Source organism: Crotalus tigris, unplaced genomic scaffold (genome assembly GCF_016545835.1).
Source record: "Crotalus tigris isolate CLP2741 ecotype Arizona unplaced genomic scaffold, ASM1654583v1 scf7180000024416.509849, whole genome shotgun sequence".
Lineage (NCBI taxonomy): Eukaryota > Metazoa > Chordata > Lepidosauria > Squamata > Viperidae > Crotalus > Crotalus tigris.
In genome coordinates this window covers 423,287-495,162 of record NW_024100582.1, presented here as the reverse complement: position 1 = coordinate 495,162, position 71,876 = coordinate 423,287, and the positions used below count along the sequence as shown (strand labels likewise).

General features: G+C 47.5%; 1 long non-coding RNA gene across 1 annotated transcript; it reads right to left on the bottom strand.

Moving 5' to 3' along the window:
- Positions 1–28,195: 28,195 nt before the first annotated feature.
- On the bottom strand, positions 28,196–60,963 carry LOC120301969. The gene is made up of 5 exons (XR_005555077.1): positions 60,901–60,963; positions 60,171–60,389; positions 54,326–54,433; positions 37,739–38,464; positions 28,196–33,819 (listed from the first exon to the last, which is right to left on the bottom strand). It is a non-coding gene; the product is annotated as an uncharacterized LOC120301969 (long non-coding RNA).
- Between the last annotated feature and the right edge of the window lie 10,913 nt (positions 60,964–71,876).

Here is a 71,876-nt window from a genome sequence, read left to right as displayed (position 1 = left end):
GACTTTGAGCTGACTTTGATCAGCATCCTGGCTGGAGATTTTGGAAGTTGTTCTTCAACACATCAGGAAGACCCAGAATTAGGGAAGGCTGTTCTCCATTCAGCCTTCCCCAAAGGCTGGGGTGAATGGGTGAAGGAGGCCTGGAAGGGAGGAGCAGAAAAGGTGCTAAAGCATCAGGAACAAGATGGGAAACAGGGAAGGGAAGGTCTAGGAGGAAGGTGGTTGGGTTGATTTATTCAACAATGCAAGCCAACTTCAGGTCAATGTCCTTCTTTTATTTTCCTTTCTGGCACATAAAACATCACCAAAGAATATTAATGAGCTGTGTACTTTAGGCTGGTTTCTGGTCTTTACATTATCCAAAGTGGGTTTAAGCTTTGCACTCCAAGACAACACTCTGTTTCTCTTCTTGTTGCCTTCAAGTTGCTGCCATGCCCAATGCAGGTAGGGCTTGCTCGCCCCCACCCCCAACAGGCCCTTCAGAGCCAGGGCCACCCTGCCTGGAAATCTCTGCCCCACTGCAGAGCAACTGGCTAACTTGCCAATGTCCTGAAGGATATACGAGGAAGGGTGGGTGTTGAGTCCGTGGCGGGAAAACAGACACGAGAAGCAGCTGGAGTTCTCAGTTTCATTTATTCAGCGTTCAGCTTACAGGAAGATGGCTTCAGCCTCGCCCAAACGCCTCGCAGCCTCTTATATAGGCAACTCCCGGGTAAATGGGTTACTTTTCCCGCGCCAGCACCCGCGCATGCGCACGGCGCTGGCGACAGCCTGTCTGGTCCCGGGCAGCTTTGCACCTGCCGGGACTGCCTGCAAACGCCCGAGCCGTTTGCAAAGGCTCGGGACATAACACCCCTTTCCCCCGGGCTAAAACTACTACCAACATACAACATTTATTTTATATGACATTTGGCTCCCCAGTGCTCCCACTGATTACTGGCTTTTGCCTTGCCAGCAATGTTATGTAATCTTCTAGATACTTAGGAGATTTCTTTGCTCTCTGTGACCTTCTTAGCTCTGGGTTACTTGCATAAGTCCCCTGACTGGAGGGAGGCGTGAGCCTATTCTCTCTATTGTGCCCTGGTGTCTTCCAAGGACTGTGCCCCGATGCCTGGCCTGCTTGCTTGCCCACCGGGCTCGTCAGGCCAGGGCTTCTGTTGCTTTGTGACCTGGTTGTCCTACCTAGCTGTAGAACCTCAGGCCCCTTGAAGTGATAGCCACTGCTGGGCGTCTCTGTAGAACCTCCTAGGTCAGTCCAAGACCCGTCAGGAGGCTGTCCATTCCCTGAACCCCATTCTGTGCTCGGGCTCGTGTGGGTTTCTGTACTTTCCCAAAACTCAGGTGTTCCCTGATTTGTGCTAGGGGTGTTGTAGTCGGGACTTGGCTCCTCGACTAGCTCTGTGTATGTGTGACCCCCTGTAGGATTTGGGGTAAGGTCAGGCCAACCTTGGGAATTTTGTGCCAGCTCTCTTGCGGGGAATGATTTGTTGGGATGCCCCCGGGGTGACTCCAGGCTGGAGTAGGCGTGAGTGCCTGTTGTGTGGGTAAGGCTCCATGACTGTTCTTTCGGAGCAATTGCAGAACCTTGCGGACGAGCCGCTTGGGGCTCCCTCAGTGGAGATAGGCAGTAGCTCTTGCCCTTCCCTTTGCTCAAAAGGGGTCCCCTCCCCCCTGGAAAAGACCCAGGAGTCTCAGCAGAAAAGTCTCGCCTAGGGCGAAGTTGGTCGATGTGCCGACGCAGGACACGACCGTTGTCCGGGGCAACCTCGTAGGAGAGAGGGCCTGTGATCCTGGACACAGAAGCGGGGACCATGTATGACCAGGCCCGTAATTGCGAGCCCAAACCGGGGCACCCACAAGTAGTTGTCTAGGTGCCCTAGGATGTGAGGTAGATGAAGGCAGTCTGTCCGGATGCAAACGGTCAAGTCTAGTAGTAAGTTGGCGCCCCCAACGAAGTTCAGCTGGACTTCTCCCTGTAGAAGTGGACGGTGTGGTGCGATAAGAAAGGAGAAAGTCAGCCAACCGGTGATGCCAGTCCCCGTAGGTGAGTCTCTTCAAGGCGTCCTTTGCGATGCGCACCATGCGTTCCGCCATACCGTTGGTGGACGGGTGAAAAAGCGCAGACGTGGCATGACGAATCAGGTTTGCCTGTAAGAAAGCTTGGAATTCGGAGGAGGTGAATTGAGGGCCGTTGTCGGACACGATGACATCTGGCAGCCCGTGTGCAGCAAAACAATGCCACTCTCAGTACCTGAATAGTCTTGCAGAGGTGGTGATGAGACAGGCACAACTCAATCCATTTGAATGGCTGTCAAAAAGGACCAGAAGAAACTGGCCCTGAAAGGCCCAGCATATTCAATGTGCACCCTAGATTATGGGGATGTGGTTCCTCCAATCTATGCAAGGAGCTTGGGGATTCTGGGCGAGACGTGGCACAGGTGGCATGCGTGTACCTTAGCTTCAATATCTTTATCTAAACCAGGCCACCACAAGTGGCTTCGTGCAAGAGCCTTCATACGAACAATGCCAGGATGACCATCGTGGAGGGATTCTAAGACCCTAGTCCTCATTGAGGTGGGAATGACAACTCTGTTTCCCCAAAGCAAACAACCCTGAGAAAGGGCCAATTCGTTCCTTTTGGACCAGAAACTCTGAAACTCAGGACTAGGGCAGTGCTCAGGCCACCCGGACAGGACCCAGGAGCGGACACGTGAAAGTGTGTGATCTGTACCTGTTTCAGCGGTAACATCCCTGGCACTAAGAGGAAGCTCGGGCAAGGCTGGGATTGATAGAATGTTGACAGCTGGCGCGGGGTCAGCTTCTACTACTGGCAGGGGCAACCTACTGAAGCCATCAGCATGGCCATTTCTTTCCCAGGCTTGTGGAGTAATGAAAAATCATATGCAGACAAAAAAATAGACCACCTAAGCATTCTAGGGGAAATGATGTGGGGAGTCTGCTTACGTGTGGTAAACAGTCCCAGCAGAGGCTTATGGTCAGTGAAGACCGTGAAATGCCTGCCATATAGAAAATCGTGGAATTTTTTAATTCCAGCAACAACAGCCAGAGCCTCCCTGTCTATCTGCGCGTAGTTGCGCTCGGCAGAAGACAGTGTTCTGGAGTAGTATGCAATAGGAACCTGAGTTCCATCAGACCTGAGGTGACTCAGGACAGCTCCAACCCCGTAGGGGGACGCATCACAAGCGATGCACACAGGGAGAGAATCGTTGAAATGTGCAAGAACACTGTTAGAAGTGAGCAAGGCCTTGACTTCTTTAAAGCAAGCCTCATGCGCTTGTGACCACAGCCACACAGCCTGGTTGTCTAGTAGCCTGTGAAGAGGCTCAGCTACACTAGCTTTATGTGGAAGAAAAGAATTGTAGAAATTCAGGAGGCCTAGGAAGGCCTGAAGTTCGGCCTTAGACTTTGGCCTGGGTGCTTCTAAAATAGCAGTTAGTTTGGATTCAGCAGGATGAATCCCCGCAGCATCAATTTTGAATCCCAGAAATTCAGTAGAAGGCACCCCAATCTGGCATTTGTCTTTTCTGAGCTTGAGGCCTGATTTCCTGAATCTTAACAGGACAGCCCTAAGCCTTTCAGCTAGAATGTGTGTGGAGTCTCCTGCAATCAAGACATCGTCAAAGTAGGAGCAGACCCCTGGTATACCTCGTAGTGTGTTTTCCATTACGCTTTGGAAAATCACAGGAGCGACATTTACTCCAAACTGTAGCCTTTTTACTTTAAAGGCTCCCCTGTGGGTCACAATGGTCTGAGCTATGGCAGCATCATCATCAACAGGCAGCTGTTGATATGCTTGAGCTAGGTCAAGCTTTGCAAAAACACGCCCCCCCTTGAGAGAGGCCAGGATGTGACTGACCACAGGAACAGGCTAGGCATGTTGCTGCAATGCCTTATTGAAGTGTGCATTTGTAATCAGCCAAATGCGAATGTCCCATTATGCCTTAGAGTCGTGACAATGGGGGTCTCCCACGGGCTGGAATCAACAGGTTTAGGATTCCCGTGATTAGTTTCTAGCTTCAGTTCAATCTTACTTTTTAAAGCAAAAGGGACCCTCTGCTTTAATCCTAATGGGAGTGACAGTGGGGTCTAGCTTTAAGGACACAGGGGGTCCTTTGAATGTGCCCAGCTGGGGGCTGAAAACATCTGCAAATTCTTTGCAGACTTCCTGTAGGTCGAGTGTTTGTAAGCTATTGAGTCCTGTGACGTGTATCCCCAGGGCCTAAAACCAATCGAGTCCTATGAGACTCGTTTGTTCACCCCCTACTACTAATAAGTCTAGTGGACCTTCAAAACTCTTGTATTGCACGCTAAGGGTGGCCTCCCCCTTAACACACACTCTTGAGTTCTGAAAATCTGTTAATACAATATCAGAAGGCCTTAACTTGGCCTTAGACCCACTTCTGGAACAAATCTTCCTAAATGTATGCAATGAAATGATGGACAGTGCAGACCCTGTGTCTAGTTCCATAGATAATGGAACCCCTTGTAGCTTCACGTTGAGTGACAGCTTTTTCTTCATGGGCTTGTGTGTGCCTGTTCTACAGATGCTTCTTCGCGAAGCACAAAAACCTACCCTATTCTGGCTGGGGAATCTGGTACCCTTCAGGCGGTCTTCTTGGGGTTGTGCCTTTCGTCGGCCCAGGCACACAGCTGCAATGTGCCCTTGTTTACCGCATGCCCGGCAGGTAGCGGAGCGGAACTTGCAGTCGGTTCTCCTGTGGCGACCTCCACAGCCGATGCACTTGAGCGGAGCCGAAGAGCTTCCCTTCTGGTTCTCTTCCTTCGCGGGGTGTAGACGGTCGATTTCCTCGTCCGGATCCTCCTCGGAGTTTCGTCGGACGTCTTCCTGGTGCACGGACGCACCCTCTGCACTGTTTCTGATCGGCCGCATGTTTTTGATGGCGCCGCCTGCTGCTTCTTCTGCGGTGACTTCCCTTAAGGCGTCTTGGAAGGATAATTCTTCCTTTGCGAAAAGTCTCTGTTGTAGCTCGCGATGCCTTAACCCGCACACGAATCGGTCCCTCAGTCGTTCCTCGAGGTCCTTGAACTCGCAGGGCTTGGCGGCCTTCCGTAACGCGGCGATGTATTCCTTGGCTGACTCACCGGACCGTTGATCCCTCTGTTCGAAGGTGTGGCGCCATGAGATAACGGACACCTTGGGGTGGAAGTGCTCCTTCAGCAGCTTCTTCAGGTCTGCGTAGCTTACAGACTCTACTGGGACAGGTGCTGCAAGGTTTTCTGCGATTTCGAAGGCGTCTTGGCCGCAAACGCAAAGCAGGGTGGCCGCCTTCAAGCTATCTTCCCTCACTTGGTTTGCCTTGAAGTAGTTCTCCATTCTGGATACGTAGGACTCCCACCGCTCTGGATGTGAGACGTCGAATTCCGAAAGCCTTCCGATTTTCGCCATCTTCGGATCTTCAGGAGACGGGTCTATCAGCCAGCCTACCCCCGAATGCGCACCGGATTGGCGGGCAGCTGCCGAGTCGACGCCGTTCCTCTTTCGCCGCTCAGGACTCCTTGGGTAAGCTTACACTTCGTCCTTTCCAGGTAGTGCAAGGCATCCCATCCTCGTCGCCAGTGTTGCGTCCTTGGCGGGAAACAGACACGAGAAGCAGCTGGAGTTCTCAGTTTCTTTTATTCAGCGTTCAGCTTACAGGAAGATGGCTTCAGCCTCGCCCAAACACCTCGCAGCCTCTTATATAGGCAACTCCCGGGTAAATGGGTTACTTTTCCCGCGCCAGCACCCGCGCATGCGCACGGCGCTGGCGACAGCCTGTCTGATCCCAGGCAGCTTTGCACCTGCCCGGGACTGCCTGCAAACGCCCGAGCCGTTTGCAAGGCTCGGGACATAACAGTGGGGTTCCTTGAGAAGAGGGGCACAGTGCCATGGCAGAGGACTTGCTTTGAATGGAAGCAGTCTGGGTCTGATCCTTGGCATCTCCCGACTCTAATTATGCCAGGGTCTCCAGGCTAACTTGCCTGGACTGGGTACGGCAGCCCACACTTCCTGGCTGCCCTGACCTCCATTAGGCCGAGCATGTCCAGTTTTTGCAGGGAGCTGGACAGTGATGGGGAGGCCCTCCCGGCTGCCTGCAAGCCAAGGGCGCTATTCAGCTGCAGCCAGACAGGTTTGTTCCAACCATCAGCCCCAGTTAGCAATTGTGCGCCTTCCCTACTAGCTGCCACTTCCTGTCTTCAAAAGCCTCTCAATCCACACACACACACACACACACACACACACACACCCCTGCACATACTAAATGGGGCAGAGGGAGCAGGGGAGAGAGCATTAATTATTTCCACAGAGGCTTCTGCCTGCAGCCCCGAAGAGGACTGAAAGGAGAAAAGCCCAACGAGAGCATCTCCGGCTCCTTCCTCGCACTGGGCACTGCAGCTTCAGCAAAAGAGCCCCATTTCTTCCTCGCTTAGGGGAGGCTGAGGCCGTTCTCGGAACAATCCTGCCTCTGCCAGGCAGGCCTTTTTTTAAAGGAGACAAAAGCCATTCAAGCCACTGGAGCAGCCTGAGATTGAGACAACAAAGAGAAACAGTCTCGCCCTCTGTCTGATCAATCTTGTCAAAACACAATCATTTAATTCCTTATAAATAAAAAGAAGATATGATTTAGAATGTCATCCTTTGGGTCTCCATGCTGGATTCCCATAAATCAATCACTCCAGGTAAACTGCTGTTATTTAGAAGCAGTTTGACAGCAGACAAGTTAAAAACATAATTTTAAATGTATGCACCGCATGCTGTTGTGATATATCGCATGTTGTTGAGCACGGCCAATTTCTTTGCATTGCTGATAGCTGCTTCTTTTACATAGGTTCTGCCAGACGCACAATTGCCGTGAAGCATCAGCTCAGAAAGGGAGGCTGTGGGGACCCTGGGAGTCCAGCAAACCCAGAAGCCCTCCATTCTGGGTGGGGGGGAGATGCAGACAGTCCTGTCTTGGGAGACCCGTTTCCCCCAAATGAGCATTCACTTTGGGCCTTGCTCTCCTCCATCTGACACTGGCGGCGGCAGGGGGGGGCACAGAGGGGAGTTAAAAAGAGGCCCAAGCATCTGTCCACAGACCTTTCGAGTTAAAATCTTTGCTGAGAAAGTTACCGGAGGCAATTATTACAAACAATAAAATAGCACAAAAGTGAAAGAAAATATCTTAATCAAGGGTGGACAGCACCAGGATGCTAAAAGTAACTTGAGGCAGCCTCCACCTTCAGGGCTCTGGTCAAATTTTGATTAAGACAGCAGGGGAAGTGCCAAGAGTAACATCCTGCCACACGCAGCTCTTTGAGGGGGTCACTGCTCCAAGTTAAGATGATTAAATAGTATCATTTAATATGGTGTCTAGTTTGGTTGAAGCCTGTCCAAGAGATGTGGGGCAAAGCAAAATATTTCATCCTGATTTAGAGATTGCTAAGGATGTAATCCTTCATGGATTACTGCCTTGTCGTGGTGAAGGGGTTGCGTAACTCAATGAAGCTATGAGCTATGCTGTGCAGGGCCACCCAAGATGGACAGGTCATAGCAGAGGGTTCTAACAAAATGTGATCCACTGGAGAAGGAAATGGCAACCCACTCCAGTATCTTTGCCATGAAAATCCCATGGACAGTACCACAAGGCAAAAAGATATGACACTGGAAGATGAGTCCCTCAGGTCAGAAGGTGTCCAATATGCTACTGGGGAAGAGCAGAGGGCTAGTACTAGCAGTGCCAGAAAGAGTGAAGAAACTGGGCCAAAGCCGAAAGGACGCTCAGCTGTTGATGCATCTGGTGGTGAAAGGAAAGTCCAATGCTGTAAAGATTTTTCTCCATAGGAACCTGGAATGTAAGATCCATGCATCAAGGCAAACTGGACGTGGTCAAACAAGAGATGACAAGACTGAACATCGACATCTTAGGAATCAGCAAACTAAAATGGACAGAAATGGGTAAATTTAATTCAGAGGACCATCAGGTATACTACTGTGGGCAAAAATCCCTCAGAAGGAATGGAGTAGCCTTCATAGTCAATATAGTCAATCCCCAAAATGACAGAATGATCTCAGTGCGAATCCAAGGCAAACCATTCAATATCACAGTAGTCTAAGTCTATGCCACAAACACTGGACATCATTTTTTGGTGTTAATTCTATAAGGTATTGTAGGACTTCATAGAACCGGTCAATTTCATCCTCTTCAGCACCAGTGGTTGTGGCATAGACTTGGACTACTGTGATATTGAATGGTTTCCCTTGAATTCGCACTGAGATCATTCTGTCATTTTGGGGGTTGTATCCCAATATTGCTTTTCCTACTTTTTTATTGACTATGAAGGCTACTCCATTTCTTCTGAGGGATTTTTGCCCGCAGTAGTATACCTGATGATCCTCTGAATTAAATTCACCCATTCCTGTCCATTTTAGTTCGCTGATTCCTAAGATGCCGATGTTCAGTCTTGTCATCTCTTGTTTGACCACGTCCAGTTTGCGTTGATTCATGGAGGATTGGAATGCTAAAGTAGGAAGCCAAAAGATAACTGGAATAACAGACAAGTTTGGCCTTGGAGTACAAAATGAAGCAGGGCACAGGCTGATAGAATTTTGTCACAGCGAACATCTTTCCCAACAACCCAAGAGACGGCTCTATACATGGACATCACCTATATGGTCAACACAGAAATCAGATTGACTATGTGCTCTGCAGCCAATGATGGAGAAGCTCTATTCAGTCAGTAGAAACAAGACCAGGAGCTGACTGTGGCTCAGATCATGAGCTTCTCATTGCAAAATTTAGGCTTAAATTGAAGAAAGTAGAGAAAAGCACTAGGCCACTCAGGTATGAACTAAATCATATCCCTGATGTATATACAGTAAAGGTGACAAATAGATTTAAGGAATTAGATCTGATAGACAGAGTGCCTGAAGAACTATGGATGGAGGTTCACGACATTGTACAAGAGGTAGCAACTAAAACTATCCCAAAGAAAAAGAAATGCAAGAAAGTGGAATGGCTGTCTGAGGAAGCTTTGTAAATAGCTGAGGAAAGAAGGGAAGTGAAAGGCAAAGGAGAAAGAGAAAGATACACCCAACTGAATGCAGAATTCCAGAGAATAGCTAGAAGAGATAAGAATGCCTTCTTAAATGAACAGTGCAAAGAAATAGAAGAAAACAATAGAATAGGGAGGACCAAAGATCTCTTCAAGAAAACTGGAGATATGAAGGGAACATTTCATGCAAAGATGGGCATGATAAAGGACCAAAATGGCAGGGACCTAACAGAGGCAGAAGAGATTAAGGTGGCAAAACTACACAGAAGAACTATATAAGAATGAGCTTAACATCCCAGATAACCATGATGGAGTGGTCACTGACCTCGAGCCAGAAATCCTAGAACGTGAAGTGAAATGGGCCTTAGGAAATCTGAGCAACAACAAAGCTAGTGGAGGTGACAGTATTCCAGCTGAGTTTTCAAAATCTTTACACTTCACTCTACACACTTCATTTGCCAGCAAATTTGGAAAACTCAACAGTGGCCACAGGATTGGAAAAGGTCAGTTTACATTCCAATTCCAAAGAAAGGCAATGCCAAAACTATCACACCATTGTACTCATTTCACATGCTAGTAAATTTATGCTTAAAATCCTACAAGCCAGTATGTGGATCAAGAACTACCAGAAGTATAGGAAGGATTTCGAAGAGGTAGAGGAACTAGAGATCAAATTGCCAACATACACTGGATCATGGGGAAAGCTAGGGAGTTCCAGAAAAACATCTACTTCTGCTTCATTGACTATGCTAAAGCCTTTGATTGTGTGGATCACAACAAATTGTGGCAAAGAGATGGGAGTACCAGACCATCTTATTTGCCTCTTGAGAAACCTATATGCGGGTCAAGAAGCAACAGTGAGAACTGGACATGGAACCACTGACTGGTTCAAAATTGGGAAAGGAGTCCGGCAAGGCTGTATACTATCGCCCTGCCTATTTAACTTATATGCAGAACACATCATGAGAAAGGCAGGGCTAGATGAATCAAAAGTTGGAATTAAGATTGCCGGGAGAAATATCAACAACCTAAGATATGTAGATGATACCACTCTAATGGCAGAAAATGAAGAGGAACTAAAAAGCCTCTTGATGTGAGTGAAGAAGGAGAGTGCAAAAGTTGGCTTGAAACTCAACATTAAGAAAACCAAGATCATGGCATCCAGCCCACTCAATTCCTGGCAAATAGATGGGGAAGAAATGGAGGTAGTGACAGATTTTATTTTCCTGGGCTCCACGATCACCACAGATGGGAACTGCAGCCAAGAAATTAAAAGACGCTTGCTACTGGGAAGGAAAGCTATGGCAAATCTAGACAGCATACTAAAAAGCAGAGACATTACCCTGCCAACAAAACTGCGTATAGTCAAGGCCATGGTTTTCCCAGTTGTAATGTATGGCTGTGAAAGCTGGACCATAAGAAAGGCTGAGCGCCAATCCATAGAGATATGAATTGATTTATAGAATATATAAATATAAAATAAAAAATAACAAAAAAAGCTTCTTTCAACACGTAAAAAACAAGAAAAAAGTGAAGGAAATGATTGGTTCATTAGTGGGCGAAAATGGCAAGAAGGTGACAAGCAACAGGGAGAAAGCAGAACTATTTAACTCGGTTTTTTGCATCTGTCTTTACACAAAGGGAAAAAACAGACCAACCTATCAAAAATAATGCCATAAAAAACAGAATAGAAACACAAGCTAAGATAGGCAAGAAAATGGTAAGTGAGCACCTGTCCAGCCTAGACGAGTTCAAATCGCCAGGACCAGATGGATTACACCCCAAGGTTCTCAAGGAACTGGCAGATGTGATCTCAGAACCACTGAACTATATTTTTCAAAGATCTTGGAGCACTGGGGAACTACCAGAGGACTGGAAAAGAGCTGATGTAGTTCCAATCTTCAAAAAAGGAAAAAAAATGGATCCGGGAAATTACAGACCTATCAGCCTGACCTCAATACCTGGGAAGATTCTGGAAAAGATAAACAATGAATCAGCGAACACCTAGAGGCAAACAAAGTCATTACTAAAAGCCAACATAGGTTTGTCAAAAATAGATCATGCCAGACAAATCTTATTGCATTCTTTGACCAAGTGACAAAATTAGTGGATCAGAGGAATGCTGTGGACATAATTTACTTGGACTTCAGTAAGGCATTTGATAAAGTAGATCACAACCTACTACTTGACAAGATAGAAAAATGTGGGTTCGACAGCATCACCACCAGATGGATTCGTAGCTGGTTGAGCGGCCGTACTCAGCGTGTGGTCCTCAATGGAACTGCATCTACATGGGGGGAAGTGTGTAGTGGGGTGCCCCAGGGCTCTGTTCTGGGCCCAGTGCTCTTCAACATCTTCATCAACAATTTGGACGAGGGGATAGATGGGAAACTCATCAAATTTGCAGATGACACCAACACTCCAGAAGACAGGCTTAAGATACAGGAGGACCTGGACAGACTTGAACATTGGACACTATCTAACAAAATGAAATTCAATGGTGAAAAAGGTAAGGTTCTACATTTAGGCAAGAAAAAACAAATGCACAGTATAGTATAGGGGTACCTTGCTCAATAGTAGTAACTGTGAGAGGGACCACAGAGTCCTAGTGGACAATCACTTAAATAAGAGCCAGCAGCGTGCTGCGGCTGCCAAAAAAGCCAACACAGTGCTAGGCTGCATTAACAGAGGGATAGAATCAAGATCACGTGAAGTATTAATACCACTTTACAATGCCTTGGTAAGGCCACACTTGGAATACTGCATCCAGTTTTGGTCACTGCAATGTAAAAAAGATGTTGGGACTCTAGAAAGAGTACAGAGAAGAGCAACAAAGATGATTAGGGGACTGGAGGCTAAAGCATATAAGGAACGGCTGCTGGAATTAGGTATGTCTAGTTTAATAAAGAGAAGGACGAGGGGGGACATTATAGCAGTGTTCCAATATCTCTGCCACAAAGAAGAGGGAGTCAAAATACTCTCCAAAGCGCCTGAAGGCAGGACAAGAAGCAACAGATGGAAACTAATCAAGAAGAGAAGCAACCTAGAACTAAGAAGAAACTTCCTGACAGTTAGAACAATTAATCAGTGGAACAACCTGCTTCCAGAAGCAGTGAATGCTCCAAAACTGGAAATTTTTAAGAAGAGACTAGACAGCCATTTGTCCGAAATGGTATAGGGTTTCCTGCCTGAGCAGGGGGTTGGACTAGATGACCTCCAAGGTCCCTTCCAACTTTACTACTACTAGTACTAGTACTAGTACTACTACTACTACTACTATTATTATTATTATTATTATTATTATTATTATTATTATTATTATTATTATATCTGAAATAGAGTAAGAATGTATTTTTGGAGTAATATTTTTATTTTAGGTATGATAATCACTTTGCAAGGGACGGAGAACAAGAAAATGGATTGTGACAATGGAAGACATGGCATTAATAAATGAGTTATTAGAATAAGAAATAGAATATATTTGGGAAATGTAAGAATGTAACTGTTGGAATAATATGCTTATTTTAGACATAATTATCATGTTATGAAACAAGGGAAATTAGGGATACCCGATGTGTAAATAATATGTTTATTTAAGGCTAAATTGGAACATGGTAACTGTAAGTTAGTAAAGCTTAAAAACAGGATTTGGACTTATATAGGTGACATGTTATTGATAACTCTTTTGATTGATTGAACTTTATTTAGAAATGTATTAATTTGAATATGTTATATTAATTGAGGGAAATAGAGAGGGAATCTTTAAGGAATTAACCTTAGCCATACATGTACGATTTTGTTTTTGGATGATTGATTACCCCATCACCATGTTGTTTCCTAAGCACCTTGATGTAAAAACTAAAAAACTAATAAAACTTGTTCAAAAAAAAAGAAAAAGAAAAAGAAAGGCTGAGCGCCAAAGAATGGAGGCCTTTGAACTATGGTGCTGGAGAAGACTCCTGTGAGTCCCCTGGGCTGCAAGGCGATCAAACCGGTCAGTCCTAGAAGAGATCAACCCCGACTGCTCTTTAGAAGGCCAGATCCTGAAGTTGAAACTCAACTACTTTGGCCACCTAATGAGAAGGAAGGACTCACTGGAGAAGAGCCTAATGCTGGGAAAGATTGAGGGCAATAGAAGAAGGGGACGACAGAGAATGAGGTGGCTGGATGGAGTCACTGAAGCAGTAGGAGTGAGCTTAAATGGACTACAGGACATGGTAGAGGACAGGAAGACCTGGAAGAACATTGTCCATGGGGTTGCGATGGGTCAGACACAACTTCGCAACTAACAACAACAACAAAGTATGTATAGTTGAACTAGAAGACCTCCAAGTCCTTCCCATCTCTGTTATTCTCTTATTTTGTTCAATTCTCTCTCCTAACAAGTGAAAAGTCACAGTTGTATTGCAAGGAGTTTCCTAGGAGGGCAATGAGAATGCCCCCATCCTTAAAAGATTTGATAAGATTATACCATCTTTGAAGGTGGCCTGCAGGAAAGCTCCCAAGTGCCCCAGTAGGAGGAAGCGTCCCAAGGCTGTTTGGTCACCTGGATCTCGGGACCCAGAAGGTCTCCCAAATAACCAGGAGTCCCTTCAAGGGGTTACTTCCCAGACCCAGGAAGTCCACCTACACGAGGACCAACTTTCCAGGAATAAAGCAAGCCAAGCTGATGTGGTGGACAACGGAAAGGATTGGCTGGGATATGAACGCCTTCTGAAGATGCTTGTATTTAAAACAATTTGTTAGGAGCCATGATTTACTGCCAGGGGGGGAAACAGGCCAGCGTATTGATTCTTGCCCTTTTTTTTCTCTTGCAAATGAATGTAATGTTTTATAGGATGTCAGAATAAAAGCAGCAGCCACTTCATCAATGTCAAGTGTTGAAAATGATTGGCTATTGTGATGTAGAAGATTAAATATGAAAGTTTGATGGGTATATAAAAATGAAAAGATGATGATCAAAAGAGCATTTATGCCTAATTTGCTGCCTTTCTGAGGAGGCCCATAGGCTCCGCCATGGTGGGTTTGCTACTAGTGCTCCCCCCGCTCCTTCATCAGTCTGCCCCCTGCCCCCCTGCCCCTCTGCCCCAGCCCACCCCCTTGCTTCTCTCCCCACAAGAATGCTTTCCTTCTGGCAGGGGATCATTCTGCAAAAAAGAAGACAAAGAACCCCAGGTGCACATCAAGAGTTGATAAGAAGGTCTTTCCTTTAGTTGGCCTGACTGCTCTTCCAATAAAATGCTGTCTCTGCTTGGATTCCCCCCAAGGGGTAAAGCTGAAGCTTTGTCCTTCTGAACTGCACCCGGCATCTCTCAGCTGATTAGGCCAACTCCTGGCCGGGTTCAAGACCTTCCTGCCTTTGCCAGTGGGGCTCTCAGGTGGGGAAAGGAAGGAGTCACCGTGCCCAGGAGCTGCCCTGGCTGGGCATCACCCAATCATATTAGTTTTTCCACTTCTTTGGGATTCCTCTATTCCTTGGCTCCTCGGCCAATTGCTCAATGACCTTCAATGGTTTGCAATGTCGTTGAGAAGGAGACCATCAGTAGCAAAGTTTGAATTGGGCTGAACGTCCAGATCAAACCAGAGCGTGCAAGTATCTGCTTGAAAGCTCATTAAACTAGACCTCCGTGGCAAGTCATTCTGGAAGCTGGATAGAAAGCTGGGCCAGCAAAGGCCTGAGACCCACTTCCCATCACACCTGCCACCATCCATGCAGGGCCAGCCTGCTGTTGACAGGACACACTTCGGTAATGCTGCCATCCAGGGCAACCATCCAAGAGTCTATCTTTGGTTGAAGGTAGATTTTAAAGTCTGATTTTGGGATGAATGACAGCTCTCAGGCTGGAAGTGAAGTGTGACTCCTGCCTTCTCAACTTTCCAGTTGTGCAAAAACACAACGCCCCCCCCCCCATGAAAACAGATTTGGCACTGACACCTCATCTATAGATAGAAAGTAAAACCTCAAAGGGCCCCTACTGGGAGAGATATTGGGTTGGTCCTGTTTAGTTTCTCCCAGGGGAATGAAGAGAATGCTTGCTTCATTTCCTGTACTTGGAATACGAGAAGGAAAAAAAACAAAACTAAACTTGAGAAACGTGTGTTATCTTTTTTAGCAGATATAATAAATTCCACACATGCTTTATTGCTGGGCCACACTAAAAAAAACACACACAGAAAAACCCAGCACCAGGGCATAGTCTAATTATTTTCATTTTAATTGTTGCAAGCAAAAGTTAAAAAAAAAACACAGGCAGGACAAATGTTCTTTTAATTAGCTGAGGACTTTATTAGCTGGCACTAATTAAAGTATTCCTTCAAGTCTGAAAAATGTCCAGATTCATCCCATCCAGCATCCAGCTGATTCTTAAGTAATTTATCAAAAGGATGATTTTAAGCATTTGTATACCCCTCTTTCCTTCTCCTTCTACCAAAAATCTCTCCAGTTTCCCTAAAGGGGAACAGACTCAGAGAGATACTGGTCACTGTTCAAGGTTACTCACCCACCAGCCAACCCAGAAAAAGTTGTGTAACATCACAGATGATTAGAAGTTCCCCCCACCCCCCAGCCTTAGGATTCTTCCGATACCTGCTTGGCCTTCCCATGGCTGAGTCCAGCCCAAGCAACCCCAGCCAGCCTGAAGGAAGGACTTGATAGGACAGCAAAGGGGCTAATCACTGGGGCACATCAGCCCTCCAAGCCGACCAGGGTGATTCCACTGGCGCTCAGCCCTTTCCAGCCAAGCCACCTGTCTCAGCACTTATTGGAAGGCTCACAATTAAAGTCTTGTTTCTGCACAGACAAGTGGATGTGTAATGGTACTCACACACATAAACACACATACACAAACATGATTCCAAACTTTCTTTCTTTTCTTTTCTTTCTTTCTTTCTTTCTTTTTTCTTTCTTTTTTCCTTTCTTCCTTTCTTTTTTCCTTTCTTCCTTTCTTGACTATTTGCAAGAACATGGCCACATGCAGTTCAGATCTTACAGCCACATCATGTAGAGGTCCCAAACATCTGGTGGTACAGTCAACCTTTGATCCTGAAGACTTGAGGCTTCCCAAAAGGCAGCAACTCAGCAGAAGCTGAGGAAAGAAAAACATAGCCTTCCCTAGACTATTTATTCCAGCTCAGTTGCTAAAAGTTTCAGGGCTTCAAAGGAAAGGAGGCTTCCAATCCCAGTTATCAGGTCACATGAGTTCAACCTGATCCAGGTCTCTGCAACCTAGATTCACAGTTGTGATCTATTTATACCCTGTCTCTGGTGGAGGAAAGTACCTCCTTCAACCACAAAAGAGAAAAAAAAAATTGATGACATGAATTCTAATGTGATGGATCAGAGAGGGAGCCATAACCCAAGTGAGCATTTGCACCTGGAAAGTTGTTCTCTTTTTTTCCTGAAATTAAAGTTCCACCATTTAATAATGGGATTGTAACTATGCAACTTAACCAGGAAGCGTGTCCCAGGGCTGAGCCTGTGGTTGGCCCAGAGGTCTGAAGACAGGAAGATGGACATGGAGCTGAGACTTCTGAAGGGCTGCTGAGCCCAAAGAGATGGAAATCCTGCCTGGGGTGGGCAGCCAGAGACAGCTGGCCTATGACAAGTCACAAGGCAAGTCACCTTCCCCACACCCAGCTGGGGGTGAGCCAGCCTGGCTGCCCACTGTGGGCAGCCCCTTCTTTCTTTCCTTAAGTTGGCAGCAATTGCCGCTGGGAGGGCTTCCCAGGAGGGAAAATGGATGCAATAGATCATCGGAACATCACAGATGCCCCGCATGTCTGAGAGGCATCCATCCTCCTGGTTGGCATCACTTTCAGATTTTATCCATGGATGAAACTTGGTGCTTCTCCCTTCACTTCTCGTTACCAGGAGCTGAGCCGGATTCTGACGGCTGTCGTGCCTGAGAGGTTAGCAAAGGAGAGAGGCTGACAGCTATGCTAATATTCTGCTCTTTAGGAGGTGAGGATGACATGGAAGGTCCTGCTTGAAGAGGCAGGCTGGGCGATGGAGTAATTTAATGAAATGTTACATGGATCCTGACCTTTGTAAGGGGAGCAGGGGGGCAGCTGGGGGGATAGGAGGAGACTATTCTGGTAGTTAATCTTGACATCTGAATGGTGCCTCAAGGTTGTTGAGCGGCCTGGCCCAGCAGCCCCAGGCAGTCCAGATTGTGTGTTCAGGTCAAACTGGATCCTCTGCATGGCGACAAAACACATCTAAGGCTGAGCTATCAGAGCGAGGAACCGCTGCCCACAAAGAGGACAAGATGGAGAAGACATGATATGAGGTCAGCCACCAGCCCCCTTCAGGTTAAGCCGACTTATATAAAACAGATTTATGCATCAAGAGGGAGATTTCCAAAAGATAAGAGAAGCCAGTTTGGGGAGCCCTTGTCCTAAGGCACACCTCTGTCTCACAAATCATTGCATCCAAATGCAGAAATTGCTGATGAAAACTAATTTAGTTTTAGCTATGCGTTCAGTTCTAGTCTGTATTCAAATTCAGTATAACAAAACTTGTTTTCCTTCCCGATGGAATCTAAATATATACTGGCCTCTTCAAGATGCTTGGAGAAAGAAGGAAAGGTGGAAATGTAACATAAAATCAAGGGAATGAGATACCCAACTGACACACAAACACACATACACCAATAATTCACTGTAAAAGCCAAGGTTTCCCATGGCAAAAAAAGCACAAATCTTTCTCCTTGTTTTCGAGAACCTGAACCGTTCCTGCACACTGGAGAAGGGAGGAAGCACCATTGGCTGCTCTTCTCTGGTGGAATTCATCCCACTTGCTCCAGCTTGGAAGGGCCAGTTTGCTGCCCCCTCCGGTGGAGCCAGTCTTGAAAGCTTCTGGGACAGGCAAAGGATCCACCTGGGCATTCTTTCACAAGAAACAAAGAGATGCAATGCTTTGTGTTGAGCAGAGACGGCAAGATCAATGCCACCCTGCTCTGCCAATTATTTTAAGACCCACCGAGAACATAGAAAGAGTCTGGAGCAGGTTTGGGCTACTATGCTAGTTTTTAAGCTCTAAAATTAAATAGCTGACAGCATCTTTCTTTGAGCAATTCACTGCCAGCCATAAATTTGTCACCCTGAAGGGCTTCATAGAGAAAGAACAAAAAAGGAAGCTATTTGCTCCCTTGTGTCTTCATGTGTGCTGAGCTGGTTACTGAAGAGCCAAAGACCTCAGCGTTCCCATTCACCTTGTGTGCATCTTCCTTCCTATTTCATGTATTACATCTTACAAAGTACTCAGAAATGCTGCCAGCTGGTGAAGCGGGCAGACAAATAAGCTGAGCTCCTGGCTTGACATGATTCTGTTTTTGTCACTTAACATCATTAAAAACTGCCAGTCTTTGTGGAGCTGGAGAACGCTTCCCCTCAGCCACGTTTCTTGTCCTAGACTGGCCATGTTCTTCAAGATAAAGAGGGTTGTTTTTTTATGTCAGAAAAGCTGGCACATCTAAAGTATTTGTTGTTCTTCATCAGCATTGCTGATGAAGATCTCAATACCAGGAGTCAGTTTGAAACTAAATGTGATGTGTCCAAAGTTGACTGGTGAGGTCAGTTCGGACACGGAATGCCCTGGCATATCTTGGGCAAAAATGTGGAGACTTGCACAGCTCATGTTTATGTTGTGCTTCTGTAGGGCATCTTATTTGGTAGGCTTGACAGTTCTTATGGATGAGGTCAGGCCTGGTAGAGCAATTGTTATGCCAGCGTTTCCCAGGAGGTTGTGTCTCTGTCAAGGGAGGCTTTAAAATGTCTCTGAAGCATTTCTTCTGCTCTCCGTGCAAGCATTTTCCAGCAGTTTCCCAAAAGGAAGCTGTTTGGGTCTGTCCTACGGATGATGGGAGCTGCCCACTGGACTATGCTCTCATCAGCCGTGAGTGGACGGATGGCAGACTTGCTCTACAGAGAAGCTGGCACTTTATCTAGCCATCAGACACCTAATATTCTGCGAGGACAAGTCATGTGGGAATGATTAAGCTGCCTTACGCCGCATGTTACACAGGCAGGCAGGAGGGCGATGAGTCCCAGAGACCTTCAATTGTGCTGCTGCACTAATTCTTTGATGATCCACACAGTGAAGGGCAGTCTGCCGAAAGCTGGACTTGCACCTGACTTTTGTATCGATGGTCACTGCTTGGGAGTCGGTGTGGCAAACGCCACTGAACAGGTCCACTGCCTGTATTTCCACTGCCTTTTGGGTAGCGATTTCGGGCCCTGTGTACGATGCATGAGTGCACGAGGAGCAGACTGATACATGAAAAGAAAGTTTTAGAAAGTTTTTTTAAAAAATAAAAAGTAAAGCATATAGAACATTTAAAATCCCAATTTATGGGCCCATGAATCTGCATTTGTTGATACCAAAATCCCAGTGTCAAACTGCATTCTTTCTCTCCTGCTTTCTCCAAATGAAAAGACAAAAGGGAGAGAGAGTTGCATATTTTAAACTCATTTAAAAGTCGAAAGAACCCAAACTGTCAATTCCCTAAGTAATTTATTAGCATCTGCTCACACTTCCCAAGTGTGTTATGTGCTAATGCCAGAGTTAGACAGTACATGCAATTCTTCAAGCATGTACCAGTTTAATAGAAAATAAAGTGGTGGTTGATTTGGTTCATTGTTATTTACTACACAAAAATCAGACTCTGCACAGGCATTGCAATAAATGTGTTGTGGCAGCCTCCAGTAATCTATCTTGGAGGGAGCCTCCCATTCTCAACATTTGTATGAACAAAAGGCACTCACAGATTTGCTTAAAATTCAGGGGTTTCCATCACATGGGCATGAAGCAAAACATGCCCTTTCCAGAAATACATTCCAGGCAAAGTAAACATCATCACTGTTGTTTAAGGTACCCAAGAACAGGGAATATTCTCACTGCTCACCTACAGGTAGGGAGCAATCTCTCATGAGGTTGGCAACAAAGGAAAAAGAATGCCCTATTAAAAGGAAGAGAACAATGGGCTCATTTATTGAATGAAGCCAAGAAAAGAGCACTTCAGAATCCGAAGCTGTTGGACTGTTGAGAGAAGTTTGTAGCCAGCTACTGACCATCTAGATCAACGCAATTTATAATCCTTTCTTGCTGAAGAAAAACTTCTGTGAGAATCAGGGGCTCCCTGATGAGAAAGAGATCTTGATCTGTTTCAGTGCTCAGTGTGGTTATCATCATCAGAGGTCCACCAACACTGACCTTGGAAAGTCAGCCGGGCCACAGGACAACCACAGAGGGACTTTCACAAATCACCTGGGCAGCTTTGCCACATGGTGGCTGATGGGTAGCCCTGCCCTCTCCTGTCAGGAGAAACAAAGAGCCCCAAGTCAAGACGGGTCCTGATTGTTCTTCCATCTTGCCTAATAGCATTTTTGAAAGCTTGGTGAAAGAGCATAATTATTTTTCTCCTTAATCGTAATAAAAAGGGGGGTTGCAAGGACCTTCTTTTATGTTCTGTGCTTTAATTAGTCTTCTATAAAACAGTTCTAAGTGTGAACCATGCAGCCATTGCACTCCGGAGAGCTAACCCTTTAGACTTACACTCTGAGTAGGAAATGATTGTCTTCCCTATTCCCTCCCTCCCTCCTCCTCCTCCTCCTCCTGCTCCTTCTTCTTCTTTAAAATCCTTTCTACCAGACAAGAATTGCAGTGTGAGAGATAAATCAAAGTTGGCAAGTGTTTTTCTCCAAGCAAGAAAACTGGCTGAGGGTCCATGGAGTCGGATCCCAGTTTTAATGCAAATCAAGGTGGCTTCCTTGAGGATATATCCAGGGAATCTCAGTCTCTGCAAACACTGATAGAACCAAGTTGACTCTCGCATCCCTGAAGAACACCTGCACTGCAGGTCAGTGTTTACTGTTCTCAGATATTTCTCTAAGTGGCTTTCAGCTGGAAAAGATATTTTAACATGAAAAAGTAAAGCTCAGATATCTCAGAGAGAGATCTTTATGCAGGCAACATATGGATATTTTTGCTACCATAGACTGATTCGACAGACAGTGTGCAGGAGAGAAATTTGATAAATCAAAGAAACGTTAAAGGAAATCAAGATTTCAAATTAATAAGGGAATAGGAAGAGTGAAGACTTGTAAAACACAGGATGGAAATCAATCGACTGACTTGCATCCTGCTCCAGCCGTCTTCCCGATTTGAAGCGTGCCGGTGCTGACTGGTAACACAAAACACAAGTCCTTTAATCCAGCATCTTCGGCCCTCAGTTTCAGCTTTGGGCTCAGTGCAGGGAGATTCTTCGAAAGCAGCTTCCCCCAAACTCAGAGGCCTGAAGTGTGATTGGGTGTTTTCTGTGGGTTTGCTTGCTTTGGTTTTGCACAATTAGAACTTTCCTGAGTCTGGATTTGAGACCCTGAAAGTGGTTGCCTTGAGGCACCCCGGTAGAAGCACCTTCTACTTCAGAGGTGGAAAAGGGCTGCGATTTTGCAAGATGTTCTTTGCTGAAGAGAAAAAAATACCTGCTTCCATTGGAGCCTCAGGTAGACACTCATTTATTTTACTTTAGGTTTTCCTTATCTTGCTTTTCCACATCTCTCAAACCAATTTACATAACTGCACAAAATGTCAAACATCCTGATAAAGGTTGATCTGTCGCTGAGACTATCTGGGGGTGCCAATCCCTGATGTTGACTACCAAATAATCATAGGAACTCTTTGCCCAGCCTGGGTATGCAGGGCATGTGTCTGCAGAAGATTGGAGGGATCTTTCATTTCATCAAGCTGAAACCCCCCAGAGTGGTGTCGCCTGCCGTCCACACGGCAGCAGCATCTCCCGTGTCCACCTCAACAGCTTGTAGCAGCCAAAGCTGCAGAGGACCCCTTTGGACAGAGGAGGGTCTGACGGGGCACAACCAGCTGTGAAGGGGGAAAGGCATCTCTGCACATGGTGGGGATTGGCAGAGGCAGCCCCTCACCCATCAGAAGTGCACGGAAGTGTCTCACTATCTGTAGTTGTCATCCTTCACTCTGACTAGCACTTAGGAGAGCATGACCCCTTTCAGCAGCTCTGTGCAGGCAATCAGCCCCACACATCGGTCACTGCTGTTTGCTCGCCGCTTCTCCAAGTTATTACAGAGATGTATTTGAAGAAGAGGATTATATAAGTAGAGCAATAGCAGAAAAGGTGGGATGTGGCTGTCGGGGCTGCTCAGGGAGGGGCTGAGATCACAATCCAGCCTTACGATGAGATCTCCACCAGGCTTGGAGGAGGGACAAAACTGTGACCACCTGGGAAAGGGCACTCATGCCAAGTGTCTTGTTCCCAAAGCACCAGGGCAGCTGAGTGCACAGAATGCCTTAGAAGGGACGTATTTGTCAGATCCATTTTGTCTGTTGCTGGCTCCCAGGCTCACCCACCTTCCTGGGATCCGGGATGCAGCTGGAAAGCCAGCACTAGTGATGGGTGGATCAAGAGTTACCACCAAACAGGAATCCACCTTAGTTAGGAAGTTGGCTTGGAGCAGCCATTCCTGATGGCATCTCCCCAAGGATTTCATCCCATCTCCTTCCCAGCCACAGAGGGAACCTGGCCTTTCCAGGTGCTTCCACAACCCCCTCCCCCCAGGGGAAGGCCTTCAGTGCTAGCAGAGTCTGGGAGGGTTCGTGTTGGGAAAGGGTTCTTGAGGACCAAAACTGAGCAAAGAGAAGCAGCAACAGGAGCAAGGAGAGAGATGTCTGCTGTGCTCCTTCGGTCCTGTGCTTCTGATCTCAGTGCTACTCTAATTCTGCAGACAATTCTCTGCTTCTGCCTACCTGACGCCTCACCCTTGCTGTCAACCCTTTCCCGGCAAATGGAAGCATGTTCCCGTGGCAGAAGTGGTTGCATCAAGTCTCTGGCTTCCAGAGCTGTGGGACCAGACAGGCAGCCAGCCATTTATGGGATCAAGGATCAAGAGTTGTGTCTGAAATTGATGGAAGAGCTGCCAATTTCTTTAAAAGGGTCCTCTTGGATAGTTGGTGTTCTTAGAAGAAGCCATGTGGGAGCTTCCCAGAACTGTCTCCAGATTTGAAGAAGGGCCAATTCTATTCAGAATCAGCATGACAAAAAATACATCACCTTATCTATGTTTTTCTCTTTCAGTTGTGACACGTATGTGTTTTTCACAGTGACAGATGATCATTCGTGGAAGAGTGTGCCGGGATGAATGTGCTTGTCATGGCACAAGGAGTCAAGATTGTTAACATTCAGGCAGCACATTGCACCAATTGTACACCATGATTTTGAGCCCACAAATGACACTCACTCATTTCGTGGGGCTGCTTGCTTGTGGTAAACAAGCCATACACAGCCTAAAACATTAAGCAGGCATAATAAGCACTAACCAGCCTCTTCATCCCTCAAAACTACAATTTTGTAGGAGACTCCAGCATTCACATACTAGGTTGGTCACAGTAAATTGTATAACATGTCAATTAAAAAGTAGGCTATGTCTGCTTAAACCATACATGTAAAGAGCTGGATACCATTTTCTATTATTATTGACAGAAGGAAATGGTTAAAATATTAGTATCTGCCTCCCATCTCAAGGCCATTTGGACAAGAAAGTTTCTCTTACTTAGCATGTCCTGAGGACTGTTTTCTCTCATTTTGAACACCTGATCTTCATCTCCTTATTAAAGTTAGTTCATAAGAAATATCTGGGTATTCCTACTTAATTAAGCAGCTTCTCCTGCTTTTTTCAAGTGAATGAAAGCATTCCTTAAAAGCTGAGTGTCTAATGCAGAACCTGCAGGTATATTTTGGAGAATTCCACCCTTCCCAGCCCCCCTCCATTCAGAATAGGAGCCCAGCCCCAAGGGGCCTTCAGAGATGTGGGAGTGAACCTAAACGGGGGTACATGATGCTGAAAAGGGGGGGCAGATGGGTGTTGTGCTTGGCTCCTTTATCCAGAGGGATTGTTTCTGTCTCTATCCTTTTTCAACTGCAGGGATTCCTGAGTTCCAGACCTACCTGGGGATGAAGCATCCGGCCAGCTGCGAAGGGAAGAAAGGTGTTGGACTGAAGGGATGTCACTTTGCCATCCCCTCTGACTTCTTCCCTGTTTCCTAAACAAAGAAAACATCAGGACAGAAACTTCAAGAGCAAAAATTAAGGAGGAGGAAACAAAAGAACAAAAACAAAGCACCAAACTATCTCCTCCGTCTGAGCTCTCCATAGCAGCCAGCACAGGGGTGGATTGGCCTGAGCAGGAGAGAAGGTCTTGCCTCTTTCTCGACTGCTTTCTGGAGGACCAGGCTGCCGGGAGTCCTTGGCCGCAATGAGCCTTCCAAGCTCCAGTGTGGACCATCCAGGACTGCTCAGTTGCACCCTGTGCTTTTCCCTTCTGTTGCATAATTCCCGTTGTGACGCCGCAAATTTAGCCACCCTCTCCATCTAATGACTGGGCCAATCCTGTCTGAAGGGTACATTTTTCATTCAGAAGTCACCCCTGGCAAACAAAATGGTCTCATTCCTCATAATGCTCCCAAAATCTGGGGCAATAGAAGCCCACCGCCCCTTTCCTCCCCCGTTTCTTGAAGGTGCAGGCTAGTTGCTGCTTCCAATATCTCCTTTTATTTTCCTGAACAGCCATTAAACGCTTCTTTATTGCATCTGGTAACAAGATGTCGTTAAAGCCCAGGCAGGCCTTGGGAACCCAGAAGACACCCACTCACCCACACACACACACACACACCAAGGGGCTGCATTCCCCTGCTTAGCCATTCAGATTTCACATGGCTTTTGCCGTCTTTGCCCACAACTCAGAGACACACGGTCTTCCTCCAATTCTCCCTCCCCAGAGTTGGCTTCCACTGCTCTCTGAGAGAAGTAAAGTCAAGGACCGGAAACATGATTCTGCGACCCAGTCAGGTTTGCTGGGGCTGCAGATGGAGCAGCTTCATCCATCCCAGGGATAAGAAGGGTTCCAATCAAGGCACGCCAAAAGTCTCCATCCTGAATTGCTTTATATAGGTTAGGAATGTCTGACTGCACCAGACATCTCTGACTGCTTCTTGCTGTTCTTCCCCAGGGTGTGACCTTCTGCTCCTCCCATTCCTCTTCCAGAAATGGCCTACTACTCTGTTAGTTGTTTGATGGATTACCAAGTGCAAAGTGTGCCTTTATTTTCCCCTGAATCCATCTGAGAAACATTGAAAAGTGATCTGTCCCAGGTTCCTTATCTGCCTGGCACTATCAGCTGAAGAATCTTATCGCTGTAATTACCATGTCTAAAGTTGGACTAATTGCCTTTCTAGAGCCATCTCGCCTCCTGTCTGGCTGTTGTAGAGGCACAGCAAAGAGGAAACAGACACGGCACCACCAGAATGTGCGTTGGACAAGCTGCTCCCTCAGAGGAGCAAGTAGGAGTAAACAGCTGTGGCATATACACCCTTGGCAAAAATCACTCCCCTCCTCCCAAAAGCTGGGAATCCTGTAGCTGAGTAAAAGCCCCCAACCATCTATTTGGAGAAGAGCAGTTTCCCATGGCCTTTGCTGGGGATTTGGAGAGGCAAAAGAGCCCTCAAGAGGATTACAGAGAGGACTCCCCATGTCCTTGGGATGCTCCCGACAGCCTTTGCCCAGCAAGACATGGGCATTTATATTCTGGATTCGATCTGCTCCAAGCAAACACAGGGGTACTTCTTAGATTGGGAAGAGGAGAATGCTGGAAAGTGCTTCCACCCCTTGCCACCTTCCCGCCCCATCACTACCTTTGAGGACAAAGAATGCCAGGAGCCACTTCAGTCATGTTGGAAAAACTATCTACTATTCTCATGAGGAATTGCTTATACCAATTGCTGATCTCCATCATCTCTGGAAATCTCTCTGGATCACGCTCCTTTTTTTTCCCATCAAAACATCTGAACATTATCAGGACTCCCTTGGTTTGATTTTGTTAATTGGTTTTGTCAATGGAATTTATTTTTACATATATTTTGTACTTTGACAGCTACTTCAAACCACACATTGGAAGCAAAAAATCCCATTATTAAGCTCCAAGACAAACAACCCAAACCTGAACATCTGTGGCTTGTTCAGTCAACTCAAATATTTCCCCCTTGAATGGCCATAGAATGCCATGACATCACAGCAACTTGGCCAATGGCTGGGAACTCTCCCAGGAGCCAGAAAACAGAGGCACAACACCATCATGTGGACAATTGATGAACATCAACCGTTGTATAGAAGATAAGAACAGGATGCCTTGTTCAGATGATCTGATGGCTGCATTCCTTGAGTCCCCTCTAGTTAGGACAAGCTTTGAGGGCTGCCATGATAAACTCAAGGCCACAATCACAGAAGTGAAGACCAGGAACTGACTCTAGAAACAGCTCAACCAGCCTGAGAGAAGCCAGAAAATGGGATGGAGATCCATCCTCTGACATCCGTGCAGGAAGGACGTGGTTGGGCAGGTATGGAGCTCCTCTGCTGAAGCCCAAAGACACCTTTACCTGGCCATGTTTCTCCCATCCATGATGGACCACAATGTTGTTCCTACCTGAGAAGTGAGATTTCAAAATCGGAGGGCAGTAAGTCTCTTTTGGATGAACAGCAATTAGTTCCCATTTGTCTCTGTGATTCCAGATGATGTTTAGTGCTTGAAAAGGAGGGGGGAGAGTGGCCCCAGAAAAAAAATGATAAAAAGGAAAGAGAGATGTAATTGAACTGCTCTTGGGCTCCTGTGGGATGTGGGAAGAAGCTTCACTTTGCAGCCTGATAAAGAGATGTCGCCTTGATCAGAGGCAGATAAGCAGACAAGCTGATTAGGTAGCGTCCCAGAGGCAAGCCCTAATTTTAGAGTCTGTTTGTTAACTAGCAGCCTTTTTTTCTGATATTTGGTTTGCATACTGTGTAATAATATCAAGCAAGAGGCTTTTAAGGGGGAACAAGCCCAGGTTTGGGCAGACAGGAAGGAGCTGACGTGGCACTCCTGTCCTGTGTGCAAACAGCCCACTAACATGACCAGACAATTGGGTCCTTCGGGTTCCTCTCACTTGCCAGATGTGGAGATGGACCTGAAGGCCTGCAGCAGCAGCAGATGCCAGTAGGACATGGAGCAGGGTTGTGAGCAGAGACTCTTGCATGGGGATGACCTTCCCCGAAGGCAGAACAGTAGACCTTGGTCACTGTTCTCTGGTGGGAAGAGCTTCTGCAGGTTTGAATTCATTTCATCAGTTGACCAGCCTGGACAATGGTTTCTCCTTGCTTTGCAAGTAGCCTCCCAGCTGATAAGTTCTTCCTGTTGATGCCAGACAGGGAGAGAAATATACAAAAGTTGTCTCTTTGATCATCTCATGCCAGCCCAGCCCACCTCGTTTTGAGGAAGCCACAGATAGTTCAGTTGTCCAGTTGATCTCATTTGTCTCTGGGCCATTCCGCCTCTCCTTCCAGCCTCACCCTGTGCAGCCTCATGGCTTCCTATATTCATCCCTTTCCTGTCCTCTCAGGAACTGAATTTTCAACCTCACCTTTACTGCACTCACATCTGTTCTTTTCCCATTTTGCTGATTGTCCTCTTTCTCCCTGCCTTGGGGCTTCAGCCACATCTGGAGGACTGCGTCCAGCCAATGGTCAATCTTCACCTTCTCTGAGGATCCTTAGCCTCTTTGGCATCCCAAAAGCCACAAATCCCCTATCAGGTATATACTCTAAAACAGACCCTGGAAGGAGAAAACAGCCATAAGTAATTGCTTTCAAAAAGGGAAGATTTATCTTAAGAAAAAAAAATGGGAAAGTGACATTTGGGGGGGGGAATGTTAATTATTATTTCTGCCTTTAAAAGATGTTTGAGCTTATAATTGTACACTATGTGTAACCCTTGCAGATCAGTTTGTTTGTTTGACACATTTGGGGAGGGAAATATTGCTACATCTAATAGCAACCAATTGAATTAATCCGGTGGGGAGGAACCAAAGAGCCGGACTTTGAGTGCAATGCCTCTGTAATGTATTGGCCACAACTGTTTTAAATCTCTTACTTAATGTCTGACCTACATTGCTGTATTGTTTAACAGTTGCTGTTACTGAAAGCCAGACTGGCTGTCTCCAAGCTGATAATGAGGTTTGGGGCGGGAAAGTGTTACTTTAAACCTATTGGTTGCCACCTAGAGGCTAACTGTATAAATAGCTGTGCAGCAGCCTTTAGGGCTGCTTCTGTTCTGAGTTAATAAACTTGTTTGCTGTTTCAACACTCTGCCTCATTCAATGCCTAAAGAACTGAAGATATAACAGTGGCGACGAGGGTGGGATGTGCTGCTTCATTGAGAGAGCTTGAAGTCACTAGGGGGTGAGGTCAGCACAGAGCCTGACAAGAACTACATTCCCCCCCCCTCGGTCTGTCAGCAAGCCATGCTGGAGACCACCACACCCTAAGGATCTGTCCTAGGGCCTACACAGAAGCCAGCAGCGCAAGGCATTGCACAAAGAAACAAACCACCATGGCGAAGATCAGGAAGCTCAGAATTCGACGTAACTCACCCGGAGAGATGGGCATCCTACATCTCCTGCGTCGAAAATTACCTCCGGGCCAACCAGGTCGCCAAAGATGGATTGAAGGCGGTGACACTCCTCTGCATGTGCGGCTCCACCCCCTTGGACATTGCAGAGAACCTGGTCGCCCCGGCACCTATGCAGACTTGAAAAAAAAGCTCCGAGACCACTTCGAGCCCAAGTTATCCATTATAGCGTGGAGGCACACTTTTGAACAGCAGGAGCAACAACCCGGCAAGTCTGCAACAGAATTCATTGCCGCTCTTCATCAAGCGTCCCGACTCTGCAATTTCACGGATTTGGAGGAGAGACTATGAGACCGCTTGATCTGCGGACTCCGGAATTGAGAGCTCCAACAAAAACTGTTCGCTAAGGAGACTCTCACTACAGGAGGTCTTGAAGGAGGTCATGGCGGATGAAGCCACCGGAGGGGCTGTTAAAGCACGGTGGCCCTCCAAAAGCACACCAAGCACTGAAGCCGTCCACCACGAGGACACTGAGTGGATGGAAGACACCGATAGACTACAAAGTCGACCAGCTATGAAAGCACCCGGAGAAGGGACTGCAGCCAGCTGAGAAGGCAGTTCCATTCCTTAGGTGCATGGGCTGCAGAGGCCGCCATCAACGCGTGGATTGCCAATTCCGAACTGCAACATGTCGGGCCTATGGCAAACCAGGCCACATCACCACCATCTGCTGAGGTCGTCAGAGGGACCGCCCAAAAGAAGACTCATTCAGGAGAGGTACCAGGCCTCCGGATCAACACTGAGTAGGGTTCTACTCCAGCCGAAGGGGCGTACTCCGCACTGGTGTCCATCGCCCCCTAAAGCAGAAGCTTAGGCTACAAGTCAAGCTTCAGGGAGTTCCATGCAAGATGGAACTGGACATGGGCTCAGCCATGTCCATCATTTCACAAGGAACATTCAGGCACCTATGCCATCATACCAACAGATGGGCCAAGCTCTGGTCATCTAATCTACTACTCACAGACTTCCAAAACTCCCGAGTGGCGGTCAAAGGCAAAGCCACACTTCTGGTGGAATTCAAGGGGTTCAAGGGGCCACTAGATGTTGTAGTGATGGAAGGCCAACGCACGAGCGCACGAGGTTTGATGCATTGGGCATTCAAGTAACCGGCATTCACCAAACGCAAGCGGCAGATCTGTCTGTAGTCTGCCAAGAGTTCACGGATGTTTTCAGTTCTAGTCTAGGGGAGTACAAGAGTCCTCCAATCGCCCTCAAGCTTGATCCTATGGTAACTCCAATACGGATCAAGCCTCGTAGAGTGCCTTTCACTTTAAAACCCAAAATCGATGCAGAGCTGGATAAGCTAGTGGAACAAGGGGTATTGCAGCCCATAGACAGTGGGGTGTGGGAGACTCCCATAGTAATGCCATTAAAGGCCAACAGGGAAGTGTGAATGTGCGCTGACTATAAGTGCACCCTCAACAGGGCACTTCAACAGCACGCATACCCTGTGCCAGTTGTCAGCCATATTTTGGTGTCATTTCAAGGAGCCGTATGTTCGCCAAATTAGATTTGGCACAGGCCTATCAACAACTGCCCGTGGATGAGGCCATGGCGGTAGCTCAGACCATTGTCACCCATAGGGGGGCTTTTAAGGTTAAGCGCCTACAGTTTGGGGTGAGTGTAGCTCCAGGCTGTTCCAGAGAGTGACGGGGCACACACTCAAGGGAATTCCAGGGGTTTGCCCCTACTTTGATGATGTCCTCATTGCTGAGGAATCGGTTGAGATTCTGGCTGAACGGCTTAAGACCGTCCTTCAGCGATTCTGCGATGCGTGACTTAAACTAAAAAAAGAAAAATGCAAGATTGGGGTAGAGTCAACTGACTTCCTTGGTTTCTGCATCGATGGCAAAGGCATTCATCCAGCGGAATCCAAATTAAAAACAATCCAGCAGGACCCAAGGCCGAAGTCAAAGGGAGCGCTTCAGGCTTTCCTAGGCCTTTTGAATTTTTACTATGCCTTCCTCCCAAACAAGGCCACAGTGGCAGAGCCATTACACTGGCTCTTGGATAGACAAGCTCAGTGGCAGTGGACCAGTGTCCACAAAAGTAGCTTCCAAGCAGTCAAATCACTGCTGTCGTCGAACTCAGTTCTCACTCATTTCAATGAGCAGCTGCCTGTCTGCATTGCGTGTGATGCATCCCCGTATGGGGTTGGGGCTGTGTTAAGCCACTTAATGGCTGATGGGAGGCAGAAGCCCATCGCGTATTACTCCAGGACCCTATTGTCCGCAGAGCGCAACTACACGCAAATTGACAAGGAGTCTCTGGCCATTGTGGCTGGAGTTAAAAAGTTCCATGACTACTTGTATGGCCACCAGTTCACGATCTTCACAGACCACAAGCCACCCCTAGGGTTGTTCACCACAAACAAACAGACATCTCAGATTCTGTCTCCTCGAATGCTGAGGTGGTCTATCTTCCTGTCAGCCTACAGCTACAGGATGATTCACAAACCGGGCAAGGAAATGGGCCATGCAGATGGCCTGAGCAGGTTCCCCCTGCCAGATCCAGGTCTGCCTGCATGCAACCTGGCTATCCAGGATTTGCCAGAATCTCCCCTTCACGCTGGGGACATAGATGCCGAGACGGCAGCTGACAAAACGCTGAGTCGTGTGCTAAACTGGGTACACACAGGATGGCTGGACAAATGTCCAGGGCCAGAATTTCAGAGTTTCTTCATGAGAAAAGATGAGCTTTCAGCTCATAAGGGGTGCATCCTTTGGGGAAGTAGGGTCATGGTCCTGAGCTCTTTATGGCCCAGAGTCTCTGCACGAGGGTCATCCGGGAATAGTCTGGATGAAGGCACTTGCGAGGAGCTACCTTTGGTGGCCAGGACTAGATAAAGCCATCAAGGCCCAAATACATGGTTGCTACACGTGCCAGCAATCCAGACCGGAGATGCCACAAGCCCCTGTCCACCGATGGGAGGACACACAAACACCATGGTCAAGAATCCATATCGATTTTGCTGGGCCCTTTCAGGGACAGCTGTTTCTAATAATGGTAAATAACCATTCTAAATGGTTAGGGGTTGCACCAGTCCCTACTATGACTACTGCCAAGACCATCCAGGAACTGCGCAGAATCTTTGTAACATACAGACTTCCAGATGTGTTAGTCTCAGACAATGGGGCTCAGTTTACCGCTTCTGAATTCCAGTCTTTCCTCAGGGCAAATCTAATACGGCACGCCGCGTCGGCTCCCTTTCACCTGGCCTCAAATGGCCAAGTGGAACGCATGGTCCGCAGAACCAAGGAATCACTAAAACGGATTGTCACAGGGGATTGGCACCACACACTGGAAGATTTTCTGATCTGACAATGCACAACTCCCTGTACCGCCACGGGCAGAAGCCCTGCCGAACTCAGATGGGGCCAATGTTTGATCACCAAGCTGGACAGGCTGCACCCCAACCAGGTTGCCTCGAACTCTGCTCAGCCAAAGGCACATCGGAATTTGCAAGTGGGTGACTGGGTTTGGACCTGGAATTATGGGCAAGGGGCTTTGTGGGTGGCAGCCGTGGTTGTTAAGGTGTCAGGACCACTCTCTTATGAGGTGGTCCTGGAAGATGGGCAAGTCATTCGCCGGCACATTGACCAGCTGCGTTGGAGGCTAGCGAACCAGTTGCTGGCTCAGGCCTCTCAAGAGGGCCACATGCAAGGGCTGTGCGACAGTGACCCAACAGAGGAGCTTGCACATGCCAACAGAACTCTTACTCAAGGAGATGCGGAAAATGCCATAGGAGAGTTTTCCACGGACAGACAGACAGTATCTGCTGAACAGGACCGGCAAACTGTGCTGAGGGACAGCCCTGCAGACTTTGCTGCACGATTGGACTTTGGTTTGGGCCGACCAGGACTGGCCAGCCAAAGGGACCCAAGTCAACCTGACTTCACTGGACCTCAGAGTCCTGGTCTACCCAGCCAGGCAAGCGAGTGGGTAGACCGGGAGACCCCTGCAACCCCTAGATGTTCAGAACAGTCAAGAAGGCCACCTAAATATCTGCAGGACTATGTCCAGCAATTGAGAGTTTGAGCCATCTAGAGGGAAGGGGTGTAATGTATTGGCCACAACTATTTTAAATCACTTGCTTAATGTCTGACCTACATTGCTGTATTGTTTAACAGTTGCTGTTACTGAAAGCCAGACTGGCTGTCTCAAGCTGATAATGAAGTTTGGGGTGGGAAAGTGTTACTTTAAATCTATTGGTTGCCGCCTAGAGGCTAACTGTATAAATAGCTGTGCAGCAACCTTTAGGGCTGCTTCTGTTCTGAGTTAATAAACTTGTTTGCTGTTTTAATACTCTGCCTCATTCAATGCCTAAAGAACCGAAGATATAACAGCCTCCTTTGCATCAGCTGCTCAGAAGGAGGGAATGCTCTCCTCTAGGCCACACAGAGCCCTTTGAGCCTTCCCAGAATGCCTTGGGCAGAACTGCTGGCACAATTGGGCCATTGGTCTTAACTGCAAACTTGGAACATAACCAGAAAACCAAAGTTTATGGAAGGGACCAGGGCGCATCACAGCTCCATTCCTGTGGCGCTGCAGAATTTTGTGGCAGTGCCACAAAAAACTTCCAGCTTCTGAAACAGCTGAGCTGAGCTGAGCTGCCTTTCAGGTGCCAGAAGGCTGAAACCCCAACCCTAGTGGGGACATTGTTCATGAAACTCCCCCCACCACCACCACCACACCAATTTCTTTCTAGTGAGGAGGAACACTTGGAGGGCCTTCATCTAGCATCAAGAACCAACGACCACAGCTCTCCCATTTCAGGGCATCAGTCAGAGTGGAGAGGGGAGATCTGTGTGGAGAACTTTGCTGCTAAAAGCACCCCCAAGCCTGGGCACAGGAAGGGTCCTCCACAGAGACCCACTGTGTCCTTTTAAGAGCCAAAAAAGGAGCTATGTTCTTCCAGGAAAACAGATCCTGCCCCACATAAATGGAGATGGGTGGACTTGGTCCTTGATTTATGTGTTACCTCCCCTTCCATTCTAGAGGTATTCCTTCTGGGCCGGGTGGGTAGTGCCAGTTGGCTAACCTGGTAGGTAGAGGCTTTCCTCCCAAGGGAGGAGCTGGGCATTGAAGACTGCTTCTTCCTCAGAAGGGGCTCTTCATGCAGTGCCCCTTCACAGGAGGGGTCCTGGCTGGGGGGGTTCGGGATTGCCAAGCTGGAAGGTCAGCTCTCAGCTGAATCCTTCAGGTACAAACATTTTGATGGAGGCAAAGGAGCAGAGAATTCAACTGGATGGGAAGGAAGAAAATAACGTTACAATATTCTTACTAGAGCAAAAAGTTTTTAAATAAAAAAAAATGAGTTGTCAGCATAAAGCAGAGTGCCAGGTGATTTCCTGGCTCATAACATTCACTTATAGTTTCATTGGCATTAAAGGCCCAAAATACCATTCTACATTTTTGGTACAACCTCCTCATCTTCATCCTCTCACCCCAGGTTTATTCATAGATATCAGTTGCTGCAATCAATAAAAGTTGTCTCTTCAGCCTTAAGAAAAGAACCCAGTAATTGTTTGGCCATCTGCAATGAATCCTAGCCAGAAGCATTTTGTTTCTAATATGTCACAGATGGACACAATCTGGTCTTCAGATTCACTTATTCTAACCAATTTCATGCTGGATATAATTTATATGTTCCCATAACTAGTTTTGCAAAAAAAAAAAAAAGTTTAAATGTGGTATGTATGATGGTTTATGAAATGGCCTTGCACACCACAAATGTTCTGTTCCCCTTTTAATGTATTATATCCAGACTTTGCTAAAAATCCCAACACTAGATTCTAAATCCAGGTATCCTACATCCAAATCCAGCCAGATGCCAACTGACAGGTCTATGCAAAGCAAAGTTAAATACCAACCTTGCAGGCTGAATCCACAACCATCCCTTCACTGTCTTTTAAGATTCTTGTGAAGAAATAGCAGTCAGGTGATGTAATTTCAGCTCAGTACAACCCACACAGACCCTCCACAATGACTTTCAAGGCTTTCACATGGACACCAGCCCTTCCCACTGCTTTCCCTTACATTGAAGAGGGGCAGGGAACCTGGACCTTCTGCATATGAGGCAAGGGCTTGCTTGTTAAGCATTGGGTAGCTTTGACATGCTTCCTGGAGAGTTCTCTGCACAGTTTTCAAAGGTAAGAACGGGAGGATCAGTCAACTAGAAGGGTCTAGAATTGGGTCTCTCCACAATATGAGTTAAAAATAGTCTAAGGTGGGGTGGGTGAGGAAATGTCCAGCTGGACCTTGGGACTTCATAAATATCAGGATTTGGCATCTACTTAAAACCACAGCAACAAGGAGACAATTGATCAACTTGGTCCCTCAAGAATGTAGAAGTAGAACTTCTCAATGCTGTACGTATTCACTAAGGTTGCACTCCAACACAGCTGGACAGGCTTTCTGAGTAAGAAATGGCTTCCTTTTCTCAGTCCCCCCCCCCCCAGGGCTCTTCCCAGCACGTCTCCCACCCCTCCTGCTCTCAAGATTGACTTCAAAGTGCCTAAAGGTTCCAGAAGTCCAGTTCTTGCCTTCCCCAGACTCTCTTTCCATATCCCAAGTGAACTTCCAGGAATTGAACTTCTCTCTACTCCTGCACAAACATGAGATTTCATGTGGGCCCTCAGAGGGTGGGCTCTGCAATGAACGCAGACAACTTTCACATCCTTACGTGTCTTTCCAGTCTTTCCAGTTCAAGGACAGCATATTTTTCAAGTCGGTGGGGCAGTCGGAGAAGAATTGTGTGTGTGTGTGTGTGTGTGTGTGTGTGTGTGTGTGTGTGTGTGTGCATCTGCATCTGCATCTGCATCAGAAATATATTTTTGATCTCCGAAAGAGCTGGATTGTCAGGCAGCCTGATTGATAAAACATCATTCCTCTGCCAATTAAAGTGAGAGAGTCAGGTTTGCAGGAAGAAAGAAGGCATTGATTTTGATGTGGGGTTTCCATTACTTTGCTGAAATAAGGCTGTGTGCTCTGGCTTTAAATATTTATAACTTCAGGGAAGGGGGCAAAGACCAGAGTGGGGAAACCAGGTGAGAGGAGGCTGTCAGAAAGTGCCCACAAGTGTGTTTTGCTCCTAGGATAACGAGGTCCTCGTGAAAATGTGAAATTAGACTTTCAACCTCACAAACTCGACTCCTTTTTCATCTTGGTTGAGTACCTCCCTGTCTTCCAAACTCAGCTCATGCCTTATCTTAACCTTAGCCGGGGACTAAGCTATAAAGCATATTTCAAAATGGCAGCATAATATCTTTTTCTAAAATCATCCCCCTCCACTCTGAGGCCAAGATGAAAACAGGAGCATAATCGCCAGCATACATCAAAACAAAACAAACCCAAAGCCCTTCATCAAAGCCTAATCCTAAAAGCTTCCAGAATTTTCCTTCCTTTCATCTAGGTTCCTGCCATTTAGTTATTCCGGGACACAGGGACATCACTGGGCAATGCGAGAAAGGAGGAAAGATTCAATTAATGAGCACATTGGTGGGTTTATGGACATTTCTTCTGCTCCACCCTTCTTCCTCTCTGCTCTTTTTTTCCTCCCCAGAGTTAATCTGGAAGGCAGAGTCCTTAGCATTAGCTGCTTGGCACCCCAGAGCATCCACTTCCCTTCCTAAATCTTTCCATTCCATTTGAATGAATATGTTTAGCAATGGCGCAGGATGCTCCACCAGGTAGCAAAAGCGCCCAGCAAGGAGCAAATGTTCATGAGAAAGACGGGCCTTCACTTTAGGTTTTCATTGCTCAATGGAGGTGGCTTCACCGTTATCCAGGAAGAACACCTAATTCCTTCAAGCCTCAGTCAACCTGCGCATGTGGACAACCAAAGCCATGACATAAGGACATATTGCATCGAGCCGCACAACCTGTGTCAAGAAATGCAATTCTTGGAACATCTTGGGCAATCTGGCAAGAAGGACTTGTAGTCCTTAAAGGCTAACACATATAGTAAGGCATTCAGTTGGCATGGGGAGAAACGCACTTCTTCATCTGGACTGACTGGAGAAAGATCTCCAGGAGAGGGGGCCCTTGGAAGAAGTCCAGAGATTGCTTAGGTGGTTGTTTAGTCACACTGAGAGAGAAAAGGAGAGGATAGCCTCTACTACACATGCCATTTTCTCACCTCTGCTTCTCTGAACCTGGCTTCTATTATTGTTAGCAGAGGAGATGTGATTTTTTTTGTGTGTGTCACCCTCCCTCCCCTTTACTCTCCACTCATGACTTTATATGGCAGTGCAGGGTTTTCTCAAAGACTGCACAGCTGTTCAATTTAACTCAGCATAACTCCCTTGGGATAATTCAGAATTTACCTGTTCAAGGTTTCTCTTTTTTCTTCAAAAGGTGAGCTAGCCTCCTGTGAGCATTTCCACTGCTCTTTTTAAATAAATTATCACATCCTGAACTTCCCTTTCCCTTCTCCTTTTACATAGAGGGGGCGGTCAAGGCTGGGACTTTGTTCTGAAAGTATGGTAGAAGTAGAGAAGGCTGCTGAAATTGTGAATTTTATGAAGAGATGGTGGTCTTCCCACCTGGACTGCCTAAAATGTCCAAGAGAGTCCAAATTGGAAGACCACCTTGATGTTCATGAGAGTTCCAAGGTTTTCTCCTACCGTTGCTGATGTCATTCTTTTCCAAGCTCTTATTAAAGATTCACCTGCCCAAAGAAATTTTGAAGAAGCACACTTGGACCCCAATTGTAGGTAAGTATGGAAACTAACATGGTTAATGGAGTTTTGAGGCAATGGGATGATTCCCAAGGCCATTTTTAGTGCACATTGTTCCATCCAAAATAGACCACCTAAATTTATCCTCCATTTTTTCTGCCATTAAACACTTCAAACTCTGCTGTTTTAATTGTTTTAACCGGTTGTTTACTATATCCCACCCAGAGTCACATTTGGAAGATGGGCATCTATATTAATCTGATCCATAAATAAATGTCTGCCACAAGAGAATTGTGAACAGTTCTTCTGTACTCAAGCAGTTGTCATCCTGCCCAATGCAGAAAGCCAATCGGTTGTCCAACCTTCTCAAGGCTGGCCATAACAATTCAGTTTTTCTCTGCTTTTGGCTTCGCATGCTAGGCGAAACCAGCCATTAGGATTTGTAAATAAGAATGTGCTAATCATCATTATTAATGTATTACCTTAAGCCTGATTCCTGAAACCTGAATTAAGCAAACAATAGTCAGGCGTGATGTGCAGCTCTGGTCAATGAGAGATGCAAGGCTAGAGAGGTCAGTTATGCAGAGGGGGTAGCAGGCAGCCTCCTCCTTTGGCGGGAGTCCTCCCTTGCTCTGTTGCCCCCAGGGGAGGGCAGCTGAGGCTGCAATCTGCCCAGGCCCAGGGTGGAAATCCCTCTCTCTTGAACAGCTCTTCTTTGGCGTCATCACCTTCCATCTCCCCTGCAGAGGCCTGCTGGCCCTTTCAATGGAGGGGGGGCAGTGTGTGGTGGTGGGGAGCCGGACCCTCCGATCAATGAAGCTTCAGATGAAGAGGGAGCTGAGCTGAGCTCCACAGGTGATTTATGATTTCACAGGCCAGCTGAAATGCTGTGATCGAGTTTCTTATTGTAATGGTCTCTTGCTGAGCAGTATCCAATTAGATGACCCCCCTGGGTCTTTCCCATCGATTTCATTCAGGGTGGGGAGATTTGGCCCTTTGTCTTCTCATTACTCTTCTGATGAGAGGGGGCACCAGGTTCCCTTCACTGGGATGAAAGGCGTTGAACGAAGAAATCGGTGGCCCAAAGGTCTGGGGGGCATGGCCTCAATAGCCAGAATGGGATGTCTGGCAAAGTTGGGGCAACCAGGACATCTCAACAGGCGAAGCCAAGCCTCCAATGCCATCTCCTGGAAGTTCTGAAGCACCTGCTAGAGAGGGAAGAGAAACTGGTGGCTGAAGACATGGAGAAAAATCCCACCCAAAGAGTTATTTGGATTCATAAAGCCCCCAGAGAAGTTAATGCTGGAGTTAATTATAGGATTGTCCCTTTGCAAGGAGGGCCGTCACTACAGGTGAACCTAAGAGAAATCAGGAGGTGCAGGGGGGAAGGATTGAGAAGACACCCTTAGAAAATCAGGTACTGTCTTGGTGGTGCAGAAGACCTAAACTTCTGCAGAACTTTGGGCAACTAATTTGCTCTTCCTGGTCAATGTGTATCTGAGAGTCAAAGAGGTCCTGCATGGTGCCCCTTTCTGGCTATTCCTGCTCAAATAAGTGTTCCTTCCTTCCCACCTTTCCAAATACACTGCAGCTACCAAACCGGGAGAATCTTTTGGGACCAAGAATGAAAAAGATGCTCTCTGGTCTGGCACCTTGCACTAAGCTCTGGGTTTATAAGTGCTTTTCTTTGATGGCTTGTCACTTTTAACACAACAGAAGAGGCTGGAGTCACATTACAAACTAAGCCAGAAGAACCACATGATTCATAAACCGTAAGGGCCAGGCTCGCACAACCAGCGAGAACCAAACAAGCCACAAGATGGCTTAGCAGGATACTGTATGTGAACTTTGTCAATCAACTAAAAGAAGAAAGGAATCAGAAGCTGCTTCCCTCCTTGGGGAGATGGTTGTGGGGGGGCTGAATATCTTTGGCAGGAAAATAATGTCAGGGCCTTGTTCAAGGCCTCTGTGGTCCCCTGTCAGGGATTTGCAAAACCAGCCCCTGGCAACCAGGCCCTGCCTCTTTCCACAAACCTTGTTAGTTGCCACCCCAGCCCCTCTGCAGGAATGGAGAGGCAATTCTCACTTCTCAGGGAGTCCCAGTCTTGATTCTGGACTATCCAGATGCACTTTCTGTACTTCCCAACATATGCCGGCGGGGGGGGGGGGAGGAATATCAAGGAAGTCTTCCGAAGGCATCATAGGTCGATTAAATAGCCCTCAGTGCCCACCACTGTTCATTAGAGAAACAACCACATGTTATTGCAGGGAAGCTTTTCTATCAGGCTCATCTCAGAAAAACAGCAACGAAAACGGTTTCTCAGGGAGGAGATTTAGAAAGGAGGAGTTGAGAAACAATCCCCTTTCTGGAGAACAGGGGTCTCCAACCAGGCTGGCAAGGCTGCCTCTTTGTGTGGGAGAGAGCGGGAGGCAAGTGCCAAACAACCGCTGATCAGGCCTCCTCGGACAATTTGGATCAAAGCTGTCACTTTTCAGAAGTTTGCTGGGATGCATTTCCTTCCCCTGAAGAGAAGTGGTTCTGAAATAAAGGGAGCTGGGAGGGGTCCTGACAGGCTGCAATGCACTGGCCAAGTCTCCTCCCGCTTTAGAGGTAGGCCTAGCCGTCAGTCGCATACTGCCCCACATCAAAGTCCATGCAGAGGAAAGGGGCTCCCCTCAGTCGCCCAGGATCAGGGCACTGTCTGGCAGCAGTGTAAGGAGGGGGGGCTGGGGGAGGTGCTGCAAACGGGCTTCCCACAGATCCTCAGGATTCCTTTGCTTCCTCTCCTCTCCCCACAGTCCCAGCTGATCCACTTTGATGTGCGGAGGGGAGGAGAGGGTTTCCAGGGCAGGGAGCTTTGCAGCCCCCCCCCCCATTCGAAACAATCCCAAAGGGTTGCTTCCTTCCACTCCCTCCCCAGCTCGTTCCTGGTGCAGAAAGCCCCTTGGAGACAGAATTCCAGCTGGCAAGAAAGGGAGACCCCTGAATCCTGCCCTCCAGCGGTAGCTATCCATAACTCCCCTCATCTCAAAGATTTATTCTTTGCCTAATTACAGCCAATTAACACTTAACCCCAAATAAGCCTGCATCTATCTTTGTTGTTCGGTAGAGTCATCACCAAGTAGTTTGAGCAGATGCTAATTGAAAATGATCGGATAAAAAGTTCCTTCAGCCGTTCAGAAATTCCTGCAAAAAAGCTACTGGGCAGAAGCTATGCCAGGGCAGGCCCAGAGCTTTCTCCTCAGGCTCTGCCTCAGTCTCCCCTCCTGCAAGGAGATGGATCCCAGACGTCCTTCATAGCGGCCTCTTCCGGGAGAGCAGAGGCCATCCAAGCAGACAAAGGCTGCCCATGGAGAAGTCACCTTGGAAGAGAAGGGGCTCCCCGATTCCTTGCAGTGCCCCTCAAGCCAGTGAAGCCCCTGGTGAGCCATCCCTGCTTTGAGAAAAGGCAGCCATCTGAAAGCGAGTGAGGCAGACTATTCCCTGCTTCTGTCACTGGGAAATGTAAGCTCCCCACTTTTCCAGAAAAGCCGAGTGGCCAGGCAGCCAAATACCCACCGGACACTCTTGGCTTTGAGATCAGTTCAGGCTCTGCTTGTTCCTGCCCACCCAAGACTTGCACCTTACAGCTTTTCTCAAGGCGGACAGACGTCATTTACAACAGGAGCTTCCCCAAGAACCTCATTCCGCAGTTGAAGACAAGCCTTGAAGAAAGGTCTCATCCTGCATCTCCCTCGCCTTGGAGGAAAACTCTCCCAAATGCCCACAGATAGAACGATTCCAGCAACTGCTTTATTTATTTATTTATTTGTTTATTTTTGTTTATTTATTTTATTTTTCTAGGGAGCGAGTTATGGTGAGTGATGGGCTTCTTGTTACCAAGCAAGCCAGACACAAGAGCTCCACAAACCTTACACAGAATATTGATCCAAGGGAAACATCTACTAGCCAAGGCCCCCAAATAGGGTGAGGGTTGCTTGAGAATTGATAAGGACACCCGATAACAAGAAGGGAGACCCAGGTGTTATTCAAAGGGTGAATGAACTACAGACACATTTCTTTTGAAATGTAACATAGCAGCTTTGATATGTGAGACGAGCCAAGCCTCTAATTGTTATTCTAAGAAGCTAACTCTGTATTTTACTGCAGAAAGGGGAAAGAAACACCACATATCCTTGAATCTGCTCCTTTGCTAAAGGCATAAATTCTACAAACATTTTAATCACTGACAGCGTATTGGCACAACTAGTAGAATTCTGCCCTTAAATGAGCATCTATAGAAAAACATAACATGAATAAAAGCATGTAGAAAGGAAGGCATGAGCAAATCTTGCTAAATTCTTATTTCACTTCTCCCTGCTATCCCAGGAGACAACTCGCCTGAGCTGGGCAAGCTGATTCTCCTGGCCCTTTCGTGGCTCTCCTCAGCACCCTTTCCTTGAGATGCATCAGAAACAGATGGACGGGCAAGCCAACATCATCCCAGGCTTCCATTTTGTCAGAGAAAGCTTCCATGCTGCCTTCCATTTATTCAAGGAACATCTGTCTTGCAGCTGATGGAGATGCTAAGGTTTCTCCACAGCTGGTTCCAGCGATCAGCTGGTTCCTGCAACTCCTAACCATCCATCACACCTTCCATCTATTGTTTGGAGCTCTCCTTTCTGGGACAGAACAGAGTTTCATGCCGCTGGGAGCTGATAATGGCCATTTTGTAAGGGCAGGACAGCAAATGATAGATGTAGCCAGCAAGGGACGCCAGGGGCCACACACAATTCCCTGGTTAACTAACATTAACTAACAAGTCCCTAAACCCTGCACCTTTTTCCATGCTTTTTATTAATTGCTTGGCTGCTTGGTTTCTTCCTTGATGTGAGCATAACATGAACTGCCCTCCCAAGGAGGAGCCTTTGATGTGCAGAGGGCGCATCAAAGGGTGTGAACAGGATCACACAGGGCTGAATTGGGAAAGGCAGCCCCAACTTTTCCATCTGAACATTAGCTTTGAGGCCATTCCTCCTGCCATGTAGCTGAGCCATCTTTCCTTCGGTGAGGAAAAGAGACCACCCACCCTGGGGTGTCAGGGGCTATCTGCCTCAAGGAAACAAAACTGGGGGCTGAGTCTGAGTCATTCCTTGGACTCTTCCTTTAACAAGGAAATTGTTCTTCTACGCAGCAGCAGTTCCCCCACTCCTGTTTTGGTGTGCAATGACCTAATTATGGCAATAGGTTAATCCTTTCACTTTCTCCTGCTGACAGTGAGAGACATCAGCTAGGGAGAGGCTGAGAAGCAGCTGATACAATTTATTATTTATTTTTAACCATTCTCGAGAATTTTTTTCTGCAGCAGATCTTGATTACCTGCATTCATGTGTAAGAAAGGAGAAAGGGAAGAGAAAGCAAATGTTTGCACACACCCTGGCAGATTTATTCATCTTTTTCTCGGCAAATAATATTCTGAATAAATATGGCCGTGACAGAGGAAAAGGGAAGAGGTGACTGGAGGGAAACAAAAGGGTGACCAGCAGCCGGTGCTTGGTGGAACCGAAAGGGTCACCCCTGGCCCATTCATTGGATGCAGCCAAAGAACGCCATGTCCTTAGGTGGAGATGTTGTTTCTAAAGCCAGCTCCAAAATTCATTGGCTGAGCTCTAACAAATGTAAGACATCAGAAGTGATTGAGTCAGGCAGCATCTAAGTGGAATAAAATAAATAAATCTCTAAAGTGCCAAATTCACACGTTCACATCATCTTTTGCGCCTGTGATGTTAGTGAATTTGAAGCTAGCCTAATGTCAATGATGAAGACACAGAAGGGACTTCTTGCTCAGATCTTTGGTAGAGAAATCCTTGATGATCCTTACATGAGCCCAATGGAGGGAGGGGGGGCTGACACTGGTCCAGCAGAAGCTCCTTCCCCCTCTGAAAGGCAGGGATGACACATTATATCAGAAGCTGAGGTTGTGTGAAGAGGAAGAGGCACATCCACTCAGGAACTTGGCCTGTTGAACTCCAAGATGCTCTGCAGAGCTCTGCCAGAGGCTGGTGAGCTAACAACATCTTTAAGTGCACTGAGGAGAGTGACAGGAACAAAGGGAATTGCAGGTGTTTCTGAAGGTGACACAGGCACTTCAGAAACCTCCTTCCACTTTTCTCAGTTCAATTGTATCCTTGCAGTTTTGTCCCTTTGTCCAGGTGGAGGTCACTCTGCAGTGGCCTGGCATCTGACCGGCATCTCCCTACCTCCAGGTGGGGGCTAAATGAATGAAAAGCATGACAGACTGAGCAAGCTGCATTCCAAGAAACAGCACAGGTACCTTGCCTCCAGCTTGCCTTTCTTCCTATGTCCTTCCACAAAAGGCACTTGTGGAACCAAAGGTGGGTTCCTGCACACACACACCCAGAAAATGTGGGTGTGTGCAGGAACCCACCTTTGGTTCCACAAGTGCCTTTTGTGGAAGGACATAGGAAGAAAGGCAAGCTGGAGGCAAGGTACCTGTGCTGTTTCTTGGAATGCCAGAAAAATGTGCCAGAAAAAACAGGGATGGGGATTTAAGAGATGCATTTGCAGCACGGCCAGCAAACCAGATGGGGAAGGTTGGACCAGCAGAGTCCTTTCTTGAATTCCTTATTTCTGCACTGAGGACTGCAACTCAGCAGTAATCCAGGCTCCCTCATTCAGAGCCATGGATAATGACTTCCTGTGGAAGAGCCTGTTTCAAGCCCTGACCAAGGATGCTGGGAAGCTGAGTGAGCTTTTTCCCACGCAGCGTATGGCTGTCCAAGCTCCACCCCCACCCCACCATCCCACCCCGAAATAAGAAGCGGGGGGGGGGTATTCTTCAGGAGGACTTCCAAGGGCACATCCAGAAGTGGACCTTTGTTGTTTTGTATGGCTCTCGTGTGCAGCAAAGCCTCAGTGGGAGACTGCAAATGACTTTATCCCTATTGTTCCTCAGAACTGGACGGCTCCTTGGAACTCAGATAACAGGAATGAAGCAGCCTGCAGGAGACTTCAGTCAAGTGGAATTTGCATGGAGAAGCTCTCTTCCATTTCACTGTACTAACCTTTGCATAACCTCTATGTATGTGTGTTTCTTGATTTTCTACAGCCTTTCTCTCAGGTTTTACTGAGCAACTGCTGGCAACAGCAAAAGGCTGAGGGCTTCACCACCCCCTTGGCTGAGCTACCCAAGAAACCTGCAAGGGTGAATGAATTCTGCATGCTTGGATTCAAGAAGAGACTTGACAGCCTGCTCTAAACAAGGAGAGATGAAAGGGCAGCTGCAGAGTTGCCTTTTTTCTGCATTTCCTTCTGAAGTGAGGAAATGTTATTACCAGTGAAGGATGAATATAATTTGGTGTCATCTTTTGAGTCATCAGAGGCAGAAAAATGCAGGAAAAGATGGAGGACAGGCAGCAAAGGGGTGAGGGAAAAGGAGAGATGGGAAAACAGGGAGAGGATGCGATCAGGAGGAGAAAGGAGAGACAGGCCTGGTAAAGCTACAGGGAAAAGAGGAGGGGAGACACGGAAGGGCTACATAAGACATTGCTGCCCTCCAGGAAAATAAGACTCTGGGCAAGTCATAAGGAGTTGTGAGGTTACAATTCACAGCCAATAAACTGTGTGTGTGTCTTTTGGGACTCCTCTATTTGTACCTTCGTGTGGAAGAAATTCCCACATATTTTGTGAAATTAACATTCAGAAAACACCTCCTCTTTTGCAATAGCCAATTGGGTTGAACTCTTGTGCTATAGCTTACTGGCGTCACCCGGCTTTTATTTCTTGAGTTTGTATGGAATTTGTCTACTTCCTTGATTCAGGACCGAGGAGAGCTCCTGGGAAATGAGAGGACCGGTCAGCAAGTGGTTGGAGAGCCAGCAGAAAGTCCTGACTTTAATCTCCCCAGGAAGAGTTGGGAGGTTCCTCTGCCATTCCCAACACCACGGGCTCATCTGAATCCATCCTTCTTACCGCTGTCCACAGATCTGGGCATCCATCCAATCAGTTTCAGCTCTGATCACTGGTGTTTTGCATAAAACAGGGCAGGGATTTTCAGGTAAAAAAAAAACACATTTTTCAGTCCAGCTGTTGCCTCAGGGTAAAGCATACTAGAAAGATGTTTCTCCACCAGTCCAGCCTTTCTGTGGTTGGAGGCTGATTAGTGGAAAACTGAAATATAATCCAATTATATTTCATCTCTAGTTATCAACTATAGAAAACCCCATTTCTACCTTCTCTGGATTCTGTCATATGATGAAGGGAAGGGGGTGAACCAAGGGGCTTTATGGCCCTCACTTCCTTCAGTACACTTCAAAGGGACTGAATGTGGATATCACCAAAAGGACTAACCGTAAGAATGGGGCTATTACCTTTCATGTACTCCTCTCTGAAGTCTCCATCCAGCCGGCAGTAAGGAAAAGGGGGTGGGAGTGTAATGCCTGAGACTGTCGCTGGAAGAAGGGGAACCCCTTAAAACCTTGAATGGGAGAGCTTGGACCCCAAGTCCTGTCTAGAATGCCTGCAACCATTTTCCCTTACTAAAGGATGCCTGTTGGAAGAATTATTCCAAGAGTTCTGTCTTCTTAAGATGCAAAGTGGGGTGGGTCCTTACATTAGACAGGACTTGCAAAATTAATCCACCTGGAAGGGAGACCCTTGCCAGGGGATTTTGCAAAAAATTACCATGTCAGACAATGGAGCAAGAAAGGGGGGAAACTCCCCGGAAAGAGAGCCGCTGCCCCGACTGGAACCTTGCCAGATGTCGGGATCCGAGAGGTCAGATTCCTCAGGAGAAGAAGTGGTGGAGACACGGGACCACAAGCCTCGCTGGTCAATGGGCGTTGGAAAGAAAAGCGAGTGGGGAAAGGAATCAAGAAAGGTGACCCTGAGACAGGGGGCCAAGCAACCAGAATGGAAGCAGGAGATGGAGAAATCCCTGCACGCAAGTGAAGAGGGAGAAAGCTGGGCACCGTACTCGGACTGGATCCTAGAGAAAGCTATTGACCTGATGAAGAGAACTCTCAGCTCCCTAGCAGAGGAGAATCCTGAGCCCTACGGCCGCCCCAGCTCCTGGAGCCGCAAAGGGAGAGACACCGAGGGGGAAGTGGAACGTGCAGCCCCGGGGACATCTGCTGATCCAGTAGTTCCCACCCCCTACCGAACCACAGATGGCGATCTGGACAGAAGACACTACTACCAACAATGGAGGCACCGATCCATTCCAAGACGTCCGCCATTGGAGGTGAAATTCAAAGGGGAGCCAATACGCTTGGGGTTTTTCCTAACCGAAGTCCTCAGCTACATGGAGGAATATAGGCGGGACATCCCCAGCGACAAAGCCCGCATCCGGATTGTGCAATCTGCCCTGGACGGACTGGCCACAGACTGGGTGGTGAACTTGCACGACTCCAATGCCCCAGAGCTCAACGACTTCAACCATTTCATGTCCTCTCTGAGAAGGCGATTTGAAGACCCCCTGGCTGATCCCAAAGCCCGCGAAAGGATAAAAACGATGAGGCAAGGCAAACGCCCGGTGGCTGAATATACAGAAGAATTCCGGACCATTGCCAGCAAACTGAACTGGCCAGAAGACATCCTCCTTAGCCATTTCAAAGACGGACTAAATTATGACCTATATGATGCTTGCCTGCCCCGAGGGGACCCACACCAACTTGAGGAATGGTACATCTTGGCAGAGGAAGCAGAGATCGACATATTGAAGAGACACTGCCGAGGAAAACAATGGAGCCGCTCCCCGCCTGAGTTGACACACGAACCAGTGAAACCATTGGCTACAGCCAAGAAGCAAATGGGGTGTTTCAAGTGCGGAAGAAAAGGGCATCGAGCTGTAGAATGCCGCTCCAAAGCCCCCCAGCACAACCCAGATAGATCACCGACCAGCAAATCCGGAAAGTCTACAGCTAAGCCAAAAGAAACTGCCATGAGAATGATGGAAATTGTGGAACCCCCCACCTCTGCTCATCAGGGGGAAAGAACTCCAGCCTACACTGCAGGGCTGGTGGATGCCTCAGATGACAGCTCGGAGGGCGAACCCCTGGTAAGTGGATGCATCGCACCCATCCTCAAGACAGTGACTATATTAATTCCCCCCATGCCCGAAGCCGTGAAGGTAAAAGCCTTAATAGACTCTGGCTGCACCCGCTGCCTCATTAGCCTGACACTAGTGGGGAATCTGGGCATTCCGTCAAGAGACTGGAACAACCAATCTCATTTGGCCAGTTAGATGGATCCATAGCAGGAGGGTGTGCCAGCTATCCTAGCCACTTTACCAATACACTCTCCCTGGGCAAACATGAGGAGGACATAACGTTTGTGGTGACCCCAGGCATGGAATGCCCAATGATCCTAGGGATGGAATGGTTAAAAAAATGGAACCCCTGGGTAAATTGGAGGACGACAGAAATCAAATTCCCAAAGGGGGACCCTATGGACTTAAAACCCCAAGGGAGGCTACCAGAATCAAGAATAGAAAAAGTATCCAGAGGAGAGGAAAAGAGACTAACAGAAATACCAGAGGAATACAGAGACCTTGCTGAAGTTTTCAGTGAGGAGAGGGCAAATGAGCTCCCCCCCCCACCGACCCACAGACTGTACCATTGAATTCAAGCCTGGGGCAAAACTCCCGAAGCCCAGATTATACTCCATGAGCCCAAAGGAGAAGGAGGAAATGGAAAGATTCATTAAAAAAAAAACCTAGAGAGAGGGTTCATTGAGCCAGCCAAGCCTAAAGTGGCTGCCCCGGTCCTCTTTAGAGAGAAGAAGGATAGCTTTTTACGCTTATGCATGGATTATAGGCCCCTGAATACAATCAGTGAAAGCAACCTATACCCTCTGCCCCTCATGAAAGACATGCTGTCACACCTCTTGAAAGGAAATTTTTTTTCTAAACTAGGCCTAAGGGAAGCTTACTATTGCATGAGAATTAAGGAAGGGGACGAATGGAAGACTGCATTTAACTGCCCCATGGGGTACTATCAATTCAAAGTCTTGCCATTTGGATTACATGGGGGCCCTGCAGTCTTTATGCAATTAATCAATGACGTTCTAAGGGAGCACCTGTTTAAGGGGTCCTTGTTTACTTGGACGACATTCTTATCTTCACCGAAACAAAAGAGGAACATGTCAACCTAGTCAGAGCGGTTTTAAAGAAACTGCGAGCCGCCCACCTATATGCCAAACTCTCGAAATGCGAATTCCACCAGGAAAGGATAGACTACCTAGGTTATCGCCTATCCCCCCAGGGCATTGAAATGGATCCTGAGAAGGTCAGAGCAGTACTAGATTGGGCACCACCCCGCACAAGAAAGCAACTACAAGGTTTCCTGGGCTTTGCAAACTTTTACCGCCAATTCATCCCCTCATTTGCCCAGATAGCCCTGCCCCTCATTAACTTACTAAAAATGAAGGGAGCATCCTCAGTAAAACCTAGCCAACCATGGACAATGGAGTGCCAAGCAGCGTTTGAGAGATTAAAGAGACTTTTTTCTGCCAAACCAATACTGAGGCACCCAGACATGGATAAGCCCTTCGTAATACAGGCGGATGCAAGTGATGTGGTAGTGGGGGCTGTTCTATTACAAGAAAACGATGGTGGAATATTGCAACCCTGTGCATATACATCCAAGAAACTCACGGAAATGGAACAGCGCTCGCCCATATAGTAATAGTAATAGTAGTAAAGTTGGAAGGGACCTTGGAGGTCATCTAGTCCAACCCCCTGCTCAGGCAGGAAACCATACACCATTTCGGACAAATGGCTGTCCAGTCTCTTCTTAAAAACTTCCAGTGTTGGAGCATTTACTGCTTCTGGAGGCAAGCTGTTCCACTGATTAATTGTTCTCACTGTCAGGAAGTTTCTCCTTAGTTATAGGTTGCTTCTCTCCTTGATGAGTTTCCACCCGTTGCTTCTTGTCCTGCCTTCAGGTGCTTTGGAAAATAGCTTAATTCCCTCTTCTTTATGGCAGCCCCTGAGATATTGGAATACTGCTATCATGTCCCCCCTTGTCCTTCTCTTCGTTAAACTAGACATACCCAATTCTAGCAACCGTTCCTTATATGTTTTAGCCTCCAGTCCCCTAATCATCTTTGTTGCTCTTCTCTATGCTCTTTCTAGAGTCTCAACATCTTTTTTTACATCGTGGTGACCAAAACTGGATGCAGTATTCCAAGTGTGGCCTTACCAAGGCATTGAAGAGTGATATTAATACTTCACGTGATCTTGATTCTATCCCTCTGTTAATGCAGCCTAGCACTGTGTTGGCCTTTTTGGCACACTGCTGGCTCATATTTAGGTGATTGTCTACTAGGACTCCGAGGTCCCTCTCACAGTTACTACTATTGAGCATGGTGCCACCTATGCTGTACTTGTGCATTTGGTTTTTCTTGCCTAAATGTAGAACCTTGATTTTTTCACCATTGAATTTCATTTTGTTAGTTAGTGCCCAGTGTTCAAGTCTGTCCAGATCCTTCTGTATCTTAAGCCTGTCTTCTAGAGTGTTGGCTATTCCTGCCAGCTTGGTGTCGTCTGCAAATTTGATGAGTTCCCCATCTATCCCTTCATCCAAATCGTTGATGAAGATGTTGAAGAGTACTGGGCCCAGACCAGAGCCCTGGGGCACCCCACTACACACTTCCCTCCATATAGATGCAGTTCCATTGAGGACCACTCGCTGAGTACGGCCGGTCAGCCAGCTACGGATCCATCTGGTGGTGGTTCTGTCTACCCCACATTTTTCTATCTTGTCAAGTAGTAGGTTGTGATATACTTTATCAAATGCCTTACTGAAGTCCAAGTAAATTATGTCCACAGCATTCCTCTGATCCACTAATTTTGTCACTTGGTCAAAGAATGCAATAAGATTTGTCTGGCATGATCTATTTTTGACAAACCCATGTTGGCTTTTAGTAAGAAAGAGGCATACGGGATACGTTGGGCATTACTCACGTGGCGACAGTTCCTGGAAGGCAACAAAATCCCCTTCCAGGTGTGGACTGCCCAAAATGTGCTACTGCAAAGAGGTTGCAGGGGAAATCGCCAGGACTATTACAAACAGTGGCAAATCCCTCAGCCCCCTGAAGAGAAATAGCCATGGATTTTATTGTGGAATTGCCAGAAAGCAATGGGAATACTGTTGTCTGGACAATCACGGACTTGTTTTCCAAACAGGTGTACTTTATCCCTTGCCAAAAGATTCCCACCGCAAAAGCCTTAGCGAAACTTTTTGTCCAGCACATTTACAGATTGCACGGGGCACCCCAACGCATCATCTCTGATAGGGGAGTGCAATTTACGTCTGCATTTTGGAAGGAATTTTTATCCCTTTTAGGAACCACTCGGGGACTGACATCTAGCCATCATCCACAAGGAAATGGGGGGGGCGAAAAAATGAACTCAGTACTTGAGCAATATCTAAGATGTTTTCTTAATTTCCAACAGACCGGGTGGGCGGACTTACTCCCTTTTGCAGAAGTTTCCTACAATAATGCAGTCCACTCCAGCACTCCTTTTCAAATAGCCAACGGTAAAAGTTTCAACCCCATGCCAGAATTAACCCCAAATGAACCGACCATCCCATCACTGAAAGAATGGATGGAACAATTACAAGACACCTGGCCAATAGTTAGAAAAGCACTAGATGAAGCTAGGCAGGCATACAAAGCACAAGCTGATAAAAAAAGGGTTGAGCCTACACCATTCATTATAGGAGAAATGGTGTACTTATCCACAAAATACCTAAAATCCCTACAGCCCTGTAAAAAACTTGGACCAAAATATATAGGGCCTTTTCCAATTAAAAGAATCATAAACCCAGTAACAGTAGAATTAGAATTACCCAAAAATCTCAGGCAAATACACACAAATTTTTCATTGCAGCTTGCTGAAAAGAGAACATCAGTCACCTTTACGGCCAAACCCCACCACCACCTCCTCCAATCATGGTGGAGGGCGAACAACATTTTGAAATAAAGGAAATCCTTGACTCTAGGAGATATCATGGAGCGACTCAGTACCTAGTTGCCTGGAAACACCTCCCTGCCTCACAAAACGAGTGGGTCCATAAACGTCATGTCAGAGCCCCAAAGCTATTAAAGAAGTTTCACACAGAATATCCTAACAAGCTTGACTAACTTTTATACCTGTTTTGTTTTATTTCAGATGGATCTGTCTTTTTTTAAGGGGGCAGGATGTCAGAATCCAATTATATTTCATCTCTAGTTATCAACTATAGAAAACCCCATTTCTACCTTCTCTGGATTCTGTCATACGATGAAGGGAAGGGGGTGAACAAAGGGGCTTTATGGTCCTCACTTCCTTCACATTCAAAGGGACTGAATGTGGATATCACCAAAAGGACTAACCATAAGAATGGGGCTATTACCTTTCATGTAGTTCTCTCTGAAGTCTCCATCCAGCCGGCAGTAAGGAAAAAGGGGTGGGAGTGTAATGCCTGAGACTATCGCTGGAAGAAGGGGGTGATTGGGTGGGGCTACTGGGGAACCCCTTAAAACCTTGAATGGGAGAGCTTGGACCCCAAGTCCTGTCTAGAACGCCTGCAACCATTTTCTCTTAATAAAGGATGCCTGTTGGAAGAATTATTCCAAGAGTTCTGTCTTCTTAAGATGCAAAGTGGGGTGGGTCATTACAACACCAACCAGGGCTGATGGGAGAGCACCGTGTTCCAAAGCCAGTGGGGAGCACAAGGCCACCCAGTAGGTCCCTGTAAAGATAGGAGAGAGGATAGCCCAGCTCAAAGGGCTGCCCCCTTTTCTCCAACACCAAATGGCCTTTCTCAGAGCAGGGATTCCTGAGCAACTGCTGGGCTGACTTTCTACAAGAGATGCTTTCTTCCAGGTCCTCTTGCCTCTGATGCCCAGTCCTAAGGTTGTGTATGTTGACAGATGCAACTAGGCAGCTGTTAAGTGGCAACTTGGTTATGTTGCTGTATATCCTTATTCCATGATTTGTCTGTTTTCATTAATGTCAGGTTCCTTGAGCAAATATTCCCAAGGACATCCTTGTCTTGAGTAAACCTATCATTTTCCTTGTTCAGTGGGCCAGAGGGGCATCCACAGCCCCTCAATTTGATACATTGTCTTCATCTGAGTTCAGAAAGACCTTGGCTGAACCAACAGGGAAGCCCCCAGCCCCAGTCCTCACCTGCAGCTCTCACAGGTTGCACAGAGAGTGGTATGTTGGCAAGATAACCCCCATTGTAGGTTCATAGGCCTAAATTAGGTCTCGATTCTTGCTTAAATTATAGTTTACTGTTCTGCACCCTGCTCAGAAGCGAATTACCTTAAGCAGCAGTATTAATAACATGGTTATAATTAAGCTTCATTACTGTAGGCAGTTTGCTGAAACAAATTGCTTCTTCATTATTATTATGGCACCTTTGGTAAAAAGACGATTTCCCCAGCATGCGACCCTGATGCTTTATATGGTAAAGCCAGGCTCAGACAGAGACACGTGGCTGAATTAGCATTGTTGCCTCTTCTATCAAAGCTCATTAGAAGGAAGGAGACTCAAGTCACAACCAGGAATCCAGGCAGAAATTTGAATCTGGGTGAAATGGGTAATGAATAGATTTGAACTTTCCCTGACATTTTTATACTGAGGCTTTATTTATATTATATGTATAATAAAAATATAAATATTTTTTTTAAAGAGCAAAAGTGGGGGAAGAGGGAAGAGGCCAGAGAGATAGGGGAATATTCATAAAATCAGAAATAGTTTACTTAATTCTAGCTTGCCTCGTTCACACATGGGGAGTTTGTGTGTGTGGCTCTGATTTAAAAAAAAAAGACCGCGATTCTAAGTTCATTTGTTTGGATATAATTGATGCAATGCTATTTAATTTTGATTGGATGCACATAGAATTATGCTTTAATCGTTGAGTCCCACCTCATCATTTGGACCTCATCATTTTGGAATGAACTAAACATTCAGAGGTCTGTGCTATAGAATGCCTTTCCGTGGGCCTCCTGTCTGTTGGCACTGACTTTCGGCTGGGGAGGAAAGACCAGCAGCTGAAGATGGAAACTCCTGGAGGGTCCTCTCTGCCAGCCCAGCAGCTTCGTGGCTTCTCCTCTCCCTGGAGAAAGGGCTTCATGGCCACACAGACCCGTTGGAGCCCCAGGCATGATCCCAGCCTCAAGACGCACAGCTCTGAGCCCAGAGCCTTGGGCTTTCCTTCCACCCATCCTAAGGGCAGTGCCTGCTCCATGGCTTTGCCAATGTAAATTTGTCAAGGAACACAGCATCCTGACCAAGAGCACAGCAAAGAACGGAAGCCAAGTCAGTTGAGGCCTTTCCATTAGAGCCTTGACCCGCCTTCAAAGACTCCCGAAGCTCTCCCTGGACTAAGACAGGCTGTGCTGGACCAAGTCCCACAGATGTCTGCTTTAAAAAAAAAAGGCATTGCTTTTCAATAAAAGCCTTTGGGCTCAGCCAGGGGGCTAGAAACCTACAGCTGACATCTGTTTATTTACAGTTGCCATAATCACAGCCACAATTGCACTTTGCCTGCCTGTAAAGAGCAGCCATAGAAATTGTCTTCAGGAAGTCTGTGCACATGAAGAAGGAGTTTAATTTTGGGAGGAGGAGGAGGAGGAGGAGGAGGAGGAGGAGGAGGAGGAGGAGGAGGAGATTGTCCAGAGTGCCATAATTCCCCTTGCATTATTAATAGAGAATTGGCAATTACAGTGTGTAAAAACTGTTTGTCTGCCTAAAGCACACTCAATTACCCAACCCGCTGTTATAAATCTAGGCAGAGCCAGTCGGGGGTGTGTGTGTGTGTGTGTGTGTGCAAATAAATTAGCTCAGGGCTACAGGTGCAGGGCCAGAGATGACACGGGACAGCTAAACAGGAAGCAAAGGAGAAGGAGGCTTGCTCTGGCACCCTGGGGACGGCAAAATCATTGCCGTGTGTCTGAGAACCATTCTTTGCTTTCCACAGCTCCCCCAGCCCTGCAGCCTGCCCAAGGGCCTTTCACCAACATCAGGTTCCATGAGACACATACACAAACCAGCTGTGTCGAAGAAACTCACCTGTGTGCAGCTCTCTGGCTTCCCAGCTGATGCAGGCAGCCGAGCCTGACTTTCCCCCTCGGCTTTGCCTCCCTCACAGAGGAATACCCGGCTGTGAAGCTGAGCGATCTTGGGGAGATCCAAGGAGGCAAGAATCAATACAAGGAAAATAAAGGCTAAAAGAAACATATTCAGTAGCAAAGTGAGTTTTGCAAAGAAGCGCTTCCTCCCCTTCCTGGGGGATTCTTCCAAAGGGGCCCACCGTTCAGGTGCTGCCAAGCCCCAAAGAGGCCCGGTTCTCCCCAGGTGCAGCTCTCTGCCTGGTATCTGACGCTCCCACCCTCTCTGGCACCGGGGGATGTTGGGCTGCTGGAAAACTCCAGGGAAGGACGCAGCAGGCCAAGCCTCCATCAGCTGACCCGCCAAGCTGCATCTTCCACGCCAGGCCCCAACTGGGCTGCTTCTGAATCTTTAATGGGAGAAAAACGAGTGTGGCATTTTTCCTTTAAAGATTTACCATGTAATAAATGTATGAGAATATTAAAGGCAACAATTAACTTTATTGGAAACCTTATATTCTCCAGCCTCATTAGAACTGTCAGCAAGATCTATTATTAGTGTTACTATGCAGATAATGTAATAAAAAGGGTATTTAAAGTGGATGGTTTTGTATGGAAATAAAATAAGTTCTTCCTTTCTCCCTTTTTTAAAGTTGCAACAAACGGGAGACCCAGAGCAAAGCTACGAACTCTCCTGCAGTCAAGGAGGAATGGAAGTGCCAACAGCAGCTTCCCCCCCCCCCCCGCTTCATCTGCCGAGCCCCAAGACTTGGGTCCAGTTGGGGGGAAACTTGCCGGCTCTCTCCAGCCCCAGAGGGACCCCCCCCAAAAAGTGGTGCCCTGATTACCGCCCCTCCCTGGCAACCAGGGGAGGGAGGAGCCCTTGCCCAGAGGGTGCCTTTCCCAGGCCTGAGAGGAGCTCAGGACTTGGAGGATGTACCCCAAATGCTGGACTGAGCTTAAAGGGCTGCGATTAGAATGGCCCAGAAAGTCCGTCAGCACCAGAAAGCAGCCGTGATCTTCAGAAAAGCCATGGGGGGGCTTTTGCAGAGAGGGGAGAAAGAGGAGGCTGAGAGGCTCCCTCCCCCATTCCTGGAAGAAGTCGTTCAGACAGAGTGCCTGGCCTCTTCCCCCTCTAAAGACTCCCCTCCAGAGAGGGTCAGCCTCTGTGGGTGGCTTCTTCACTGTCACAAGACCCTTGGGGGGGGGGATCCTGACTGCTGCAAATCACTTAAGTCAATACTCGAAGAAATGGACCGTGGCGGGGGGGGGGGATCCAAAGAAACTCCTCCTGTTCTGGGGGCATCAGAGCAGCCCCAGACTCCGCCTGCCCAGGAGCCTTTATGATTTACTTACGAAAAGGGCACTTATTCTACTTCCCTTATGGCCGCCACAGCCCACAAGGACTATAAGTTAATTGAAGCCTCCTTAAGAAAAAAAACCCTCCTTTCGGTCCAGCAGCAACTCCAAAGCCCACAGGAGCCACCACCACGAATGAGGTAGGCCAACAAAATCAGCAGGCCAGAAGGAGAGTGTGAGAGAGTCGCTTGGAGACAGCCACGAGAGTCTTCTGAACTTCAGAGGACTCAGGCAAGTGGGATGAGATAAATTACCTTCTAAAGATGAAGACGAAACAAAGAGGAATCCAGCATGGCTTATCAACAAGGGGGCTTGGTGGATGCGGACAGTCAGTCAATCAGCCAGTCAGCCAGTCTATCTGGGGCCACCATGGGCATCCAGTCCAACCCCTTGCTCAGTGCGAGGTTAAAATATCTGTGACTAATCGGCCTGGATTTGGAAGCTGGTTTTCTGTGCCATGGTCTCTGCAAAAGGGCCTGCCGAACATTTGGGGGCTCATTGTCTGGGCCAATCACACCTGGCTGCCATGACTGGGCCTTTGGGTCACCTCGTATCTTCGAGGCTGCATGGGCTTGTCAAGATGTGTGAGCATGTGCCGACACGGAGACACAGAAGCACCAGCACTATATTATCATCCCTAAGTGGGGAACCAATTTGCATAACTTAATTAAAATTTTACAGTAATCTTCAACTTGAGACAAACAAACAAACAAAACACCCTCCTCTTCCTTAAACCTCAAGGTTAATTGGCTCCTCTTGGGTGTCTGTCACCTTGAGGGAAGCTGAATACCGAAGAGAGCAGTCAAGTCATCTGGGGCAATCTCACTTGCCAGGAGGGTGGATGTGGGGAGCTGTTGGGGGGGTGAATCCCAGGAGGGTCATGCATGGTGCTCCTTTTCTTGCTCATGATCAGGGGAGCCTCTTCACCTCTCCTCAGAAAACAAGCAGCCTATCACAAGCTTCCAATTAGCTTCCAAAGTTCCTGTGCTGCTCCCTATGAATTGATGCCATGTTCCTGCCAAGTGCATCCAGTTCTGTCTTTGGGGTCCCAGAACTGATGTCCTGACTCCATCAAATCAATATCTGTGGCAAGGAAGGCAGAGATAGGAACCTTCAGCTTGATGCTGCCCCTCAGTTGGTTCTCTTCTCCCCAGTCCTTTTTTCCAGGTATGTATACAGTCTCCTAAAAGGCTCAAGCATCTTGGGAAGGGTTCAACAAGCCCCACTGAGTCTGTCCAACAGATTCGGAAGACCTCCTTTCTTGGTGGAGACCAAGTCACTGGACGCTGCCATCAACGTTGCCCAAAGAAGCTTCAACATCTTCCCAACGCTGCCTTCTCCTTCTTCTAGATCTGCTTGGATGGCCACTTGTGGCATTTGGGGGCCCCTCCCCTTTTCTTCTCATGCGCCGGCCGTTCAGCGCTACTTCCCAGCTTTCCACTGTAAGGCACCCTCAAAATGCCTTTGAAGGATGTGGAAAGGCACAGAATCCCTGCTGGTTACACAGACCGAACAAAATCACACAAGAAATAATGCAGTACAAAGGCAGGCAGGCATGGGGGACACTCTCTGAGCACGCATGAAAAGATGACTCACCCCCATTCTTTCTGGTAGGCTGTTAAAACGCAGATCTCTATTGTGGAATCTGGAATTATTTGATATGGAATATTAGAGGATCTCTTAAGTATCCAATTAGCATGTAAGAGCCCCGTCTGGTGGAGAGTGTTTGCTTGTGTATGTTTTAAGTATTTACTCTTCCTTTCTAATTAGTGCTTCATAAAAAAATAAATAAGAAAAAGTATCTTGTCTTTGGGCCATCTGGATTTAAAGATTAAAACACTTGTTTTCTGCCAGGAAGGGAATAGATTCAACGTGTCTCTAGATAAAGCAAGGTGTGAGTGTCCAGATATGCAGCACAGGAAATTGTGAGTTTTTTTTGTGTGTGTGTGTGTGTGTGTTTAGCTGGCGGTGCAGGAGCATTTTCAGCTTCCTGTGAACAGATGCAGAAAAGGTCCTCTCCCAATTGATCCTGCGGCAGCTCCTGAAAGGGAAGCAAAGGCTGGGCAGGGTGTCCTGTCCCAACTGCCTCACCTGAGACACTTCTGCGAGAAAGGAGGGTTGAAGCCAAGACCCAGAGCATCCCTCCCTTTCCTTCTCAGGAAAAGGATAGCCCTAATTCCACGTTTCTGCAAGTCTTTATCCATGGTCATCATCACCAGAAAACGTATGCATACTTGCATATATGTGGCATTTGGCAGAAATCTTGGCAATCTCAGCTTTCCTTTTTAAAAAATTACAATGCTTAATGATAATTTGCCTTATCTGGAAGAGTCTTTGCATTTGGGGTCTCTGGGACCAGCTCAGTGAGTTGCATAGATGCTTCTGCAGGTATCTCTGATGGCCTCTCCCTGGGCACCCGCACCAGGCGTCCCTTCCTGTCTCCCCTTCAGGAGCAACTGAGGCAGGGAGGCCTGTCCTTTGGGGTGGCTGCTCTGAGTGTCTGTCTTTCTCTGAGGAGGCTTCAGAAAAGCTTCAAGCCACCTGGCTCCCCTGATGACACATCCTCAGCCTTCCTAATGCACAGCCAAGAAAAGCTGCTCCCTGAGCCAAGAAAAGTGCCAGTCTCCAGGAGAAAGAGGGAGCGAGCCCCAAACAGGGTGGTCATGACCATTTGGTCATTTTGAAGACTGCAGGACAAGCCTTCTCCTAACTGGGCTGGGCTGCTCCCTGGGGGTGTCTCAACTGTTCCTCAATGTAAGCAGGCACAAATGCCAAAATCAGGCAAAAGAGAAAAAAATAGGAGAGGGGGAATTAGTTCAGCTCAACTGCAGAATCCCCTTCCAAAGAGCCTGTTGCAGAAGGCCACAAGAGGTCAGTCACTGGAGCCTCAGGAGGTCCCGCTGAATTACAGCAGGAGACCAGAAATGACTGTGGGTTAGAATCACACACACACATGCACGCTCACACCAGCACCCCCTAGATTCTGTCTGCAGGACAAAGGGGGGGGCTGCCCTCTGCCTAGGCTGCCCAAGACCTCTTTGGCCCAAGACCTTCCTGGAAACAATGGCAGTGCCCAGAGTGCCTGAGCTCTGACTGCACAAGGCCCAGCTATCCCCACCCCCAAACCCCACCCCCACACCCCAGCCAGAGCACTTGGGCCTTGAGGGTCCTTGGGGTGGGGGCTCTGCTGTGGCCCAAGGGAAGATCTGTCAGGGCAGGAAGACAGGGTTGTTCCAGCCTCCCAGCTGGTGGATTTCCTAAGAGGCTTTTTGGCTCTTTAGCTGCTGCTTTAATTACTTTGCATTGTGTTGCCCTCACAAGGTTCTTGAGGGGGTGGGTTTCCTCGTCACCATCACCATCCTCACTTCCTCCCTCCTTCCTTCCTTCCTTCCTTCCTTCCTTCCTTCCTTCCTTCCTTCCTTCCTTCCTTCCTTCCTTCCTTCCGGGGCCCTGCCCACCAGACTGCCCTGCCGGCCATTCTTTGCCCCACCAAGCAGAGAGGGGCCCAAGAGAAACCCCCCCACCCATTCTTGCCTCTCCCCAGAAGCCAAAGATTTCGGAGAAGCTCTGGGAAGCTCCTCTTTGAGCCTGACCCAGTCTGGAGTTGCATGTCTGAATACCAAACATGTTAATAGGTTAAAGTAAATCTAAAGTTACATTTGAAAGCCAAAAAGATGAAAGTAGATCACAGGCCAAAGATCAAACAATCTAGAACCACTTCTAAGCTTTTTACTGCTGGAGATTATTAGCATTTGAAAGTGAAGAGCATTAGATGGGGGGGGGGAGAGAGAATGAAGTTGGGAGGAATTTCAGCGGTGCAGATAAAACAGAAATCAAACAGGAGCCCAGCAAAGGTTGCTGGCGAGACGGATGGCAGCGGTTCCGAAAGGCGGGGCGGGACGGGGCTTATTTTTAGAAATCAAAGGCATGTTTTAGCCGCTTGGATTGGAAGTAAAGTGGGGAGGGGGAGGGCGGCGACGGGGCCCGCGGGGGGCTGGCAGGCCATCCGGGAGGGCCCTCCGCCCCATCTCGCCAGCCCCAGCGGCGTCCCCGAGCCGGCCTCTGGGGAAAGCTGGAAGCGGACGACGAGAGCTGCGGCCGCGGCCCCCCAGCCCAGGCCGACCCCCGGAGCGCGCCCGAAGTCGGAAAGAGGCGAAGGCGACTCGCCCTCGGCGGAGCTTCTGCCGGCCGGGCTCACGAAGGTCTGGGAGGGAGGGCAGGGCAGGGCGGAGCTCTCCAGGGTCCTGGAGCCCCGGCCGGACTCGGGCGGGGAGAGGAGGAGAGGAGCACGTGAAAGCCCTCCCCTGCCGGCAAGCCTACTCGGGGAAAGGCAAAGGGACCCCCAAATTTTGAGGGGGCATTTTATGCCCAGGGCAGCTTCCACCAAGGGGGCACTTTTGGGTGGATTTTCAGAGAGGATTTCCCGGTGGGCTCCCACCCCAACTTACCGTCCAAATTAGCTCTTGTAAAGTGCGCTCAACCGGCTAAGTCGCAAAACAGGAAATGCTCAATTGTGTGTGTGTGTTGTTTCGTTTTTTTCAAACTGGTTCTGCCAGTTGGTTGCTTGCAACTGTAGAGGGCTGGTTATAATCCCTTGATGTTATTTGATTTCCATTGTTTTCTTTGTCAGGCCGATCCAGATATTTTTATTATGTTGGCTCTTCTATCTGTAATTATAGCACATGAGTTCTTACAACATGACGTTTTGATCGTTATTCTATTATTTCCCTTTTAAATAATGATATGACACCTGGATAATTACTTTGATAAGCATCTGATCAATACTAAAAACAAATAATCTGCTATTTTAATTTAATCTACACTTCTTTCAATCACTCAGTGAATGGCAAAAAAGGTATTTGTATATGTCTCTGTGTGCACATGTGCGCACATAATAAATCCACCCAAGTATGACAATGATTCACAAAGGTGATTCATTCTTATTGAATTTTTTAAAAAAAAAAACACCAATCATTTAGTTCAAGGAGTTTGGGATTCATTTCCCAATACCTCTGGGCTCAGTGAAAAGGATACGGAGGTTTGGATTGCTTTTCAACAGATTTGAATGTTTGTGTCTATCCAGCCCATCTGTAGACAGAGAACAACCAAGGTGAATTAGCCAGCATATTACTCCCTGTTTAGCCATAGTTTGCTGACTGAAAGCACCACAATATTCACCAGATACCAAGTTGTAAGAGGGCTGCTGTGGTTAGCTTAGTGTGTTGTTTGTGCTGCACCGAGTGACCCTGAGATGCTGCTTGGAGCCACAGCAGGTTGGAAGAAGCTGCCATTGGATGGTCAAGAATATTGTGACACACACACTCCATGCTCCGAATCTAGAATTGTGGGCACCTGGGGACCAAGGACGACACCTGGACAACTGCATCATTCCACAAATGAAACAGGTGTGTGATGGTCATTGTTTGTGTGAGTCACTTTGAGCCCATGCATCTTGTGGCTGCCCTCCTGGCTCCTTGTTCCCAAGGAAGAGAGACCCCCTGCCTTGCCCCACCAACCACTCCCCAGGTCTCAGCTTTCCTGCAAGGGAGAGTGGATCCCCTATGCATGTGAGGCAATGTGTTGGGAAGGAATCTCAGTGGCTGTCCCTGCCCAGCCCCAGGAAACCACAGGCAGATAACCAGCCCGCCCCCCTCCCTCAGGTGAGGTTTGCCCCAGAGAGGCCAAGAACATGACAAGCTGCCCTCTCCAAATTGCTGCTCTTAGTAGAAGACACGAGAAGTGAGGAGAGGTGAGGACTGGGGAATGCTTGTCAGGGGGGCCTGTGGAAGCCCGAAATGTCTATGCTTGCTCAGCCATGTGGAAGGCAGCTGGAGCTGCTGGGGGCACACTGAGAAAGAGCCAGTCACGTTGCTTGGGGAAGGAGATGAGGCTCCAAAGGTACTCGTGGATGTTGCCCCCACATCTGCAACCTTCAGCTCAGGAAAAGCCTCCAGCACCCTCTTTGAGCAGAAGGCATAAAGCAAGAACAGGGAAACTGCCCCCCCCCCAGCAATGCCTGGGGCTATAGCTGGGCAGACCTTCAGGTCTGATGCTGGGTTCCAAACAAGATCCAGCCTCAGCCGTCCTCCTTGGGAGTAACCCTCGCAGCTCCCTCAGCATCTCTGAAGGTCCAGCAACAGCTTTTGAGTCAGGGGGTCTTCGGGGGTGTATGGAAGGGATCTCGAGAGGGCCCTAAGAAATGTCTGTCAGCTCCAGGATGGCCCAGAGTGCTGGGAGAAAAGGCTCTCCAAAGTCAAGAGCTCTGGACCATCCAGAAGACAAGGGAGGGCCCTTTGCTTTCTATGGTTTCCAACCTCAAGTCCTGTGAAAGCAAAGGGGGGGGGGAGAGGGAGAGTGTGCAGAAAGCAACAAACCCTGACTATTATATGCAGCCATTGTCGTAAAAAACATTGAAGTTGATGGTTCCCAGAGGGACTTGCTAACATATTGATTTACTCCAGTGTAACCCCCCACAGGCTCTGAATGTGGCTCCCACTCAGCTGCCTATAAAATCAATCCCAGCTTTTCAGCACTGTTGACAGGGCCGTCTAATATTAATCCACTCACCTTGTCAGTCAACCCTGCTTACAAAGGCTCTAATGATCTTTACACTGTATGAAGCCAGGCAGCACTCCGAGGGGGGGGGGGATATTTCATGCTTGCTGCATGAAAGGAAGAGGAAGGAAGGAAGGAAGGAAGAGGAAGGAAGGAAGGAAGGAAGGAAGGAAGGAAGGAAGGAAGGAAGGAAGGAAGGAAGGAAGGAAGGAAGGGAGGAAGGAAGGGAGGGAGGAAAGAAGGACCATCTGTTGAACACAGTTCCCTCTTTAGCCAGACATTAAGGATCAGGGTTCAGCGGTCCTGCAGCACAAAACAGAATACTTGAAATGAAACCATCTTGGGGGGGGGACTCTGGGCATGCAGCAGACACTTCCCCTGTGTTATTGAGTCATCACACAAAAGGGCAAGACTATTAGCAGCACACAAAGGGCCCTGTTTGCCACCGAGCCAATAGCCCACAAATTCCAGGCCAAGATGCAACCGATGCCAGCCAACAGGCTTGCCACAAATCTCTGAAGCATAGCTGAAGTCCAAGCGCTGGGCAAAACGGTGTGAAACATCATTGTGAAACATCATTATGGAACCTCGGCAGGCCTCAAGAGTTATGGAGAGTGGGCCATGGCAAAGCAGCAGAGCGGCTAATCAGAGATAGAATATGTGAAAAAGACACACCAAGAACATAAGAACATTGCTGATTGGTTCAGTTCTCACAATGGTTTCATACACACATACACACATGCACATTTATTCCCTGTAAAATACCTTCAGGGGCTTTGCTTTGCAACACTGCCTGCAGGCTACTTGGGTAGCGCGCAAAATCAAGAAAGACGATGAAATCAATTCCACTGCATCTCTGATCAGGAGGAAGTCTCGGATAGATTCCTCTTGCCTCGTGCGATGTGAGAAGCCTCTAACCCCCTCCTCTGGGCCACCTTCCTTCTGGCGGAGACAAGGCAGCATCCGAAGAGCCTGCCTGTGTGCTGAGGCAAAGGCTGCCCACCACTAGGGAGGCCGTGTGCAGCAGGAAATCCTGCCAATCCTGTAGTTCCAATCTGAGAGGAAGGGTCCTCCTGTCCTGGCAGGCTGGCTGTATGTTGTGCCACAGCCCCCAGCCCCCTTTCTCACAAGGAGCCACTTTTCGTGGACTCCTGGAAGACCATTTATGTTCGCTATTGATGTTGAGGATGCCCGGTTGCCGTGAGTAACTGCCTCGATCGGATGGGATGTTCATCTTTGGTCCTGCGGTGCTTGTCTTGGGGCTGACCTGCGATTGTTTAAAATGCTCCAACTTCATGCTTGATGTTTGCTCAGCTCAACTGAATGTATTTGTCTAAAAAAGACGAACTGAGCAAACAGCACCAGCCGAGATGCCTCCCAGCCTCAGGCTGAACAGATTGACTCGCAGGTAGGTTGAATGGCGCCTCCTGGGGACGTGACGGCTCTACAGCCAGAGAGAAGCTGTGGGCCACGGCAGCCCCTTCTGCATTTGGTTTATTAAAACTACTCATTTATGAAATTTATTTATTTTATTTATTTATTTATGAGACTTATATACCGCTTTAAGTGCAAGCACTCTCTAAGCGGTGTACACCAGTAAGCAATGTATATATATATATATATATATATATATATATATATATATATATATATACATTGCCCCCAACAATCTGGGTCCTCATTTTACCTACCTCGGAAGGATGGAAGGCTGAGTCAACCTTGAGCCGGTGAGATTTTTGAACTGCTGACCTGCTGAACACAGTCAGTTAAAGTGGCCTGCAGTACTGCACTCTAACTGCTGCATCTGCCCGACAGGGCAATTCAGAAAAGATTAAACAGCCCACCCAAATACTACAATGAAGGTGGGACAAAAGGCTGGAGAGCTCCAACTGGACCTCTGGTAATTCCACAGGACCTCTCAGCGCTTCCTGGGCTGGGCTCCTCCCTGCCTGCGCCTTCCCACCAACCCTGGACCCACTCTGCTTCTCTCTCTTCTCCCGGAGGAGGGCTTAGGTGCCCTGTGTGGCCCTCAGGCCTTGGCAGAGGAAGGGCTGAATGAGAGCTGGCTTGGGTTGGTATAGTGGTTAAAGCGCTGGATTAGAAACTAGGTGACTGTGAGTTCTAGTCCTGCTTTAGGCACAAACTCAGCTGAGTAACTTTAAGCCAGTTATTCCCTCTCAGCAGAGGGAGGTGGAGGGAGGAAGGAGGAAGAGGAGGTGACAGGAAGGTAAATTCCCTCTGTGAAAGCAGCAAGGATGTGGCCAGGCAGCCAGGAGTCAAGACTAACTCTAAGTCTTCCCCAAAAGGAGTTAATCGGTATGTGAAACACATTAGTGCCCCCTGTTGCTGTTGCTGCTGTTGTTGCAACCAAAAGGCATGTTCTGTCCCCCCCACCCCATTTCACACACACACACATATACAATTCTGCAAGGCTCCATCTTTCCCTTTTTTAAACCTCCTGCTACTAGCTAAGCTTTGCTGCAGGGGCCTCTCCCACCCTGCTGACTCAGCAGCTGCACTTTCTGGATGCACTCAAGGCTGAGGGCAGGAAGGGGGCCCCTGGGGTGGCACAGACCTTTCCACCCACCTCCTGGCAGGGAGAGTTTGGGAAATGCAGAGCTGCACCACAATAACCCCAGTCCAAGTAAGAATGTGTGTGCCCAGAGTGTGTGATCGTGATCCCGGAAGTTAGATCTAGCGAATTACACATACATACACACAAGCACACCAGCAGGTGACCCTTCCCTGGTCTGCTTCCCTTTGTCTGGTCAGAGGAAGATCTGACTGTTTAACTTCAAGCTTGGAGCTTTCTTGCTCCTGGTCTTCTTCCTTGCTTTGTGCCTTCTAGATGGCAAGTGAAAAGACAACGTTGTGTTCTTGATTACCAAAAACAGCCATCGCAGTCTCTCCTAACTAACGTAGCCATCTGTGTGAGGAAGGGACGCCAAAGAAGCACCTTTGTTTTGCTATAACAATGAAACGTCTAAATGTCCTGTGATCCATTATGGCCTCTTTGGAAAGGAAACCCGTGCAAAATCAGCATTGATTCATGTCCCCCCACCTTCAGTGAGGTGGGATCCAAAAGTGAAAATGCAAGAAAGGTCAAATCTGCTCTGTCAGTATTTCTGCACATTTGGCCAAACTGAAATGACAAACTTCATTGGCATGCAAATGGGCCTAATTGATAACAACTCCCTCTCTGGGTGACTCGCAAAGGGAAAAGGAGGACGCACAAAATGTTTCTGATTGTGACAATTCTCCAAAGGCCTTTCCTCTTTGCTCAGCAAAGAAAGGCCATCTCCACAAATTAAAGAGAGTGGAGCAAAATCAGATTAATTAATGCCAAAACCAATTTCTGTATGCAAAGAAAATGACAGAGGAAAGTGGGATTTATCAAGAGACAAGTTCATCAGTCTGAATGTCTCTATCACTGCAGCTGCAGAGACCCACAGAGTGGGGCTGGCTTCCCCCCCCCCCCAGCCAGCCAAAGAGCCTGGGGGGAGTCAGGAAGGAGCCACAAGCCTTGGCCCTCCCGGCTTCTAAGGCACAGCAGGGCTCCCTTCCCCTCCCCATTGGCCTCTGCAACGCCCCTCCCTTCCCTATTGGGGTGGGAAGCAGAACTGCACCCCAAGGCTGGATCCGGCCCAATGCACCAGAGTTTGACGTAGCCTGAACGGAAGGGAAGGAGGCCTCAGACGTTTAGTAAAGTCAACTCGTGGCCCAAAAGTCAGCTTGTTAAAATCCCTCCTTTCTAAAAACTGGGTATATTCTAACATAAAAGCCAATGTGGAACTTAAAAGCCAAATAAAGCAGTCTGGCCAAGTGGGAGACCATCAACATAGCCTAAGGAAGGGATTCTGAGGAGGTCTGCAGTGTGGCCTCCTCTCCCCAGTCTGGCCTCAACCCACTGTCCAGAGCAGGGCAAGTGCTCTTCAGCCAATGGGACAGACCCCAGACCCAATTGCCAGGGAGGGTGGAAGGCCAGCCATGGGGCTCTGAGGGCAGCAGCCACTCCTTAAGGAAGAGCCAGTGCTGGGCAGCTGTCCAGCCCTCCAAGTAGCCTGATCTTTGCCTGGATGATTTCACTCACTCTCTCCCCAGGAGGGAAAGAATTCCTGCTTGGGGGGGGGGGCACCTCTCAACTTTTTATCAGAAAAAAGGAAAGGAAAACTAGAGTTTAGGGAGAGCTGTCTGGACAGGCAGCCTCTCTGACTCCCGTCCAGTAGCCATACATTCCAGCCGCCCCCCCATCACTTATGGGGCAATCTGGGCAAGGGGGGGAACTCTGGGAAAGGAGGACTGCGAGAGAGCCAAGGTCCGTGCCAGCCTGCTTCTTGGGGTCCCGTTGTGAGGCCTCCCTCTGGGTGGGCCCCTTTGCAGTGACTTTTCCAAATGGCCTCATGAAGCCCCCCAGGACATGAGACCCCCAAGGCGTCACTCAGGCCTGGGAATAGCTGCAAAGTCCTCTTGTTGGAATAATTGTGTCTCTGCAGAGAGCCGGCAAGTAGGTCATCCTGGCGTGATGACGTGCACTTAAGAGAGGAATTTTTCGGAGGGCATTATCTGAGCTGTTAAGATATTTGAGCGATTGAATAACCGTTATTCTCAGCATTATGCTGCCATTCTGCTAAAGTTCACCCCTCTGATGCATTACCTACCCCTCCCCTTCCGCCAGGGGAGAGGATGAAGGACGTTTCAAAAGGCAGAGAGCGCATAATGCAAGGCGGGCCGGCATAACAAAAGGCTGCCGGGGTGTCCACTGCTAAGCTGCAGGAAAGGGAAAAGGTCATTTCTGCAGAGCTGAGACGAGTGACCTTCAGTCAGTGGGCGAACAGGTTCCCCAGCATCTTGCAGCAACTCTCCAGAATTGCCCCAAGGGTGGCTCTTGGGGATAACTAAGCTGGGGGGGAGTAATGGTGTCAGAGGGTTACAGAGCTACATGCCTGAACAGGGACTGTGGGGGGGGGATCTCCACAAGGAAGACCCGCAGCAGTAGCAGCACCCACAGGGCAGCTGGCCACTGGGAGGAAGAGAATGCAGCACTCGGCCACCCTCAGCTTTTCAAAGAACAAATGCATTGAACACAAGTGCGTTGCTTAAGGAAAGCACCTGCACAGAAGGTGAAAGGGAAGAGAAGGCAAAATGTTTGCAAAACCTGCAAATCCCTTGCACTGAAGATGCATTCAAAACCACACATTTGGGAAATGCACTCAGAAAATAGATGCAATTGTTTTGTGTGTTTGCAAAATAAAAATTGAAAGAAGGATGTGAATTGACACAGCAATGGGCAAGATAAACACAACAGACACACACAGGAAATAATACTGAAAAAATAAATTTAAACAGAATTGAGAATTTGGGCCAAATTCCATTTTTTGGCACAAGCAGTCCCAGCAATTACCAAACATTTCTTGGGAATTCTTTCAAAAGAGTCAAATCATGTCCTAAAAATGCCTTCCAGTCACTCTGTGTTTCGAAGGGTTTGCTGCTTTGGCATCCACGTCTTTCTCCTTCCTTCACATTTAAACCAGTCAGTTAAGGGGCAGGGAGCAGCCTCATGATCAAGAATGCAGACATCATCGTCAACACTGGGTGCCACACCAAAAAAATCTTGGATGGCACTTAGAAAATCTGCACACTGACAGCATTTCCATCGGTCAACTGTAAAAATGCCGCACCGCTTGGATCCACATACTGAATACATTACGCTGATACATTATAATTTCCTAGTTTCTTGAGAAGAACCTGATGCGAATGAAGGCCAACACAAGCTAACGATCAGCTGTGACTTCACATTATTGTGCAGATAATAATAATAATAATAATATTACAATAGTAATAGTAGTACCAATACTAATAGGCTCCTTGGGTGCAATCCCAAAACAACTGGAGCACCACTTGAACACCATTGGCATTGACAAATTCGCTATTAGTCAATTGCAAAAGGCAGCCTTATTAGGAACTGCTTCCATCCTGCGACGATATCTGTAATACCATCAAACATCCACATCTGCCTATCCCAGGTCCTGGGTAAGGACTCGATAGGTAGACAAAATGCCAAATCCAGTCTGAACATCTGGCTGACTGTGCGATGATCGACAATAATAATAATAATAATAATAATAATAATAATAATAATAATAATAATAATAATAATAATAATGCCCTACACTTTTTTCTTTGTGTTTTTATTTTTTGTTTTGGGGTGGTCTTTTTTTTTACTACAAATGGCACAAAGCCTATTGGGAGTGAGGGCAATGTTTTCTGATTTCTTCTGAATGATTTCTGATTTCTTCTGAATGCAAGCCACCCAGTCTTACACCCTATTAAACTAACAAACAAATATTAGCGTCCAGATTCAGGAGCCATCTGGCATGCAGAGTGTGGAGGGCCAAGAGGCCAGAGCCCTTCGGGGGAAGGAAATCTCAAAAGGCAGGTGGCTCTCATCCTGCTCTGCCTCTTGCCCGGCAGCTGCCTTGGTCCTGAACCTCTTTCCTCCCTTCTTCCTCTCCTCTTGATGAGACTGTTTGTAGAAGGCGAAGGAAGCGAAGAAGGTCTTCTCCCCCACCCCTGCCAGTTTTGCCCTTCTGATGCCTTCCCTAATTGAACTCATCAGCTAAAATTATTGGGGGAGGGGGCAAAAGGGAGATGAGCACCGGAGAGGAAGCATCGTCTGCAGAGAGAACAGAGATGGGAAAATGCTTCACTCTCTGAAATTGCTGTATTTATTCACACAAGTGTCCTGCTGTGCTTCAAAAACCCAGCTGATTTTAATGAGCTGCCGAAAAGGTGTTTGTATTATGGAATGCCAGCTCTCTCTTGCTCCCCTCCTCCCCAGCCCCCTCCCCATCTCCTCTGCAATCAGGCCTGAGTCTGGAGTTTCTTGGCCAAGAGGGCTAGGGGATGGGCCAGGAGTGCTCCTTCCTCCCTTCTCCCCTGGAACAGAATAACTGGGGTCCGTGGAACCCTCGGTAAGGAATAAAAGGCAGAAGGAGACTGGGGAGGGTCTCCCTGACGCCTCCTTCCTCACCCAGAATGCAGATAGACCAGTTGCTCTGACCAAGATCTCCTCATCTAGGCTCCCCATTTGCAGATGGAGGATCCCCCCCTCAATGCTCCTGTCCAGCTAGTGTTGGGGAGCTGCCCCTCCATTTGGGGCCTGCTATTTCAGCTGAGGCTAAGGACCCTAAGCAGGCAAAGCGTTCCAAGTTTCATTTCTTCTTTAATGGAAAATAAAAAGAGAGATTTCAGGCCCTGAACACCTCTATGAAAAAAGAAAGAAGGGCAAAAAACCAACAATATCTTTATTGGTGCTAGACAGGCTGTCAATCAGGCTGGGAAATTGCCAGCTTCTCTCCCCCCTTGCTCAAGAATGCCTCTGCATACCAAACAACTCAGAATCCTTTCTGGCTGGCTAGATAGGAGGGCCCTTTTTCCTCCAGCGAGCGTGGGGGGACTTGCAATGCATTGCTTCCGAGTAATTGCCCCCCTCCGTGGCTCACCAAGGATGTTCCTTTGCTATCGGAGGGATGATTATATCCTCCACCCAGCAACAGGCATTCATAATGCATCTTCCAACCTTCCTCCTGAGCTCTCCAGCCAAGACAGTGCCTGGCTGTGACACTGCTTGAGACCTGCCTGTTAGTGGGGGCAGATGAGAAAGGGAGGGAGGCAGGCTGGCAGAGGGTCTCCCCAATAGCAAGGAAAGGGGCTCAGTCTTGGCAGGTGAAGATGCAGGAGACGCCCTCAGTTCTTCCCTCCATGGACGGCCATCTCTCCCCTTGAGCTTATCCAGCAACAAAATAGGCTGGCAAGTCTCACACATGCTTCTCCAGGACTCCTTGGGTGGAAAAGCACAGCCAGGGCCATGCTCACCTCTTCTGCACCCAAGAAGGGCACCCGGAGCCCCCAACGGATTGGAGCAGCTTATCTGCTGCTGGGGGGTAACAACGAGAAGACCGGATAAGAAGACCCAGCTGAGACTGGCGGGTGTCATTCCTGCCCTGAGCCTCCTGTCCCTCAGCCTTGCCCCCTGGGATGCACAGGCCCATACAGGGAGCAGAGGAAGGGCCATTGTGGACCCCAAGCTAAGCTAACTTCTGTCACAGGGAGGAGAAGCCCGTGAGGCTCCTCCTGAGCATCATTCGACCTGGGAATAGAAAAAGCTCCCCCAAATTTCACTCTGCAGGATAATTAGAGCATGCCAGATAGGAGCCCTAAGAGCACATTCCTGAGATGTAATGTTCAGATTGGCCAGTGCAGAGAGAGGGATATAAAATATAAATTTGATTGTGCCCTTTGATTGTGTCCTATAACCCGTCCAGCAATACTTGGTGGCATTTGGGAGACCAGGATTTATAAGAAGGATACAGAAGCGTGAAGGGAAAGGGAGGCAGTTTGCATTTCGTGAAAAGGTTGCATCTGTAAGAACAGCTGTTGTGAAACCAAGAGGGCCATAAGCAGACTTCTGAATGTTTGAGGAGGGGAGTTGGGTTAATAACTAAGACAATATTGTAGCCTTTGGATCAGTTTAACAACGACCAAACAATGAGATGTTGGTAGTCAGAGACATTCTTTCTTTCTTCCTTCCTTCCTTCCTTCCTTCCTTCCTTCCTTCCTTCCTTCCTTCCTTCCTTCCTTCCTTTTCCTTTTTTTCCTTTCCTTCCCCTTCCCCTTCCCCTTCCCCTTCCTTCCTTCCTGAACTGAGTGATGGGTGTTTCCATAATTTCTTGTAACTGACAGTGGTCTTCATTGCTCATTTATGCACTTTGGTGTAGGAATTTGGGACAACTGGGAAGAAGTCAAATATATGTAGCAAGTCTGAAAAATCAAAAACATTTTGCTACAGCCAACTTTGCTCCTTTTGGTGCCAGAGAAATAGATTTTTCTGTTTTTTATTTTTCCTGGGCCCCTTCTGCTGGTGAAATCTGTTTTTGTGTTGTATATAATTTGTGTTAGTGGGATTCCTGGGGTGTCTTATCTTACCTTGGTAGCTTCTTTTTTTTTTTTTTTTTTTTTTTTTTTTATTGAAATTTTTCAAAAGTTTTACAAATAAAAATCCACCCCCCCCTCCCCAACCACCCCACCCCCCCCCCGACTTCCCAGAACTGAATATAGGATTATTTAACAAATATTTTAAAAATAACATTTGCAATTTATAAAATAATTAATAATAATAATAAAAATCACAATAATAATATATATAATAATAATATAGATAACATAAACTTTAAAATGAATAATATATACTAAAAAAGAAAAAAAAAAAATAAAAAGAGAAAAGAGAGAGAGAAAGAAGAAAGAAGAAAGTAGACGAAGAATAAAGCATATATATATATATATAAAAAAAATATATGAATAATAATACATAAAAAATGTATATATATAAAAAAGAAAAAGAAGAAAGAAAGAAAGAAAAAACAATCATTACAAATTATAAAAAGGCTAAATAATATTTTTCCATATCCAAATTATGTTGTATAAAATTTATCCATTTTTCCCATACCGCAAAAAATTTTTCTTGAGATTGCTCCTTTAAGAAAGCCGAAATCTTTGCCATTTCTGCCAAATACGAAACTTTATGAAACCATTCTTGTAAA